At 45.3% G+C, this 71438-nt stretch overlaps 3 protein-coding genes across 3 annotated transcripts; all 3 read left to right on the top strand.

Moving 5' to 3' along the window:
* Positions 1–2183: 2183 nt before the first annotated feature.
* Positions 2184–9364, top strand: LOC115502148 (cytochrome P450 2B11-like). Its single transcript, XM_030297345.1, is given in 5 exon segments — positions 2184–2348; positions 3275–3416; positions 4613–4797; positions 8164–8305; positions 9351–9364. Coding segments are annotated over 5 exon segments (648 nt in total).
* Positions 9365–38947: 29583 nt separating this feature from the next.
* Positions 38948–49173, top strand: LOC115502147 (cytochrome P450 2G1). The gene is made up of 9 exons (XM_030297344.1): positions 38948–39127; positions 39729–39891; positions 41460–41609; positions 43319–43479; positions 43730–43906; positions 44856–44997; positions 46461–46648; positions 46763–46904; positions 48992–49173. The coding sequence occupies exons 1-9, from the start codon at positions 38948–38950 to the stop codon at positions 49171–49173; spliced, it is 1485 nt and encodes a 494-aa protein (XP_030153204.1).
* A 13385-nt stretch (positions 49174–62558) lies between these two features.
* LOC115503187 (cytochrome P450 2A13-like) lies at positions 62559–68926 on the top strand. Its single transcript, XM_030299243.1, has 9 exons — positions 62559–62747; positions 63026–63188; positions 63690–63839; positions 64078–64238; positions 65568–65744; positions 66227–66368; positions 66821–67008; positions 67652–67793; positions 68334–68926. The coding sequence occupies exons 1-9, from the start codon at positions 62568–62570 to the stop codon at positions 68513–68515; spliced, it is 1485 nt and encodes a 494-aa protein (XP_030155103.1). The 5' UTR covers positions 62559–62567; the 3' UTR covers positions 68516–68926.
* The last annotated feature ends 2512 nt before the right edge of the window (positions 68927–71438 follow it).

Here is a 71438-nt window from a genome sequence, read left to right as displayed (position 1 = left end):
CCCCAAGGGCTTTCTCAAGTCCTTCCAGGCGGTGAGATGGGATGGGGAAAGCGGGTGGAATGCAGGAGGTCGGTGAACAGGAGACAGCTCACAGGCAGGAAGGCACTTGAGGGTCAAACTGTGGGGGTACTTTGCAGGCCAGCTTGGGGACTGACTTCTCCCAGCTGGGATCGGGCCCATGAGAGAAGCTTCTGGAATTCTTATAAGAAGAAATGCAGGGAAGGTAAACTCAAGAGAGCAAATTCTGATAGACATGAGGCTTTGAGCTCTGGTTCTGCTGGGGTGGGAAGGGAGAGGTACTAGAGCTTATGTGTGAGGAGTCTCTGTAATTTTTAAAATTCAAACCTGGGAGAGTTCTTGTAAAAGCTGAAAGAGGAGGGCATTTGGGGCAAGGGCACATGACATTTGGGGCAAGGGCTTGGAGGAGGCCACAGTGTTCAAGTGTCCATGCTTCCCTGATAAGGATGCAGTGGGGAGGGAGTAGTGGTGGTTAGGTTAGGCTGGCACATGCGATCCACGCGTGAGGGTGGAGACTCTTTCCTCACTCTTCTCTGGAGTGAGAGAGTGAGATCTGCACCCTGCCCCCACAGCTGTGGGTGAAGTACTGGATGCCCTCACCATCTACCTGGGCCAGTCATCAACCTGTGTGGGTACAAGACAGTGAGGGAGGCCCTGGTGGGTCAGGCTGAGGCTTTCCCTGGCTGAGGGCACAATCGCCATCATTGATCCCATCCTCAGGGGAAGAGGTGAGTGGGGCATAGGGGTGGGTTTGGGGAAAAGAGGAGGAGACATCCCATGTGTCCTCCCAATCTCCCATCCATGACCCACCAATCAGGTATGATCTTCACTAATGGAAAGTCTTAGAAGGCCGTTCAACAAATCTCTCAGGTCACCATGAGGGACTTTGGGATGGGGAAGCGGAGCATTGAGAAACGAATCCAGGATGAGGCTCAGTGTCTGGTGGAGGAACTGAGGAAATCCCAGGGTGAGCCTTGGGGACTGCTCAGGAGTTGGAGGGGCAGGCAGAGGGTGGGACAGAGAGATCCAGAGACAGAGAGATGCAGAGACAAGTTCAGGGAAAGGGAGAAGGAGACAGAAAAAGAGAAAAATAATGAGGAAAACGGAAGGAGACAGAGAGGTGGAGAAAGCAGACAGAGAAAGCAAGACAGAGGAAAAACCCAGGATACCGACAAAGATCAATCCAGAGTAGAAACTATAAGGAAAAGACTTAGAAAGAAAAAGGTAAGGAGAGAAATAGAGTCAGGGGAAACAAAGACTGACAGTGAGGCCAAGGACAGGGCCACAAAGACAGACGGGACACAGAAAGAGAGAGAACAGAGTAGAAGGGGCTGATTCTCAAACAAAGACTCAAACACAAGACCAGACAAAGACACAGGTGCACCAAGAAGGTCACACCAAGACAGAGCCCAAGAAAACCATGAGACACAAAGTGCAAAATGCCCAGAAAGAGGTGTGATAAGAGACATAGTGAAAGCCAGGCTGGCCAAGAGAAACAGAAAGAAACCAACCAAGCTAAGAAGGCACCAGCCAGGTCAGAGCCTTCCAGAAGGACAATGCAGTCCTCCACCCACCGCCCACCCCCATCACCCTGTGACCTATCTGGATCCCACTTTCCTCTTTCACTCCACCATAGCCAACATCATCTGTACCATCATCTTTGGCCAGTACTTTAAGTACCAGGACCCCAGAATCTTAAGGCTGCTACATTGAATGAATGATCTCTCCATTTTTGCCAGCTTTTTCTACAACCAGGTGAGGCCAAAGTTTCCATGGTGGGCCAGGAATTGGGGTGGGTGGAACTTGGGAAGGGATCAGATGTTTTTTCTCTTAACACTGAGGCAAGAAGGCATCGAGATCGGTTTTCTGTGCACACACTTACCCTCTACACCCTTCTAAGTGAGGCAATGAGTCCAACTGGAGGTAGGAATCAGGCCTCAGGAGAGGGTGGCCTGTGAGAGAAATCCCAGCAGAGGTAACAACGCACTTGTTCACGTGCCACTGAGAGTATTTGTGTGAGTGCTCAACTGGGAGGCACATTCCCGAAGGCTACGGGATGAATTAAGCCTGTCAGATATTGCTGTGCTGTGCAGGTACAGCCTCAACCCTTGTAGCGCCAGCCTAGAGAGAACAGATTCTGGGAACTCCTTGCTTCTTCCCTGGAGATGTTTGAACTCCTTTCCGGCATCCTGAAACACTTTCCTGGTACCCACACTCGAGTGTACAACAAAATTCAAGAAATGGAAGATTTTGTCCCTGAGAACATCAAGAGGCTGGACCCCAGGGCCCCGCAGGACTTCATTAATTCCTTCCTGGTCCACATGGACAAGGCAAGGGCGAGCTGGATGGGGGGCAGGTGGGAAAGAGAGTGATGGGCATATTACTGACATTGAGCTAATATGTTTGGATATGATGTATGCATTGTTTAAATGCTGAACTACTTCCCTATGTGTTGGTAAGAAAGCCACTAGTCCATCCCCCTTCGCACCCCCTATTCCCTCCTCAGCTTCCCTAGGCTCTCCTGGAATTCCTGTTATGAGATAGCAACTGCCCCTGCAGGGGGTCTTCAAGACCCTTCTCCGCCTTCTCCCATTCTGATTGGTCGGAAGCCCCTGTCTGTTCTGATTGGTCGGAGGTTCATGTCTGTTCTGATTGGCCAGACCCCCCTGTCTGTTCTAATTGGTTGGAGGCCCGTGTCTGCTCCATTGCCCAGACACTCATGTCTATTCTGATTGGTCAAGGGTCCATGTTTTTTTCTGATTGGTCGGAGGTCCATGTCTGTTCTGATTGGTCAGGGGCCCATGTCTATTCTGATTGGTTTGGCAAGTGTCATACTGGTTGTTAAACATCTTCAATATCACTCCTGGATGGGCAGCTGCAAGGAAAGCAAAGACACCCAAAGACAGAAAAGATGAAAACCAAAAAATATCAATCCCTAACATATATTGAGTGCTTACATACCTAGTATCAAAATAACCCCAGATGATGAACTACACGATAGAGAGGTTAAGTTCCTTATCCAAAGACACCCAACCAGGGAATGGTAGGGCTTGAGTGTGAACCTAGGCAGTTTGTTTCCAGAGCCCACACTTTTTGCTACATTGCTGACCTTGGATAGAGAGAAAAGGAAATAAGAAAAAAAGAAAAACTGGCACAGAGTAACAGGGGAGTGGGTGAGAAGAAAAGAAGACCCAGAAGCTGGGTATCTTTGCAAGGGGAGATGTTAAGTAAAGTAATGTCCTTTGCTATTCCCCAGGAGTTCCTGAATCCTGAGAGTGAGTTCCACTGTAAGAATCTCGTCTACACAGCGGTCTTACTGTTGTTTGCTGGCACAGAGAGCTCCAGCACCACTCTCTAGTTTGAGATTCTACTCCTTCTTAAGAACCCCGATATTTTAGGTGAGCTGGGCTTAGGGTGGTTGAGGGCCAGAAAGGATGGAGGGTCTTGCAGCCATGCTGGAAGGTGGTCACGTGATGGGTAAAGACATACAACTTCTAGCCTGGTCAGTCCAAAAAATGAAAGATTCACCCCTGTGAAGATTGGTAACTTATGATAAAGCTTTGTTGCTAACAAGGCACTTTGAAGTTGACAGAATAATTTAGTTTACAAAATATTTTTCATTCAATTAAGCAAACCATGGTTTGAAAGGTACTTTCGTGCTTATGAAGTACATAAGGTGGTTGTAAAATGCTTTATGGTTAATGAAGCTTGCCCCAGTCACAAAGAGTACTATTGACAAAGTATTTGCAGTCTAAAACAGCACATGGCTCTTTTTTTTTAAACTTCTTAAAAAAAATTTTTTTTGTTTGTTATTTTTGAGAGAGACAGAGAGAGACAGAGGGCAAGCAGGGAAGGGGCAGAGAGAGAGGGAGGCACAGAATTGGAAGCAGGCTCCAGGCTCTGAGCTCTCAGGACAGAGCCCGAAGCGGGGCTTGAACCCACAGACTGAGAGATCGTGACCTGAGCTGTAGTCGGCTGCCCAATCGACTGAACCACCCAGGTGCCCCCTTAAAGCACATGGCTCTTGACACAAGCTTTGAGATTGACACTTTGAACTTGACAAAGAACTTGACTCTTTGGAGCAGCTTGCTGATTTACTAATTAAAAAGCCCCTCAATTGTTTCTCATGTTGGTGGTCTGCAGATCAGACTTGGAGAAATTCTCATCTAATCAAATTCCCCTATTTCACAGGTAATCAATTTCAAGGTCAGAGTGGGGAAGTGGCTTATCTAAAAATCACATAGCAAATCACTGGGACAAAAGGATATGACACCAGTTTCAGCCATAATCCATCTTTAGTTAAAAAAAAAAAAGTGGCCAAAGCTTGAATGAATTTCCACCCACCCATCATTACCCAAGTGATCCCCACTCATAACTAGAGTGGAAACATCAGACAAGACTTCCCTATAACAAGGCCATTGACTTTCTTTCTCCATGCTTTCATTGAGAAGGAACAATAACATAACACCTTAAGAAAAGTTCACAAGACCCTCCCCCCACAGTCTGTAGGTCATGTTTTGGGTGACTTGGTTGAACCCACTATTACGGTCATTCATTGATGTTACCCACCCTGCCACTCTCATCATTTTTAGAGAAAGTCCGGTGGAGATTGACAGAGTGATTGGCTCACACCGTCTTCTAGCCCTGGAAGATTTGGCAAAAATACCTTATACAGACACTGTCATCTGCAAAATTCAGAGATTCAGTGACATCATGCCCCTTGGCATCCTCCGCTCTGTCATCAAGGACACTCACTTCTGGAGATACCATCTGAGACAGGCAGGATCACAGAATCCTGACGCAGTCTTATGATTCATGTCTCTGGTTGTTGGACTATAACGAGAATTTTTATTTCCAGATTTCTGTGGGAAGAAGGGAGATTTTAGAAATGTAGAAATGTCGAAAGAACATCCAATGGAAAAAAGACAGCCTCTTTAACAAATGGTGCTGGGAGAACTGGACAGCAACATGCAGAAGGTTGAAACTAGACCACTTTCTCACACCATTTACAAAAATAAACTCAAAATGGATAAAGGACCTAAATGTGAGACAGGAAACCATCAAAACCTTAGAGGAGAAAGCAGGAAAAGACCTCTCTGACCTCAGCCGTAGCAATCTCTTACTCGACACATCCCCAAAGGCAAGGGAATTAAAAGCAAAAGTGAATTACTGGGAACTTATGAAGATAAAAAGCTTCTGCACAGCAAAAGAAACAACCAACAAAACTAAAAGGCAACCAACGGAATGGGAAAAGATATTTGCAAATGACATATCGGACAAAGGGCTAGTATCTAAAATCTATAAAGAGCTCACCAAACTCCACACCCGAAAAACAAATAACCCAGTGAAGAAATGGGCAGAAAACATGAATAGACACTTCTCTAAAGAAGACATCCAGATGGCCAACAGGCACATGAAAAGATGTTCAGCATCACTCCTTATCAGGGAAATACAAATCAAAACCACACTCAGGTATCACCTCACACCAGTCAGAGTGGCCAAAATGAACAAATCAGGAGACTATAGATGCTGGAGAGGATGTGGAGAAACGGGAACCCTCTTGCACTGTTGGTGGGAATGCAAATTGGTGCAGCCGCTCTGGAAAGCAGTGTGGAGGTTCCTCAGAAAATTAAAAATTGACCTACCCTATGACCCAGCAATAGCACTGCTAGGAATTTATCCAAGGGATACAGAAGTACTGATGCATAGGGGCACTTGTACCCCAATGTTCATAGCAGCACTCTCAACAATAGCCAAATTATGGAAAGAGCCTAAATGTCCATCAACTGATGAATGGATAAAGAAATTGTGGTATATATACACAATGGAATACTACGTGGCAATGAGAAAAAATGAAATATGGCCTTTTGTAGCAACGTGGATGGAACTGGAGAGTGTAATGCTAAGTGAAATAAGCCATACAGAGAAAGACAGATACCATATGGTTTCACTCTTATGTGGATCCTGAGAAACTTAACAGGAACCCACGGGGGAGGGGAAGGAAAAAAAAAAAAAAAGAAAAGAGGTTAGAGTGGGAGAGAGCCAAAGCATAAGAGACTGTTAAAAACTGAGAACAAACTGAGGGTTGATGGGGGGTGGGAGGGAGGGGAAGGTGGGGGATGGGTATTGAGGAGGGCACCTTTTGGGATGAGCACTGGGTGTTGTATGGAAACCAATTTGTCAATAAATTTCATATATATATAAAAAAATAAAGATTATGTTCCACAAGAATAAAAAAAAAAAGAAATGTAGAAATGTCCTCTCTCTTCTGTGCTTTTTTTTTTTTTTTTTTTTTTTTTTTTTTCTTTATTAGATGTCAGGAAGACTGAAAAAATACCTCTTGAAATATGTTGTACAATAGAGCTGTCTTTTTTTACAAGCTATTTTGTCATCTCTCCTACTTTCCTCCTTCATGAGAAGACATTCAAAATTTGATGTTTCTCTTTCCACGGTTTCTTTAAGTTTATATGAATACATACTGCATATATACACACACAAAGACCGGTTCATATTGTACCTATCACTTTGCGGCTTGTGTGTCCAGTGTGCCTGTCTCCTTTCCACCTGTCTTTATGTCTATCTCATTGCAACGTGTCACTTGTCTTGTGTGTGCATGTGTGTGTGTGTGTCTTTCTTTTTATAATATAACAACAGTATGCTGTTGATATACTGTCAGGTCAATAGGTATGGTTCTAATTAATTTTCTCTGTGGTCGCACATGTTCCCAAGCATAGATATACCTAGGGTTAGTATTCATATTATCTAATCACCTAATGGCACTAACCCATGAGAACACAGGCATACCTCATTTTATTGCATGTCGCTCTTTTGCGATTTGCAGGAACCGCGTTTTTATAGATTGAAAGTTGCGGCACCTCTGCATCGAGCAAGTCTCTCGGTGCCATTTTCCCACCAGCATTTGCTTACTTTGTGTCTGTGTGTCATAGTTTGGTAATTCTTGCAATATGTCAAACTTTGTCATTATTATCATATTTGTTATGGTGATCTGTAATGAGTGGCTTTCTGAGATGGAATCTACTCCTGGCGGGCATGCTGGGGAGACTGTTGATATGACAACAAAAGACTTAGAATATCACATAAACTTACATGACAAAGCGGTCGCAGGGTTTGAGAGGACTGATTCCAATTGTGAAAGAAGTTCTACTGTGGGTAAAACGCTATCAAACAGCATCGCATGCTATAGAGAAATCATTTGTGAAAGGAAGAGTCAATCTATGAAGCAAATTTCATTGTTGTCTTATTTTAGGAAGTTGCCACAACCAGGGGTGCCTGGATGGCTCAGTTGGTAGAGCATGTGACTCTTGATCTCAGCATTGTGAGTTCAAGCCCTGTGCTGGGCATGGAGCTTACTTCAGGAAAGAAGGAAGGAAGGAAGGAAGGAAGGAAGGAAGGAAGGAAGGAAGGAAGGGTGGGAGGGAGGGAGAAGAAAGAAAGAAAGAAAGAAAGAAAGAAAGAAAGAAAGAAAGAAAGAAAGAAAGAAATTGCCATAGCCACCCCAACCTTCAGCAACCACCACCCTGATCCATCAGCAGCCATCAACATTGGGCAAGACCCTTCATCAGCAAGATTAGGACTTGCTGAAATCCCCAAAAATGGTTGGCATTTCTTAGCAAAGTATTTTTAAATTAACTAATTTTAACTATTAAACTTTGTTTCAGACATAATGCTATTGCACACCTAATAGACTATAGCATAGTGTAAACATAACTTCTGTATACACTGGGAAACAAAAAAATTCATTTGACTCACTTTATCGGGCTACCCATTTCATTGCAGTGGCCTGGAATAACACCTGCAATATTTCCAAGGTATGTCTGTAGATCCTGCCTCTTGTATTTGAGTTGGGTCTTTGGAGGCTTCCGGTGATCCAGATGTGAATCTTTTAGTTGATGCGTTATAGAGAAGTCCAAAGAGATTTGGGGAAGAGGGTAGTCTGTGAGGATAGCTAGAGGGATCGGGACACAACTATTAACCAAATAGGGCAACGTTATTTCGATAGATCAACCACTAACTGTAGAGCCATGAGTGGATGAGGCTTATTATCAACTGCGGATGTACCATAAGTGAGTCAGCCACTCCTTGTTGATACCCACTTGGGTCCTCTTGACTTTGACACCCTCTTAGGGCACAACCCTGTATCCCATCTTGAACTCTGTCCTCCATCATCCATTCCACTTTGAGAAGCCAGAAGCCTTCCACCCTGGCCACCTCCTGGATGCGGAGGACAACTTCAAGAAGCAAGAAGCCTTTGTTCCATTCTCCCTAGGTAAGTTGGGCCCATCCCCACCTGCTCTCCACCTCTCCCTTGTGTGACTTTCTACCTTTGTCCAGCTCCAAACACCGGGTGAACATTTTTGAAAATGATGAGGATTCTGAAGGAAAGAGAAAGCAAGAAATATCCAAGGACAGAGACAGTGTGAGAGGGAAGGAAAAGGAGGGAGCACAATGGGGAAGATAGAGACTAAACTAATGATGGAGATTAGGTGAAAGACAAACACACACACATGCTCACACATGTACAGACAAAGAGCAGACACATGAATGATCCATTATTGAGGACCTGTTATGTGCCAAGAACTGAGAAAGGCATTTGAGCTTTTCTTTAAAAATAAAAATAACTTTATTGTTTTTTCTAATTTGTATCCAACAAGGAAGCAATAAAATTGAAAGTGAAAATCATCTGTAATTCACTACCAAAATCAGGCTTAAAAAAAGTCTAAGTGGTTTTATTAACCGATTTATGAGTTGGGAAGAGGAGCTCTAAAAAACCGGATGTGTTAATATTACAGAGGATGTCCTTCCAAATTTTTTATGAAATACATGCACACACACAAAGGTAGGTGATGGATGGATGGATGGATAGATAGATATATAGATGACAGACAGATAGATAGATAGATAGATAATCCAATTTTTTTATGAAATACATGCACACACACAATGGTAGGTGATGGATGGATGGATGGATGGATAGATAGATAGATAAATAGATAGATAAAAGAAAGGTAAGATGAAAAAGAGAACAGTAGGGAAGGGAAAAGAGGAAAATTAGTTGATTTACTTCTTATGAGCCAGTTAAAATCCAAGCCCCAGACTAGAATGAGGCCCAGGAAGGACTTAGGGCATAAAAATATAAGGGATATTAACTCTTGTGGTTGTACAAGTGCTTTGATTCACTTATCAAACAGCTCAACTTTTAGCCACTGACTTGGAATTGATCATATGCTAAAATTTTAAATCTCCTTACGTCTATTCTGCACTTATTTATACAGACCCATATTGACACTGATTCACTGATCTGTCTTTTCTAGCGCTACAATACTAGTTGAATTATTATACCCATATAATATATTCTAATATTTTACAAGGGCTAGTCCCCCTCCATTCCTCTTCTTTCTCAGATAGTTATATGGTTCCTGTAACACATTTTGTTCTTCCAAGCTTAATTTTTTAAAAAAATTTTAATGGTTATTTATTTTTGAGAGAGAGAGACACACAGTGCAAGTTGGGAAGGGGCAGAGAGAGAGGGAGACACAAAATCCAAAGCAGGCTCCAGGCTCTGAGCTGTCAGCACAGAGCCTGATGTGGGGCTCGAACCCACAAACTGCGAGATCATGACCTGAGCGGAAGTTGGACTCTTAACCAACTGAGCCATCCAGGCACCCCATTGTTCTTCCAAGTATACTTTTAAATGATTTTGTCAAGGTCTCAAAAAATCCCACTAGGGTTTTACCAGGATGAATTTAAATTTGCAGATTAATTTAGATAGCTTTGACAACTTTAAAATTTGAGATATCCCCAACAAAAAGGTAATGTGTCCATTGAAGCCACGGTCATACCACTTGCTGGCAAGTGGGACTTTCGTTTTCTTAATTAGGTTTTACATATTTCTTGCTAAGTTTTTTTCTAAGAAACACAGGAGGAGATTGGGGCTATAGTTCAAAGTGCCTCTTTGTCTCACCGAGCTCAGGATGACATAGACATAACTCAGGGTGGGGGGCTTACCCAGCAGACATTTATTTTCCCACAGTTGTGGAGGTTGAAAGTCTAAGATCAGGGTGTCACTATGGGTGGGTTCTCATGAAGCCTCTTCTCCTGGCTTGCAGACAGCTGCCTCCTTGCTATGTCCTCACAAGGCAGAGAGAGAGAGAGAGAGAGTTCTGGGCTCTGGTGTCTCTACCTCTCTTTACACGGACACTAATCCTATCATACAGGCCCCACCCCTGTGACCTCATTGAAGAAGAAAGCCTCTTCTCCAAATACCATCACGCTGGGAGGTAAGGCTTCAACATATGAATTTGGGGGTGCGGCGGGGGGGGGGACACAATTCAGGCCGTAGCACTCTTTTAACATAGTATTTAAAATTTTTAAATGTTTATTTATTTTTGAGAGAGAGAGAGAGAGACAGAGCATGAATGGGGGAGAGGCAGAGAGAGAGGAAGACAGAATCTGAAGTAGCTCCAGGCTCTGAGCCATCAGCACAAAGCCTGATGTGGGGCTCAAACCACCAACTGTGAGATCATGACCTGAGCTGAAATGGTATGTTTAATTGACTGAGCCACTCAGGTGCCCCTTAACATAGTATTTTAAATTGTTTTAATTAGTATATCAGAAGTTCAGTGGGCTTTTTGGGGGTAGGATATTTTTGTCAAAACTGGGCAATTTCCTTATATTACTTTTATCTATAATAATTTTTTTAATTTATTCTTTTGGTGTTAACATCTGAAAATAATGATATTTTGACTTAATTTTTTCTTATGTTAAATCATAACATAAGATTTTCCCTAATGTCGTGGGCTAGCACTTACAGAATCATGTTAAATAATAGTAGTGATAGTGAGAAATCTTGACTGTTCTGAACCTTAAGAAGGAATATTTTCTCAGGGAACCTGGGTGGTTCAGTCGGTTAAGCATCTGACTCTTGATCTCAGCTCAGGTTCTGATCTCACAGTTTGTATGTTCAAGCCCCAGGTCAGGTTCTGTGCTGGCAGCACAGAGCCTGCTTGGGACTCTCTCTGTCTGCCCCTCCCCTGCTCATGTGCACACTCTCTCTCATAAATAAATATATGAGCTTAAAAAAAAGAGAATATTTTCTTTTTCTCTGTTAAGCTTAATGCTGTCTATGACCCTTTCCATATATTTTATGGTTATTCTATTATATATTCTTTTCAATTTTATTATTTTATTTTTTTAATATGAAATTTATTGTCAAATTGGTTTCCATACAACACCCAGTGCTCATTCCAACAGGTGCCCTCTCCTATGACCCAGCAATAGCACTGCTAGGAATTTACCCAAGGGATACAGGAGTGCTGATGCATAGGGGCACTTGCACCCCAATGTTTACAGCAGCACTTCCAACAATAGCCAAATTATTTTTCTCAATTTTAAATCAAATTAAGGAAAGACCTTTGCCCCCCTCTATTTTACATCAGATTCTTCATTTTTAAACATTTTGATCAGGATTTGATTTGGGTATTCTTTTGTTTTTTAATATTTTGAGAGAGAGCGCAAGTGGGTAAGGGGCAGAGAGAGATGGAGAGAGAGAATCCAAAGTAGGCTCTGCACCATCAGCACGGAGCCCAATGCAGGGCTTGAACTTACAAACCATGAGATCATGACCTGAGTGGAAATCAAGAGTCGGATGCTTAATTGACTGAGCCACCCAGGTGCCCTTGGTTTGAGTATTTTTAAATATCTTTTCGGCTCCTGTCATGATGGTCAAATTGTTTTTCTCCTTTGATCTGTCTAAAAAATAGTACGTGTCTTAGTGTTGAATCATGCTGTCCCCTAGAGCTGGAATAAGAGAGGCCCAGGAGGGCAGGGGACTTGACCGAGGCCCCGCAGAAAGTTGTGGCCTATGTTAGGGCGTGTGAGGCTGTGATGAACAACCTGAACATCTTGGCTTAAGGCCAACAAGTTAATTTCATGCTCACACAACGTTTATCCCCTCATCAAGTGATGGGCACATGGATTGTTTTCTCCTTTTGGCTCATGTGAACGGTGCCACTGTGGACACTGAATACAGGGTGGCCCTGCATTTGTTTTACTCTTCATCGGGAATGGAAAGCAGATGTTTTTCATTCTCTGCCTTTGGGTGTCTGTGAAGACCCAGGCAGTACTGAAGATTGAATGAGGCCATACTGACAGAGGAGCTTGGCACCAAATGAGTGTTATTGAAGTGACTGCCATGTAAATAAATCCTCACCTTCGAGTTGAAGCTCCAGGAGGCAAAGTCACTGGCCTGAAGGCAGAGCTGGACACATAGGAGCCTGACGACTCCCAAGGGTGCCATGGAGAGAGATGGCCTGTAGGTAGCTAGTTCCTATGTTTGAGACAATAGATGTGGGGGTAGGGGGGTTCCAGTCAGGAAAAGTAACCCCCCTTTCCCATTCCATCCTCTCGGCCTCAACCCCAGGAAGTTGCTTGGTCCCAGTGCTCAGGACAAGGGAGGCTGGGGGTCTGAGGTGGGTGAGAGACTTATTACATCTCAGATTACGGTCCTTAGTCTGAGCTACAACTTCACAGCTGAGGGATAGGTCGCGGTTGAGGTCACACATGGAGCTAACCCATGTTCCTTCCCTTTCTTATTGGGGCGCCAGACAGCAAGACTCAGGCTCAACCAGAGCAGGTGGCCAGAAGGAAAGCTGGGGAAGCTATACTCTAACGTTAGGAGGAAAACAGGGCATTGATCTTTCCTCCAAGGGCTCTGGCCCTTGGCTGTGCTGTGTGGGATTGAGGTTTCTTGGGAGGGGCTGAGGGAACAGTACAGGGATTCTCCAGCAGGGGCAAGATCGGGGCTCCTGGCACCAGTCTTACGGGGAATCAGAGAATGGAGGGTGGAGCACAGAGAGAGCCAGGTGGGAAACTCTTGCCTTTTAAGACTTTGCTTTGGAAGTCTGGCAGTGTCACTTCCCCTGCATTCTACTGGCCAGTGCAGCTACGAATTCCACCCAGGTTCAAGAGGAAGGGAAGGAGAGGACATTGGATAGCCAACAAATCACACACATAACAAAGCAGGTTACCATCAACAAACATGCAGATATTTACACTTTGTTATCTAGTGTGCTCAGTACTTTATGATGTGGAAATGTCGGGGTTTGGAGCAAACAGTCAAGAAAGAATTCCTGGGGCACCTAGGTGGCTCAGTCTGTTAAGCGTCCGACTTCGGCTCAGGTCATGATCTCATGGTCCGTGAGTTCGAGCCCCGCATTGGGCTCTGTGCTGACCGCTCAGAGCCTGGAGCCTGTTTCAGATTCTGTGTCTCCCTCTCTCTCTGACCCTCCCCCGTTCATGCTCTGTCTCTCTCTGTCTCAAAAATAAATAAACAGTAAAAAAAATTAAAAAAAGGAAAGAATTCCTGAGACATCTTTGGTGCAAAAGGTGGTTTTATTAAAGCACGGGGACAGGGCCTATGGGCAAAAAGAGCTGCACTGGGGTTTGTGAGGGCAATTATGTGCCTTCAAGTTGGGAGAGGGTTAGGGACATCACAAGCCTCGAAGGTATTTGTAAAACAAGGTTTCCAGGACTCTGAGGGGGCTATCTATAGTTAGGAAAAGGTCATTTATGAATGTTTAGTAAAATCTCAGTCACGAGACCCTTCAGATGTGTATCAGTGGGCCATATGCTTGGAGAATGATTGTTAGAGAAGGTAGAGATAAAGGATGTTTTCAAAGGTATTTCTATTATGTTTAAAGTAGACACAGGACCCTGAGGCAGGGGTCTGGATAATGTTAAGCTAAGATTGCTGCTTACCCTTAGCAAAGGGTCAACATCCAGGCAGCTGAGATCCCAGATGAAGGTCACTGCCTGTCTCAAGGACTTGTCAATTGGCTGTAAATTGTAAGGATACTTAATTTTTTTTTCTTTTGCCTTTGTTTCCCACCTCACTTTACACTGTGTAAGAGACTGCCTCTTGTCAATAATTTATTATGAAGCATATAGCAATGTATTTATCTCTCCAAATTATTAAGTGTTTTGCAGTATAAGAGCACTTTGTAATTAATTACCAAACAATTTGACGTGGACAGATCATTTTGCGTTTAAAAATATTCTTTGCTTTCAGCAAAACTGTTTGAGATTTGCGGAGTATTCTGTAGTATACAGAATGCCTTGTTGTTTACAGGGCATTTTGTAGTGAAATAGTTTGACGTTTACAAAGCACTTTAACATTTACAAAGATTCCAAATGGCCCAAGTGATAAGAGTATTTGTAAACACTGTATGTGGTTTGCACAGCATTTTGTAACATAAAAAAATTTTTCTCTTTACAAAAGACCTCAACAGAATGGCAGGGTGCATCGTTATGAAGTGATTTTCCATTTTACAGAGTTCATATTTATTAATTCCTTTGTAACATTCACAAAAAAGCTGCCATTCACAAAGGGCTTTCCTTCTACCTATAGAACAGGTCAAAATAGAACAGCACTTGATGAAGGCTTAAATGTTTCCAAAGCACTTCTGGAGCAGACAGTGTGCTAAGGTGAAGGTTAAGCAACAAACCAGGGAGACGTCCTTGCCCTAGTAGAACTGCCATCAAGTGGGGGAGAAAATAAAAAAACAAAATCATGGCAGACAGTGATAAGCGCTATGAAGAGAGAGCAGAATTGACAAACTTAGGAAATAAATAGGAAGAGGCAGGGAACTTAGTTAGAGCAAAGGTTTTCAGTCACAGAGCACTGCAAAATACTTCCTCCAACAAACTGGGTGTCTACAAAGTGCTTTCCTGTTTACAAAGCACTTTTGAAGTCATCGTAACACTTGACTTTTAAAAACAATTTTAATGTTTATTTATTTTTGAGAGAGAGAGAGAGAGACAAAGCACGAGCAAGGGAGGGGCAGAGAGAGAGGAAGACACAGAATCCCAAGCAGGCTCCAGGCTCTGAGCTGTCAGCACAGAGCCCGATGTGGGGCTCAAGCTCAGGAACTGGAAGATCATGACCTGGGCCAAAGTTGAATGCTTAACCTCCTGAACCCCCCAGGCGCCCCTTGACGCTTTTTTATAAGTTTATTTATTTATTTTGAGAGAGAGACAGAGACAGAGAGAAAGCAGGGAAGGGGCAGAGAGAGAGAGAGATGTGGAGAGAGAGAATCTGAAGCAGGCTCTGTGCTGTCAGTGCAGCGCCTGATGAGGGGTTCAAACCCAGGAATAGTGAGATCACAGACTGAGCTGAAACCAAGAATCGGATACTCAACTGACTGAGCCACCAAGTGCCCCCACACTTGACTCTTAAAATAACTTTGGCAGATGAATAAATATCATAAACTAGTCTTGATTCTGGAAGATATTATCTAGACCAACCCAACACCTCAGACATTGGGATCTAAGAAGGGAGGTGGTTATCCAATATCTCAAAGGAGATCAATGGGGTGGGCAAAAATTGGAATCCAGGATTCCGGACTCATCACAACTTCCCCACTCTATCACAATGCATGTTTACAAAAACGAGCTGTAATTAAAAATTAAAGTCATGTCCATATAGGACTTTTTACCCATATGACACTTGATGGTCCCACTAAATAGTGGATGTCTGAGACCTGGCTTTTGGTCCTATTGGTTAGAGTATGGAATGGAAATGACTCCCCTGTTTAGTACCAATTTTCCCAGATTCACCAGTCCCTCCAAGGCTTTCTTGGAAAACTGCTCCTTGTCAGTGAGGTTCCCTGACACTTACTTCATCCAGAGGAAACACAGGAAGAGGTTTACAAGGTGATTGGCCAGCTCACCCATACGCACTTGGCCACCAAGAAAAAAATCTCTCAACTAAAGCTGCTCCTTGTGAGATCCAGAGACCCTGTAATCTCTCCCCTTGTTCAAGTGCTTTGCCCTCCCCAGAAGTCTTTGTTTCAACAATAACGCACCCCCAAGACAAGACTAGCTAGGGCCAGGAAAATTTGGAATGAGGGTCTTTATTCTAATGAGAGTCTCTTTTGTTCACCAAAGTGTTCTGAGGGTCTTCTGCCAGGCTGTCTTTGGGAAGGAGACTTGTGTAACTCTCCTAGGATCACTCAATCCCAGGATATACTCTACCCCTAGCTTAATCCTTTATGACTTCACTGCTGTGAGAAGTGAGACATCATCTCTCTTAGCCTCGATAAGGAAGAGACATTCAAGGAGGATCCCATATTTATCCCCTTCTCTCGAGGTAAGCAGACCACATCTACTCTCCACATTTAGGGTCTTGGGATGGGGACTGACTTTTCCTACTGGACCAGGGAACAGCAGTGGACCCTATTTATTCAGTCTCCCTATGGGAAACAAATAGACAAATTTTAAATATAAGAAAATGAGATGAGGATGCCTGGGGGTCTCAGTCAGTTAAGTGTCCGACTTCAGCTCAGGTCATGATCTTGCGGTCTATGAGTTTGAGCCCTGCATCAGGCTCTGTGCTGACAGCTTGGAGCCTGGAGCCTGCTTCAGATTCTGTGTCTCTGTCTCTCTCTTTTCCCCTTCCCTCCCCCTCAAAACTAAACATTAAAAAACTTTAGAATAATACTATTAAAACTATAGTCCTAAGTATAGTGTTTTGCTAAGTTCTGTGAGTTGTTCTAGTGAATTAGTGAACTACTGAGAGGGCTGTAGGAAGCCCTGAATTTGTAGCCAGCTAGGCAGAAGTGTGGATGGCTTGGGGATACCTGAAATTTGTAGGTAGAAGCTGAATTGGGGACAGTCCTGTGGGATGGAGCCCTTAAACCTGTGGAATCCGATGCGAATGCCAGGCAATCAGTGTCAGAATGGAATTGAATCACAGGCCACCTCACTGGTGTCAGCGAATGAATGACGAGACAGACACAGGAGCAAAGGAAGTATGTGAGGGAAAGAATCAGGGAAAGAAGAAGGAGAGGAGGAGGGGCCAAGGAAAAGAAGAGCAAGACCAGAAGGAGGGGGAATAGTGAGTAATAGAGTGACAAAGACACTCAGGAAGATGGTGAATGAATGAGTGAATAAATGAATGAATGAATGAAATGACCTTTTATGTGCCAGGCAATGTAGCAGGTATGTTCGTATGGTTTGGTAATGCATATTATGTAAATAATATATAATGTAAATAATGTATAATGCATATTTATTATGTATATATATGTATTATGCATGTGTATAATAGATTTTATATGTATATGCCAGAAAATCTGTTTGTTAAGACCTGAATCCAACTGAAAGTCTGGAGTCCTTCATTCTGGGGCCCAAGCTAATGGGGAAGCAGCTACCTCTCCTGCTCCTCTCCTGCTCCTCTCCTGCTCCTCTCCTGCAGATGACAGCAGCATAAGAAGCTATCAAACCTGGGCAGCAGAGTTAAAGCATCTGTTTGCATCCCATTGGTTAAAGCAAGTCACATGGTCAAGTCCAACATGGAGGGGTCTATATATTCTGCCCACAATGGGAGGTGTTGCAAAGGTACATGGCAAAGAATGTGGGTGTGTACATTCCTATAACAGAGGAGTGAAAATTTGGGAACAAATCAGTGTCTCTCAGGGAGTAAGGTTCTTCCCTTACCCAGTCACCATATAGCCAGAGGGCAGGCATGTGATCCAATTCATCAAGTGGTCATTCCTTGGAGTTTGAGCCTTGAGTCACTGGCAAGGAAGGAGAGACAGTAGCCATGGAATCTATGACTCATTTATGTCTTTCCAAAACATTTTTCTCTGTTTAAGAATCAGAGTCATGCCTATCCCCTGTACCAAACACTTCTACCACTTCTTATCTCTAGAGTGACTCTTCTTCAAGGGCTCACACTTTCTACCAGTTCTGCCCTGTACATTACTTAGAGTATCTATTCTTCCTAAGCCATCCACTTGTTAATATATTTTTTTAATTTTTTAATGTTCATTTATTTTTGAGATAGAGAAAGAGAGACAGTGAGCAGGAGAGAGGCAGAGAGAGGGAGACACAGAATCTGAAGGAGGCTCCAGGCTCTGAACTGTCAGCACAGAGCCTGACACAGGACTTGAACTCACGGACCATGAGATCATGACCTGAGCCGAAGTCAGACGCTCAATTGACTGAGCCACCCAGGCGCCCCAAGTTGTTAATATTTTTTTAATCCACACATTCAAACATTCATGTAAGCCTTCAGCAACATGAGTTCTGCCAGAGTCCATCCTTGTAGACCTCTTGCCCCCAGGTCTTTCTTGTTACAACAGTTTTAGGAGCCCTGAAGGATTCAGTACTTAGGAGAGAGTCCAGAAGATACTTGGAAAAGTGTTCTGGAAAGGAAGCCATCAGAGTCTCAGAATCTGCTTTTGAGAAAAGAGCTGGTTGATTCCTTCTACATTAGTTTCTGTGATTTACATCATGTGACCCTGTTCTCTTGTCCAGAGATTCCACATCTGCACCAAAAGAAGGCAGCTTTCTAGAGGCTGGATGGGTGGTCAATGAGATTGACAAAAATCTGGCCAAAGGGACATTTTGAAATTATTCCCCACCCCTGGTGCCTTCCAAAGGGATGTTTTGGGCAGTCATATCATTTTTACTACATTACCTCACTGTCTTGTACACAGTTGTTTGGCTTAAAGACAATCTTCAAAAAGACAATCTTCTCATCTGCTGAGAGGACAAGGAGTCAATCCATGGGTTAGATCAATCCAATTCACTTTCCCAACACCATGAACCCAAAGTCACTTTGCTTGAGTAAGTCACGATGCCAGGGAAAGCCAGAAACACATTCAAGCCAAATGTTGTGGGTTCACAAAAGCCTTCAAGTAGGCATGTTGAGGGAAGCAAAACAGGAAGCTATGAGTCCCCAGGGAGATACTGAGAGATACAGCCTTAATTCCCATAATGTGTTCCATGAAAGTACTTTCTGTATTTTTACTTGCATTTCCTTAACTCAATCTCAACAGGGAAATTATCCTGGGTGGGCTTGGCTTAATCACGAGCCCAGTCAGACCCTTCATCCACCAGCTCAAATAGAAGTAAGTGGGGAAGTCAGACTTTCAGGAGAAGGGGCATCAGACTCCCTCCCTGACTGGAGGAGTGTGAAAGCATTTATAGGTGTGTCTAAAACCCATCACGACATCCTTGAAAAGGTTTGGGAGAGAATAGGAATAAGAGGTTTGTGGGCCGCTGTTCGTGGTGCTGATGAGTGGTTGCCTTTCGGGCCTGTGGCTACTTTTCCCAGCCCTGAAACAATGGGACTCGCACAAACCTCTCCAAGCATCTGATGCAGCAGAGGAAGGGATGATATGGAAAGAAAAGGAAGGGCGCCTGGACAGAGGGAGAAACAAACGTACAAAATCTGCCGAGGTGGCAGCATCACAGACAGCTAGGAGGAAGCAGTGATTTGTATTGACATCATTTTCCAATAATTGCGCCTCTTAAGAAGTATGTATTTTGTTCTCACTGGGGGTGGAGCTCTTGTGCCATTGAAATAGTACAATTGATAGCTTTCGTTGTGCCCTCCCAGCTTCCGCTCCTCCTTCTTCAGATAGCAGCACCGGTACTTAGCTCTGGGTATCTCAACATCCCCACTAGATGAAATCTACTTGGGGGTTGATCAAGTTGCCCCATGCAAGTTTCCCTGGCCACATGACCCAAGTCAGGTCCACCAGGTACTTAGTCCTCTCTGGATTTTGAATTTTGAGTGGTTGAGTGCCGCAAACAATGAGGACCCAGACACCCTACTGTGACTTCCAGACCTAGCTGTCAATCAACACACCCCTGTCCCACTGGCCTCTCTCTTTCCTGAACCTCAGGAGTCCTTTCAGGCTGAGGACTGCTACACTTGCTCCCTTTACCTGCGATTCTCTTTCCTCTTTATTTCTCAACTGGCTTCACTTTCATCCTCCAGACCTCTGCATAAATGCTCTCTTTAGAAGATTGAATCAACTTATTTAAAGTAGCCCTCTAGGGGAGCCAGGGTAGCTCAGTCCGTTAAGCAGCTGACTTCAGTTCAGGTCATGATCTCACACTCCGTGAGTCTGAGCCCCATGTTGGGCTCTGTGCTGACAGCTCAGAGCCTGCAGCCTGCTTCATATTCCGTGTCTCCCTCTCTCTCTGCCCCTACTCTACTCACACTCTATCTCTGTCTCTCTGTCTAAAAATAAACATTAAAAACATTAAAAATAAATAAAGTAGCCCTCTAATTAAATTACTTTTAATTTTCTTACTCTGTTTTCTTTTCTTTTTTACAATTTTTGTTTATTTTTGAGAGAGAGAGAGAGAGCGCATACAGGCACAAGCAGTGGAGGGGCAGAGAGAGGGAGACACAGGATCTGAAGCAGGCTCTGCACTGTGAGCGCAGAGCCCAGTGGAGGGCTCGAACTCACAAACTGTGAGATCATGACCTGAGCCGAAATCAAGAGTCGGCAGCTTAACTGACTAAGCCACCCAGGTGCCCCACTCTGTTTTATTTTCTTGGTCCCACTCACTAGCCAACACCTTGTGTATGTATTAACTTGTTTCTTATAGTCTACTTCCTCTACACTACAATGTCACTCTCTGCAGTATCTGTAGTGCCTGGAACACTGCCTGACCCACACTAAGATCATATGGTCTTTTTCCCCTTTGACCTATTAATGTAATGGCTTACGTTAGTACATTTCCTAATACTGAAACATCTTCTGTTTTTTAGACTTAGGAGAACTGAGTCTCAGATATCTAGAAGGGACTTTTCCAAAGTCACATAATCAGTCTGTTATGTTTCTCTAGGTCCTTTCCTTTTTTGCTGGGATTGCAGCAAGAGGGTTCCAAATAGATCAAAGAGACATTTAAAAAAATTAAAAATAAGAAAAACGCACAGCTTAAACGGTCCAAGGCTAGGATGACAGCTCCATGTGTCTAGGGCACCATGAAATCAAGGACTTAGGTGACTTCTTCCTGCCTGGCCACTTTCAGCGAGTGCTTTAGTTCCTATGTTGTGCTTTTTTTATCTGCCTGGTTTCACATCCTTGCCTGGTTCCATGTTAGAATTAGCAAGAAGCAAGGATGTATGGGATTTTTGAGGTGGAAACCAAGGAGCAGCCATTTTTCTTTGAAGACTGCCGTAAGTCAGAGACATTGGGAGACAGATTTAGAATTGGTGAAGGGTTCTGATTTGCCCTCGATCTTATTTTTCTACATACAACTCTCCTTCCCAACTGCTGGTCCTGCTGATCAAAAGTGGCCCCAAACCCACCATCAGCCATCTCACTTTGAACTCACAGAAGTGGTAGCCCAAAAAGCCAATAAGCTTCTAGAGAAGTTCCTCCCCCTTCGTGGTCTTTCTCTAACAATGGATGTGCCTAACATCCAGATTTCTGACTCACTCATCTGTCTCAGGGCTGTTTAATGAGCTTTCTCTGGTTCTTGATTCCCTGTTCAGATCTTTATCTTTCTAGCTAGTCCCACCATTTTGTAAGGTCTAATTTCTATAATAAATTCCTTATTCTGTAGTATTATAGTCACTTGAGTGGACTCAGGAATGAATCTTGCAGCCTTAGCCAAGCCTTCGGATCAGTTTAGCGCCAGGCAGCAACCTCACGAGAGACCCAAAATAAAGTTTCCACCAGTATCATTTCTACCCAGTTTACCTAGTCTCTGTTGTTTCATATTTACTATGGCTTTACAGTTTGCATGGCTCAGGATATGAGAACAGAACGGCACAGAAGGGATATCTTTGGCAACTCATCTGGATGCACCTGAATCCACTTGGGACATCTCAGTCCAGACCAAAGAAACTTGGCAGCATCTGAAGAGTCTCAGAGGTCTTAAAAGCTCCTGAAATGGTACCAGGCCTCAGAATCTCTCTCCAGTTTCTTCCTCTGTATGAAGTGGATGTGGCACATAACAGCGTGAAAGATACAGAGCAGATAGCCAGAAGGTGGTAGGCATGTCCTGAATGCACTTCTTAGCACATCTACAACAATGGGTGCTCACCACATGGTTAACTTCTATACACTTAAATGACTGTCTTCATCCAGTACGTGGCTGTTGCTGGTTGGGTTCTTTGGGAAGCAGACTCTGACATGGAGTTTGGTCTGTAGGATAGTTATTAGGGAGTGTTGTCGGCATCAACCAACACCCATAGAAGGGAGACCAGGAAGCAGGAGTGGGTGGAGGAAGAAGTTAGCTCTGTGGCTGATTCCATACCAGCCTCAGCTAACTCCATGGGTGCTCTGGAGCAATATGGCTCATCAGAATTGTCCTGCATCTCCATCAATCGCTGAAGTGGGCTGCTCCAGAAAAGGCATGACCTTGGGTGAGGTGCACCCCCCCCAACCTCTAACTTGTATAGAAAGTTTGATTCAACGTGCAATATTTTCCAGCAAAAAGGCAACGTACAGGAAGGGGTGCCGTACACAACTGCTACAGAAACAAATACGATGCTGGAAAAGAAAGAAAAAAAGGTGGGATTTATTGGTGCTATTTTCCTGCACTCGAAACTAGACGGGCAGTTGTCATTAGCTCCAAAGTAGAAGAAAACAAAGCTGACACTGAAATAACAACATACAGGCTAATGTCAACATCAGTGAAATTTACTCACTGACTCACCCAACAGAAGGTCACTGCCAACAAGTGTTACTCTACACATCCATTAGTTAAATATACAATTTCATTTTTTCCAGTTTTTCTTTCTTTTCTTTTCTTTTTTGTTTTTTTTTGTTTTGTTTTTAAGTTTTAATGCAAAGCCAACATCTTTGCTATCCTGGTGAGCATGCCCTTTTGCTCAGAGGGTCTCCTTCTTTGTTGAGCAGAGGTGGACCCTGAGGCTGACAGCTGGGGGCTGGTGACACTCTCAGCCACTGGGCTTGCAATTCTGCCTTGAAGGAGGGTGGGGACGACAAAGCTAATCCACCACCATGGATCACAGGAATCCCCACATCTAAGGGGTAAATATTATTTTTAAAAATTTTTTAATGTTCATTTTATTTTTTATTTTTTTAAAAATTCTTTTTAATGTTTATTTTTGAGAGACAGAGCACGAGTGGGGGAGAGGCAGAGAGAGAGAGAGGGAGACACAGAATCTGATGCAGGCTCCAGGCTCCAAGCTGTCAGCAAAGACCCAGACATGGGGCTCAAACTCACAAACCATGGGATCATGACCTGGTGGAAGTAGATTGCTTAACCAACTGAGCCACCCAGGCTCCCCTAGGGGGTAAATATTATGGAACATGTTTCCTCTTCATTGGCTTAAATGTTTTTGATCCTTAATGAGCCTTTGGCTTTCCTTTTGCACAACTGAAGGGCTCACTGAAGCATCTTTCCCTAAAGAAAAAGGACTAAAACATGTCTTAATGCTAATTACAGTCAGAAAACTTTGGGCTTCCTCAAAATAGCAGTTTGGTCCTCTTTTCTAGCCTTTTGGATTTAAAAATTGTCAGGTCCTTGAAAATAGATGTTCAAACAAAAACTTTAACATGGATATTTGTAGCAACACTATTCACAACAGTCACGAGGTGGACACAACCCAATTGGCCATCAGCACCAAAATGTGTTCTATCCATACAATAAAATATTATTCAGCCATAAAAAGGAACAAAATTCTGATTCATGCTCCAACACTGAAACATTTTGAAAGCCTTGAAAACATGTTAAGTAGAAGAAGCCAATCAAGGGGAGCCTGGGTGGCTCAGTTGGTTAAGCGTCTGACTTTAGCTCGGGTTATGATCTCATGATTCATGACTTCAAGCCCCACGTTGGGCTCTGTGCTGACAGCTTGGAGCCTGGAGCCTGCTTCAGATTCTGTGTCTCCCTCTCTCTCTGTCCCTCTCCTGCTTGTGCTCTGTCTGTCTCTCTCTCAACATAAATAAACATTAAGAAGAAGAAGAAGAAGAAGCAGCAGCAGCCAGTCACAGAAGACCACATATCACAGTTGACTCTTGAACAGCGTAGGGGTTAGGTGGCACTGACCTCTTTTGTAGTTGAAAATCCATAATTAACTTTGACTCCCCCCAAACGTAACTACTAATATTTACTATTGACCAGAAGTCTTACCAATAATATAACCAGTTGATTAACACATATTTGGTGTGTTATATGCAATATATATTATATTCTTATAATAAAGGAAGCTAGAGAAAATAAAATGTTATTAAGAAAGTCATAAGGAAGGGGTGACTGGGTGACTCAGTCAGTTAAGCATCCAACTCTTGATTTCCTCTCAGATCATGATCTTGCAGTTCATAGGTTCAAGCCTCATGTTGGGCTCTGTGCTGACAGTGTGGAACCTGCTTAGGATTCTCTCTCTCTCTCTCTCTCTCTCTGCCTCTCCTTTGCTTTCTCTCTCTCTCTCTTGAAAATAAATAAATAAACTTAAAAGAAAAGAAAATCATAAGGAAGAAAAAATACATTTACAGGGATATCCTTGGAATCTCACCTGGGTTCACCTGAATCCACTTGGGACATCACAGTCCAGGCCAGAGAAACTTGGCAGCATCTGAAAAGTCCCCCAGATCTTAGAAGTTCCTGAAACAGTACCAGGTCTCAGAATCTCTCTCCAGTTTCCTCCCTCTGTGGTGTATGAAGTGGTTGTAGCAGATATCAATATGGCAGACACAGAACAGACAGCCAGCAGGTGGTAGGCATGTCCTCAATGTACTTCTTAGCACATCCAAAGCAATCCACACATGTTTATTGGGGGAAAAATCCACATATAAGCAGGCCCGCACTGTTCAAACCCACCGTTGAAGGGTCACCTGTATATGCTTTCATCTACACCAAATGTCCAGAGTAGATAATCCATAGAGACAGAGTGTAGACTAGTGGTTGCCAGGGGCTGGGGAGGAAGGAGGGGGAGTGGGTGGTGGCTGCCTAATAGATATGGGATTTCCACTTGGGGTGGTGAAAAAGTTCTGGAACTAGGTGGTGGTAACGGCTGCACAGTATTGTGACTGTAGTTAATGTCACTGAGTTGCACACTTCCAAGTAGTTGACGTGGCAAGCTTTATGTTATGTGTATTTTGCCAAAATAAAAAAATAAAATATTAAAAACTTATTAGGAGAAATAAATATGTTTTTTAAAAGGGGCGCCTGGGTGGCTCAGTTGGTTAAGTGTTCGACTTCAGCACAGGTCATGATCTCACAGCTCTTGAGTTCGAGCCCCACATCGGGCTCTGCGCTGACAGCTCAGAGCCTGGAGCCTGCTTTGGATTCTGTGTCTCCTTCTATATCTCTCTCTGCCCCTCCCCCCGCTCATGCTCTGTCTGTCTCTCTCTCTCTCAAAAATAAATAAACATTAAAAATTAAAAAAAAATACTTATTGGGTGCTGGAGCGCTTGGGTGGTTCAGTGGGTTGAGCGACCAACTTCGCTCAAGTCATGATCTCATGGTTCATGGGTTTGAGCCCCACATCGGGCTCTGCGCTGACAGCTCAGAACCTGGAGCCTATTTTGGATTCTATGTCTCCATCTCTCTCTCTCTCTCTCTCTCTCTGTCCCTCTCCTGCTCACTCTCTGTCTCTGTCTCTCTCTCAAAAATAAACATTAAAAAAAACCTGATTATAGTTTAAAAAAAAAAAAACTTATTGGTCCTGCAGTAGTCACATCACCTGGTGCTTCTTCCCCATTACCCTCCTGGCACCGAACGGCTTCCGCCCTGGTACCCAAAGCCCCTTTTCACTTGGGGGAAGCAGACCCCAGAGGAAAAAGTCGGGTATCGGCCTTCCTTCTAAAACCTCACAGGAGGTTGTTCCTCAGGGAAATCCCTGCAGCCCCAGCCCAACCGCCGCAGCCGCTGGGCCTTACGGTCGCAGCCCCTCCTCCCGCAGGGGGCGCACGAGCCCCACCGTGACCCGCTTGACAGGCGGGCCCCACCGAGGTCCTCTGGCCAGAGCTGCAGTCACACCCACCCCGCCGCCTCCCAGGCCAGATCTGTGGGTGGGTGGGGAAGGGGCCAGCTTCAGCCAAGGTTGGTGCTTGTTTTGTTTCCAAAGGAAACAGTTTCAACAGCAGGAGCCAGAACTTAGATTATGAAATCAGAAGTCAGGCCTTGTCGGGAATGGGTGAGAGGGATGGGGCAGTTGGGGGGTGGGGAGGGTGAGAGGAAGCAGGGAGGAAAAGCAAGAGGAGGAGGGGGAGAAGAAAAAGAGAGGGCCAGCCACCTTCACCCCTGCCCTGCTCTAGAGCCCCAACTCAGGCCTCAGCTGCACCTCTCACCTGGAATGTTGCTGTCTACTATTAAGTTATCCCTTAGTATTTCCTGTGGAGTAGCCTCTCAAGGGGCAGCAACACAGCAGGGATTGAGACAGCAGGTGTCCTGCCCTCACAGAGCACATGGTGGGAGAGACAAACCTGCCCCCCCCCCAAGAGCGACAGTCCAGAGGGGTCAGGGCTGGGCTGGGAGACATAGGCAGGGGGTCACCACCCAGATGGTAAACTCTCGGGGAGTTTGGACAACCAGCCTCTCTCTGTTCCTCCCTGCCCTCCTGCCTCCTGCTTCTCCCTGCCTGTCCTTCTTCATCTCTTTACTCCCCCAGATTTCTCACAGGTATCTGCTCAGCTGAGTGGGAGGTTCACTCCCAACCTCCCCAAGCAGGCCTCTCTCACTCAGGAAATGTGAGGCTGGGAGAGCTGGAGTGTGTGTCCCTGAGCATGTGTCAACAGGAGCCAGGCCCTGGGAGATGGCTGCCTGCCTGGACACAGCTGTCTCCCCGACTGGGGACATGGTGAGGGAGGCACTGGGCCGCCGGGGTCACTGCTGTGTCCCCAGCACCTCGCACTGTAATATTCTGGTGAAATCTAACGAAGGAAGTTTCCCTCCTAAAAGTATTTCCAGCTTGACATTCCTTTTTTTTTTTTTTTTTTTTGAGAGAGAGAGAGACAGACAGACAGACAGAACACAAGTGGGGAAAGGGCAGAGAGAGAGGGAGCACAGTATATGAAGCACGTTCTAGCTTCTGAGCCGTGAGCACAGAGCCCGACATGGGGCTCGAAGTCACAAACCGTGAGATCATGACCTGAACCGAAGTCGGACACTTAACCGCTGAGCCACCCGGGCGCCCCCGAGGTGGATATTCTTTACTCTGTTAATTCACCATAATTTGGGATCTGGTTCTTAACCTTTGTTTTCTTAGATTCCATATTTGTATGTGACTTTGAATCATCCAGTGCTGTGACTTGGAGCAAGTTTCTTAAGCTTTTTGTCTCACTTTCCCCATCCACAATCCCCTCCTCCAAGGCATGTGGAGATTAACTGAGTTAATACTTGTGAGAAAGGCAGATAGAGCCACTAGTGGTCCAGGGGGAGACTTATACATGAGTTTATTGTCTTTACCAATCAACAAAGGTTTAGTGAGCACGTACTACATGCTAATGTAGGCACAGGGGCTGTATAGCAAAGAACATGAAAATCAAAGTCCCTCCCCTCATGAAGGCTGTAAATTCTAGCAGGTGCAGCCAACTAAAAGCAAGCAGCATACCAAATAAATACAATGACTTCAGCCAGTGATAAACACCATGATGAAAATTAAGCAAGGAAACGTAAAAGATACTGAATGATGGGGGCTGCTGGAGATTGGGTGGTCAGGAAGGGCTTCTTTGAGGAGGTGATTTCTGAGACTCAGCCATGGGAAGCTGTGGGGAGAAGCATTCCTGGCAGAGGAAATGCCTTGGTGAGGGCAAAAGCCTTGAGGCAAGTGCCAGCCTGAAGAACTTTGGGAGCCATCAATGACTCTTCCTGTCCAAATGACAGCTATGAGGACAGGGATTCTCATTGATTTATTTATTGTTGTTGCAACTGTTTGCTTTGGTCCCTGTGGACCCCATCCTTCAGAACAGCACCCAACATGTAGTAAGGTTAATAATAACCATGTGTGGATGGAGTACTACATGGCAATGAGAAAGAATGAAATATGGCCCTTTGTAGCAACGTGGATGGAACTGGAGAGTGTGATGCTAAGTGAAATAAGCCATACAGAGAAAGACAGATACCATATGTTTTCACTCTTATGTGGATCCTGAGAAACTTAACAGAAACCCATGGAGGAGGGGAAGGAAAAAAAAAAAAGAGGTTAGAGTGGGAGAGAGCCAAAGCATAAGAGACTGTTAAAAACTGAGAACAAACTGAGGGTTGATGGGGGGTGGGAGGGAGGGGAGGGTGGGTGATTGGTATTGAGGAGGGCACCTTTTGGGATGAGCACTGGGTGTTGTATGGAAACCAATTTGACAATAAATTTCATATATTGGAAAAAAAAGAACAATAAAAAATAAAAATAGAAAAATAATAATAACCATGTGTGGAACAAATTAGAGCTGTACCTTCCAGGGATCCAGAATACTTGAGCTCAGTTTCTCCAGGTGGGCATTATGGAACCCCATGATTCACAATCATTTTGAGGGCATTCAGAGGCTCCGTCCAACAATTTTTGGACTCTGGATTAAGAACTCTCACTTCTGCAAATTTAGGGGGCACAATTTTAGGGTCCCCAGTTCTCTCTCTCTCTCTTGGGAGTGGAGGCCTTAAAATGGCAGATTGGAGCCAGACAGCCTGGGTGTTGCCTCCTCGCTAGTGACCTTGACTTAACCTTCTGCATGCCTCAGTCTCCCCCTCTGTGAAATGGAGGTCACAGTTGCCCTTACTGTGTGGGGTTGCTGTGGGACCAGCTGGGTGTGTACAGAGTGCTCAGACCATTCCCAGACACAGTCAGGGCTCTGTAAGTGTTACCTGTTGTCCTTGTCACTGAAGCAGGTAGTTGGGATTACAAGGGATCAGGTCTGTCAGGGCCCGACACATAAAACATACTAGAAAAATATAATGTCTGCTGGCTGTTCGCAAGGCTGGGCCAGGTCGCCAGCCCTCTGAGGAGATCATCTGTCTGGTCCCCACTGTCACTCTGTTTCTGCCTCAGGCAGGTCTCTGTCTCCTTCCCCGGACTCTTGTGGCTCTTCTTTGTGTCTCTGTGTCCCTCTCCCTCACCTTCTATCTCAGGCTCTATTTCTTCCTTCTCTAGATCTCTCCATGTACCCAGGTCTCTCTCTTTGTCTGCGTTATCTCTGAGTGAGTGTCCCCTAACTCTACCTCTTCCCTCCTTTGTCTGTGTCTTTCCCTCCTGGGCTCTGTCTGTCTTGTGACTTCCTCTGATTCCTTCTCCTTGCCACTCTGGGTCCCAGTTGACCCCTCCCTCCTGTCCTCTCCATCTCTCTCTCTCCTCATCTCTCTCTGACACTCTCTCTCTGTCCCCTGCCACTCTTTCTCTTGCTTTCTGTCACTCTGAGCTTGCTTTCTTTGCTCCCTTCTTACTTACATATGTTCTTTGCCCAGATCCCTCCCCTTCTGACTCCTGCCAAGTAAGACGGGGCTGATTATGTAATTGTTTGTTATGCATACGGGCAGTGGGGGATGAGGAGGAGACCAGGAAGGAACATTTTCTTTCTATTCGCCCTTCTTGGCTCTCTCTCTCTCTTTTTTTTTTTTTTTTCAGTCCACCAACCTGGCCTCATAGATGCTCTCCCAGCTCATTCTTCCTGCAGAGATCGGGTAAATGCCTCCCTCATCTGTAGACAGAATAAAACAGTTCAGACCAGAGGGCTGAGGGCAAAGCTTTTGAAGGACAAAAGCTTGCAGTCATGGGGAGCTTCCAGGAGGAGATAGATAAGCACTTGGGCTGTCCCTCAGCTCCTAGAAAAATTGTAAAACAATGCAAATGAAGTGTCAGTGGAAACTGGAGAATCATCCAATTCAGCTGAGCTTGGGTCTCTGAGGACAGAAGGAAGGACGCCTGGCTTCCAGCCCAGCCCACTGACTTTGAGCTTCAGCAAAGGAGACGATGCTTTATTTTCTCCCTTCTTTCTGGGGACTCTTGGTCACCATGGTGCTCCTGAAAATTCTATAGGTCACTTCCCCACCCATCAGAGAAAAATAGTAAGCAGCTACCCTCCCAACACCCCCATTTCAGCAGCAAGGACCTCCACACCCCACTCATAGTCTCCCTAGTTCTTACCCCCTCTCTGATACATACCAGCTGGTCCCACCCCAAATCTTCCCAGGAGCCCCAAGCCAGTCACTGGTGGGAGATAGTTCCTGCAGGGGCAAACTGAGGTGCTAATAATCCTAACTCTGCCCCTGAGAGCCCTGTAACCTGGGCAAGCCTCAGCCTGTCCATGTGTAAAATGGAAATGATGCACAAAGACGTGAAGATCCATATGAGTGTGGCAGTCGGGAATCTAGCACAGAGCTGGCGCATAGAAGATGCTCAGGAATGGGCAGCCCCCACCTCTTCTCCCTGCTGGTCTAGCACCCACTGGCGGTCTGTGCTGTGATCTGTCTATGACCTGCCACTGACTATAGTCTGCACTCAGCCCTGCTCAGTCTCTCTGCCCTCTCCAGTGTCCCCAGTTACAGTAAATTCCTCCCTGAGAACAGATTTCAAAGGGCTGAGGACCCCAGATTAGAGAGAATTGATTGTTGAGTGATAGTAATGCCACAGTGCTGACAGCTTTAAATACATCCAATCTGCACAAACATCCAGGTTTGGCAAGGAAGGTACTGTTATGGGTATCTCATTTTATGGGAATGGAAACTGAGGCTCAAAGAAATTAGGTGTCTTGTTCAAAGTCACACTCGCCAATAAAGAAGCAGAGGCAGAGCTCAAACCTGGTTCTCCCTGACCCTAGAATATTCCGTGACCTTGGACCTGTTCTCAAAATTGGAGGGTGCAGACATGAGTGAGGAGGGGCTGGGGGGGGATGAAGACACAGCACTCAACAGTGAGCTCAGAGGAGACTAGAAGTTACATAAACTCCACACCTGTGGCAACTCCCACGTGGGATCCAACCCCCAGGATTTTAATCCAAAGGTATTCAGGTTACTGAAGAGGCTGAATCCCAGGATCTCTGATTCCAGGGCCCATGGCCAAGGACGGTTCCTTCTTCCTGGTAACATGGACATCTGAGAGGCCTTTACCTCTTCCAGTCTGCCACATGTCTGTCCTGGTGATCTTTGCCATCTGAAAGCATGTGAATAAAAACAGCAAGTTGCCCAAAGTGTTCATCTCTGCCACGTCCAGGAACCTGTCTGGGACCCCACTCACTATTCCAGACCTTCATAATAATGAGTGCATCAGCTGAATATCAACGGTGTTGTTTGCAGATTGTTTTTCTTTTGTTTCCCTATCAGCTCTGAGTTGATCCCCAAGGCAGACACTGTTCATTGTTCCTCTATGTCCATTTACTCCTTCTAGCCCAAGACCATCCAAAGTAAGAGTGCATTCCCCAGCCTCTCTTGCACTAGGCATGACATTGAGACTGTGCCCAAATGAGATCTGGGGTTGAAGGGGTGATGTGTGACCACCTCCACTCCCGTGCCCCATTGCCCTGCTGGTTGGAATGCAGTCCCAGCGCATGAGATGGTGAGCTGGGAAAATCAAGGCAATGCCTTGGGAAATTGTGGAGTGAAAGACGGATGAAATCTGGGTTCTTAGCACTGGAGCTCCCATATCAGCCTCTGACTGCTGACACTCAAACGGGCGTGTCAGAGATATGTTATCTTGCATAAGCCACTGTTATGTTTGGGTCTCTGATACTAACAGATACAACATTTATTCTGCTTATGACTACAACTGAACACCCCTCGGCCCCAAATCTGTAGGAACCATACACCTCCAGCCTCAGAGAGATGTAGTACTCTAAGATCCATCCATTCATCCCTAAATACCCCCCCGCACCATTTTCAAAAAGAATTTACCCCCCCACAGTGGTTCATTCAACCTTCCCTTCATTCTGCCCATCAACAGGCATTCTTCCCTCCATTCACATCCAACCAGGCAAACCTTTCCAGTACCATCCATTCTTCTATCCTTTGTCCTCTTATACACTCATCCTACACTCATCCATTCTTCTCTCCTACTGGGCATCCATTTAGCCATCTATCCACTCTTTTGTCGTTACGTCCTCTTATCCATCTATCAGTGCATTTGTTCATCCTCCCCTTCACCAGTCCACACAACCTTCCACACATTTGCCACCCTCCTACTCACTAATCCATCAATCCACCCACATCCAGTGATTCTCCTCAATTTGTCCACCCATGCTGTTGTCCATCCTCCCAACCATTCATCCTCCTTTCCCTCATTCAGTCATACACGCTTCCACCCAGTCCTTGCTTGTATCCATTTCTACCAGCTTTGATCCTTCCCCCTCTCCATGTCGCCCTCATCAGGAAATTCCACACTGACTGATACGCTTTCCCTCTTTTCCAGTGTGACCCTCTCCTTGAGTCCTGAGCTCTTTTTTGACTTTTTTTTAGGAGTGAAAAAGTTGGGGTCTGATCTCCTTGTCCAATTTTAGAAGAAAAGAGGAAAGGATTGGAAGGAACAATGAGATGGGCCCTTCTGGGGAGAAGGCACAGCAGGAAGAATCAGAAATGGGCTTCCAGAAGGTTCCAGATGATCCAGGCTGGGCTCTTCATCATCAATCATACACCAGTCTCATCCCACCACATAAGCTCACTCCCCATCACCGCCTGAACCACCACCCTATGTTCTCTACTCGAAGTCCTCTTATCCTGGGTTTCAGCCTCCCAGGCTGTGAGAGACAGAAGGAGGGATGAAGAAGAAGGGGCCTCACAAGGATGTGACACAGGGACTGGTGTTGTCCCCACCCCACTCTCCCTACAGCATGGCTTGCCATGAATCTGGGCACATGAAGGAAGGAGGGAGATCCTTAAAAGAAGGACCCAGACAGATCCTATCATGTCTCCAGCCCTGGTCTATGAGTAGGAGGAAGCAAAAACAGACATTAAGGTGCTAGCAGGTGTGACTGGTCAACAGGGAACATGGGAAGATCTTTTGCTACTTCTTGAGGTTTCTGCAGGATTTGAGGTTGGGGAAAAAGAGCAGATCCAAAAGGAGGCTGGCCTTCTGTTAGAGGTGTCCTAGGAGAGACTATGGTATGGGGTGCAGAAAAGATGAGGAAAGGGATATGGTATTGTACTGGGTTGAATAGTATGTAACGCCCCCATTCATGTCCAACCAGAACCTCAAAATGGAACATTATTTGGAAACAGGGTCTTTGCAGGTATAATTACTTAAGATGAGCTATACTAGACCAGGGTGGGCCCTAATCCAATGGCTAATGTCATAAGAAGAGAAAATAGAGACACAGACACGGAGAGAACACAATGTGAAGTCACACATAGACACACAAGGAGAATGCCATGTGATGATGGAGGTGGAGATTGGAAGAATGCATCTAGAAGCCAAGGAACACCACGGATTGCCAGCAATCACCAGAAGCCAGGCAGACTTAAGGAATAATAATCCCCTAAAGGCTTCAGAGAGAGCATGGCTGACACCTCGATTTTGGATTTCTAGCCTCCAGAACTGTGAGAGAATACATTTCTGTTGTTTAAGCCACCTAGTTTGTAGTGCTTGGTTACAGCAACCCTAAGAAACTAATATGGGAATTATGGGGTCAGCCCTGAGAAGCTTAAACCACGTGGCCGGGGTCTTATCAAGTCTGGAGTGAATTGGTCTCCTTGGGAAGGTCTGGGCTTGGTGTTCCTGGATACAAGCTGGGGCCCCTGGCTGACTCTTTATAGGAAAGGTCATTAAAGTTCCTCTTGCCAGGGAAATCTTAATCCAGGGTCCATAACTAGGATTAGAGAGTTTCTGTGAAATCCTTAAAATAATGTGCAAGACCCCCTTAGCAGAAATATCCCTGCAATCCAGTTTGGATATAGGGTCATATTCAGTAAAACATGGTCCTGCTTCAAAATTAATTCAAAGTCTGTTAAAACGTGTATTTGTCTTTCTATCAGGACAGTAAGAAGAGCTCATGATGGAATGGAAATGAGAAATGTCATCGTGGCAGAGACTGGTTAAGCGTTCGCCAACGCTGTTTCTTTCTCCTGGGCACACAAGATTACATTTCCCAGTATCCCTTGCAGCTAGGTTAGGAGCAGGAACATCAGCATGAGCCTTGTATAAGTGAGAAATAAACCTTTTTGTGTTAAGATAATGAGATTTTGGGTTTGTTAGAGCAACTAGCTGAATAACTTGTGGAATCAAGCACATAGCCCTTGGGATGTTATTAAAATCTCCTTTCTGAGGCACCTGGGTGACTAGGTCGGTTGAGTGTCCGACTTCCGCTCAGGTCATGATCTCATAGTTCATGGTTTCAAGCCCCGAGTGGGACACTGCACTGTCATCCTGTCAGCACGGAGTCCACTTTGGGATCCTCTGTCTCCCTCGCTCTGCCCTTCCCCTGCTTGCACTCGCCCAAAAGTAAATAAATATTTTTTTTTAAATCTCCTTTCTTCTCTTCCTCAATTGATCAGCTCTTTGCAATTCTCTGAAGACACTGCCTCACCTCATGCCATTCCCTCACCACCATCTCTTCCCTCATCACTCTGTCCTTCATCGGCCACTCCCCTCATTTGGCCTCCATGCATACCTTATACGTTCCCCTGAACGTATCCCCCAGAATACTGTATATAGAATTCTTGATTGACAGTTTTTTCTGTCAACACTTAAAAGATGTCACTCCATTTTTTTCTTGCTCACATGATTTCTTTTTTTTTTTTTAAGTTTATGTATTTATTTTGAGAGAGAGACAGGAGGGGCAGAGGGAGAGGGAGAAAGAAAATACCAAGCAGGCTCTACGCTGTCAGCGAGGAGCCCAATGTGGGACTTCAAATTCATGAACCATGAGATCATGACCTGAGCCAAAACCTAGAGTCAGACGCTTAACTGACTGAGCCACCCAGGCACCCCTCTTGCTTGCATGATTTCTGAGAAAAGTTTGTTGTACTTATCCTTGTTCCTCAGAGGTAAGGTGTATTTTTTCCTCTGGCTTCCTGCAAAGTTTTTTCTTTGTCTTTGGTTTCCTGAAGTTTGAATATAATACACTTACATGTGGGCTTTTTGGTATTTACTCAGTTGGTGTTCTTTGAACTTCTTGAATCTGTGGTTTGGTGTCTGTCGCTACTTTGGGGGAAAAAACACTTGGCCATTCTTTTTTGTAATATTTTCACTGTCCCGTTATGTCTCTCTTCTTCGTCTTCTTCTGGCATTACAGATATGCACATGTTACACCATTTGGTCGAGGAAGGGTTGGAAGATGGGGGAAGAAAGAAAGAAGAGAGAAAAGACAAAATGAGGGAAGCAGCGAGATGAGAGAGAATCAAGGAAGAAAGAAGGAAGGTAGGGAGGAGAGTCTTCAAAAGAGGGAAGAGAGGGGAGAAGGAGGATAGAGAGAGAAAGAGATGAGAAGAAGGGGGGAATGGAGGGAGGGGAAAAGTGAAGGGAGACAGGAAGGAAGAGAAGAAGAAAATGAGGAAAATAAAGGAAGGATAATTCTCAAAATGATAAGAACATAATTCTCAAAGTAGATATACACGTGACAAAGATTATTTAATCCATTAATGAGGGAACCAGATGTAAACAAAGCTGGTTCAAAAGACAAATGAAACACTAGGATTTTTTATAGGAAAAAAAGAAGTTCTGAGTTAAACACAAAATTACTACTGTCTGATTTTATGGCATTATTATTTTTTTAAATTTTGGTGGAGGGTCACCATCTCTACCAAACAGAAAAGATAGTCATCATGACTTAGCTGTTTGGCAGAATTGTAAAAACCTTGGACCCTGGTTAATTGTGTAAACAAAGTAACATTCCAATTTTGGAATGAGATTATCTTTAAATGGACCTGTTAGAAAGTATGCCTAGCTTGACATGAAAAAGTCCTATAATCATTTTTTTCTTTATTAGATTGTTTTTGAATAATTTCTGAATAATTTTTCTTAGCAGAAGAAAAGAAATTCAGAAGCCCCATTTACTATCCTTCCCATTCTCCAATAGAAAAATGATCCCTACACCACAGTCACCATCTAGAATGTGGTTCCTAAGACTTTACAAGTTTATTTTGGTTGTGAAGGAGAGCAACAGGTATGCACCAGCTGTACCTTCCTGCTGCTGCTGAAAACATTCAGGAGGAGGTGAGAAGTCATTCTGCCCCTCTCCCCACAGTTCCTCCCTTCTCTAAAGCTCATCTCCACTTCCAACTGGAAGAACCCACAGATCACTGAAAGCTGAAAATCATAGAATTCCAGAATCTCAAAAATTAGAACAGATTCTGAGAACCACAGAATCTTAGAAAATTGCCAGCTTGGGGCGCCTGGGTGGCTCGGTTGGTTAAGCATCTGACTTCAGCTCAGGTCATGATCTCGTGGTTCATGGCTTTGAGCCCCGCATCGGGTTCTGTGCTGACAGCTCAGAGCATGGAGCCTGTTTCCAATTCTGTGTCTCCCTCTTTCTCTGCCGTTCTCCTGCTCATTCTCTCTCTCTCTCTCTCTCTCTCTCTCTCTCTCTCTCTCTCTCAAAAATACATAAACATTAAAAAATAAAAATTAAAAAAATGCCAACTTGGAGAAGTTGTTTATCTCAGTCTTGGAACCATCCCATAAAACACCTCCCATAATGGGTCTTCTTAGATGATGCATGATGATCTCCCAGACACTTATCTTGCCTCCTTAAAAAAAAAAAAAAATCAGTTCTAGGCATTCTCCCTTCTACCACAGCCAAAAGCGATTTCTCCAGATTTCCATGTCCTTTCTCCACTCAGCTTTTCCTGGTCCTGGCTCCTTGACCAGTGGTGCTGTAATTTTCATTTTAACTAATTTGTTAAGTACTTGCTGTGTGCCATAACTCACTGAATAGTCCTAAACCCCAAAAGATCAATACAATCATTTGTACCATTTTCCAGATGAGAAAACTGAGGCACAGATACTGTCCAAAGTGTATTCAGACAATCTTAGGATCATGCTATTTTACAACCATCTAATGATGCTAAAAACCTCACATCGGTTGAGCTCTTTATTCTGTGGCAAACTTCAAAAATCCTATGAAGGAGGTACTCATGTTATCATATCCCAAATACAGAGGAGGAAGGCTCCAGGAGGGAGAGGCTCACTTTCCTAAGGGTTTCATGTCAGTCTCCAGACCCCTAGAGTGTTGCCTCCCGTATGCCATTATCCACGTGCCCTGCCTTGTAAGCTACTCATTTGGGTTAGAAGGTATCCTGCTTGTTAGGCACACAACTCAGTGCCTGGCACAAAGATGACAATAAATAAATAATGACATCCCTGGTAGCATCATAGCATGTCTTGGTCCCAGAAGGAGGGGCAGATGGCTAGGCATAAAAGGATCCAGGCTCCATTTCATACACACACCCTGTGAAGCTCAAATCATTGTTTCTCCATTTCACTTTGCTCTGGGTGTTTCTCTGTCTCCGTATCTCTTTGTTTCTTTGGCTTGTCTCCCTGACCATCTCCGCCTCTGAGTCAATGGTTTTTTGGTAATGATTGAGAGAGGAGGAGAGAGAGGGAGGGGGCGCTAGCTCTCTAGGTTCCTCTTGTTTCTTCTTTCTTGGCCATGTTTCTCTTTCTCAGTCTCTAGGTCTGTCTCCTGAAGCTTCCTTGTTTTTTTCCTGATTGTCTCTCCTTCTCTCTGTTTCTTTGAATTTCCTTTGGTCTCTGTGTCTTCCTTGATACCTATAGTTGACTCATTCTCTGTCTCTCTCCGCTCTATTTTGATCTCACTCTGGTTCTGTTTCTCTGCACCTTTCTTTTCTCCTTTGTTTCTCTCCAGTCTTGGTCTCTATCTTGGCACAATCTGCCTGTCCATGCATTTCTCTGCAGTTAATTTTCCTCTTTAACTTGCTTGCACCGTTTAGTTCAAGTGTCTCTCCTCCTGGCTTCTTGCCTAGAGTGGGATAGTGAAGGGGGCTGTTCTAAGGACACTTTCTCTTTTCCTGTCTGAACAGAAAGACCAGACTCAACCACCACCATCATAGACAATTAATTAAAGGACTATTCCCGAATGGGTGTAAGTGTATGTGTGTGTCGGAAAGGAGGTCAGAATGGAAGGGAGACACCAAAACTGTGAGGATCATAGGAGACAGCCTAAAGCTAACTCTTACCCCACAAAAGACATCCTGGTGGCCCATAGAAGATCCAAAAGGTGGTGCACTGGGAGTCACTCAGTTTTCACAGAATCCCCACCACTTCTCTTGGACACAGCATGCCTCAGCCCAGCCAGCCAGGTCTTATTCCAAAACCTGCAGGTTCGCTAAGGGATTTATTTTCCAAGTCTGAGAATCTGGACACATGAGAAGGGCATTTGATTTTGTTTAATAACATGTATAGGTAGGATATAATACCCAGGAATTTTGTTTCAGAACAGTAAAGAAGATTGGCAGGTATTTGGTACAAAAAGTGCTGAAAACCGTTTATTTAGATAAACAGACAGCAATCAGTAGGCCATGTTTCTAGAGGTGGGGCTCAGAGGTGGCCTCTATATCTTAGACTTTGAAAATAAATGTGCACACACAGACACACACCAGCAAAGTCCTGCTAAATCAACCCAAGTAATCTTTGATTATTACCATTTAGCAATGGTAGCACTTTGAGTAGAAACAAGAGAACTTGTTGAATAAAACCCTTTCAACTGAGTTATTTCTTTTGATATTCCAAATCTTCATCTTACTGTATTTTTTTTAATTGATGAATTAGGGTCTGGCAAAGAGAAAGGAGTCATCTTTGTTCTCTACCAAGACTTTCTAAGACAGTGTGGTTACCCTATTTTTGACAGATAGGGAAACTGAGGCCAAGAAGGTTAGGCACCCTACCCAGTGAAGAAAAGGTGGAGCTGAAATTTGAACCCAGATTATCTGATTCCTAAACACAACAGCCTAAAAATGATGTTCAACTGCCTCCCATATCCTACCAGGACATGTTGAACTAGGTTGAGCTGGGGGACTGGAAATATAAAGAAAGAGGGATGGCCCCATTGGATTTCCCTGGGTGAATTCAATCCACCTTTATTCAGGTGGGTGATTATAGGTTATATAACCACACTCCAGATAAAGCAATATCCTCTCTAATGGCATCCCTACCCGGAAAACTTGAATCTCAGGGTGTTCAGATTTCTGCACAGCTGATTTTCCAGAACATATTTAAGAAGGATCTGGTGCCCTGGACACAACCCTTCAACCTGGCACCATGGAGCTGGGAGGGGCCTTCACCATCTTTCTGGCACTCTCCTTGTCTTGCCTACTTATCCTCATTGCCTGGAAAAGGAGACACAAGGGGGGGAAGCTGCCCCCTGGTCCCACACCAATACCTTTCCTGGGGAACCTGTTGCAAGTCCGTACTGATGCCACTTTTCAGTCTTTCATGAAGGTAAGTCTGACTACTCCTCTCACAGAGCCAAAAGCAATGAATTCCATAGAAACATGTATAACCTTCTAATGTCCAAAACACAGACTCTTGGAAACATAGACTTCATAAACCTTAGAATACTGAAATTGCAGAATCTTAAACTCTTGGAAACACAGACTCCTGGCACACTGGAACTTAAGACTCTCACAATCTCAGGACTTTGGAATCACATCACCTTACACCCTTAAACACAAGAACTCGTGCTCTCTGATGATCTTAGAACGTTGACACTCAGTATCATGAAATCTTAAGGTTCTAGAAATTAAGCATTGCAGATAGAGAAGCATAGATCTTGGAGCTTAGCTCACCCAGGTCCATCATTTTACAGATGAGGAAACTAAGGCTTATGGAGGTGTTGGGGGGGGGGGTGTGTCTTACCCAGGATCACAGGATCCAAGGCATCTGTGCCTTTTTCTCAATAGTCCTTCCAAGCCCAAGACTCACTTTTATCTGTTATTCCCACATTTATGTTCCCTTGAAATTTCCACCCCTAAAGTCCTTGATTGGTCTATACTTGGTGTTCCAGATAGCTCCTTCCTCTTATGTCTTCCTTCACTCCTAGCTCAGGGAGAAGTATGGCCCAGTCTTCACTGTGTACATGGGTCCACGGCCTGTAGTTGTTTTGTGTGGACATGAGGCAGTGAAGGAGGCCCTGGTAGACCGAGCTGATGAGTTCAGTGGCCGTGGAGAACTGGCTTCAATAGAGCGAAACTTCCAAGGTTATGGTAAGTAACAACAACAACAAAATGATTATACACTCCCTATGTCCCCAGTTCTTTGATAAGTGTTCTACATGAATTATTACATTGACTCCTTTGAGAGAATATTAATGTCTTACTAATTTTGCAAATGAGGAAACTGAGGGTGAGAAAGGTTAGGTAATATCATATAGTAAGTGGTAGAACCATTTTGTTTTGAACCCAAGCCCTCTGATTCTTGAGTATCAGCCCCATTACTTTTGTTTTTAATGTGTATCCACTGAAGCCCTTATAGCCAAACTTCTTATTTCTCTATACATATACACACACTCAACCCATAGGTCTCTGCCGCCTCCATTTAAGTAGATATCTTTTTAGTGTTATCTATACACCCATCTCTAACTGCCCACACCTTTCAATTCCAAGCTCTGTCATGCTCTTCTTTCCATACTTCCTTCTATCCATCCATCCACATACATCTCCTTCCATTTATCCACTTTTCCATTGACCCATACATCCACCAAAAAATCCATTTATTAATTAGCCTTTCTTATTCTTTCTTTCTTTATTTTTTTAGAGAAGAGAGTTCATGAGCAAGAGAGAGGGGCAGAGGGGGAGAGAGAGTCTTAAGCAGCCTCCATACTCAGTGTGGAGCCCAACGGGGGGCTTGATCCCAAAACCCTGGGATCATAACCTGAGCTGAAATCAAGAGTCAGATGCTCAACCAACTAGGCCACCCAAGCATCTATCTTTCTATCCAATTTATCTATCAAATCCAATTTATCTATCTATCCAATTTATCTATCAAATATCTTTCTATCCAATTTATCTAGACATCTATGAATTAACTTTCCATTTACCCCTCTATCCATCATTCATCCATTCATTCATTAATCTTTCCATCATTCACTCATCTATTAATCTTTCCATCCTTATATCTTTCCAACCAATTATACTCTTATCTCAAACTATCTATTATTAACTCTTTATTCACCCATTGAGTCTTTCTCCGTTCATCAGTCATTCCAGTCAAAAGCTCTTCCTTCCATTCATTAATCCACTGAAATAATTCATTAAGTTTCCAGACATTAATGCATCAATCCATGCACATCTAGTAATTTCTAAATGTTTCTTACTAGAAGGGAATTCCTTTTGTGTAGGTATATTGATGTACAGGTGTAAGCTTCTGTGTATATGCATGCTTATGTCTAGAGAATCCAAATGGTATGAGAAAATAGAAGTAGTCCCCCATTCCAGGATATTGTGTATGGCATTCTATCTGTACCTCCCTCCACATTCCTATGCATCCATCCAGTTATTTATCCTGTTCTGGGTTTTTATCCTGTAAGAAACTCTCCTTAATCTCCCCCAATCATTGCCAGCCTAATTTCCTTTCCCTCCATCTCCATCCTAGACTGTTTTTGAAGTCCTGTAGGGAGGGAACCACAGTCTCTCCATCAAGCTTAGGAAGTTGGGAGGGGCTTCCTTGAGAGCAGAGTCTAGAGCTTTCATAATTTATCCCAATCCTTGTGTATCACAGAGTTGGACACAGGAAGGGGAGGGGAGGCAGGAGGCTGACATTGAGATTCCGGCAGGTGTAGCTCTGGCTAATGGAGAACGATGGAGGATTCTCCGACGCTTCTCCCTGACCATTCTTCGGGACTTCGGGATGGGAAAACGGAGCATTGAGGAGCGGATCCAGGAGGAGGCTGGCTTCTTACTAGAAGAATTACGGAAGACCAAGGGTATGGAGGACACAAGGAGCAGGGCTACAAGATGACTGAATGGTTATAGAGAGCTCAGTCGTGAGAAGATGGGCCTTGGTGAGAGAAAGCTCTAGAATGGGAAAGGATGAAAAAGACTAAGGGTTCACTAAGATTTCCAGCCAGGTTCCATGTTAAAAGTTAACGTGAGGGGCGCCTGGGTGGCGCAGTCGGTTAAGCGTCCGACTTCAGCCAGGTCACGATCTCGCGGTCCGTGAGTTCGAGCCCCGCGTCGGGCTCTGGGCTGATGGCTCAGAGCCTGGAGCCTGTTTCCGATTCTGTGTCTCCCTCTCTCTCTGCCCCTCCCCCGTTCATGCTCTGTCTCTCTCTGTCCCAAAAATAAATAAATGTTGAAAAAAAAAAAGTTAACGTGAAAGACCCTTCAAGATCACTTGTGCAGAAGCTTTAATCAGTGGATCTCAAGAATTTTATGAGCTCCTGAAATCATATGCAGACTTTTACAATGTGTAAATTAGCACCTTTTTCTGGTGACAGGATCAAATTTAATTACATATATCTGTATACATATAACACATACATACAATTGTTATAAAAACATAACATAAATTTTTACCATTCTAACCATTCCTAAGTGTACTTTTCAGTGTTGAGTATATTTACATTGTTGTGAAACAGATCTTTAGAATTTTTTTCATCTTGCAGATCTGAAACTCTTAAGCCCATTTGATTATATTTTTTAAGGAGTCTGATCGCTGCCCCAAAATAAGGTCTGGAACCAATGGGATTTGGAGAAGAAAAGACATGGAAGCTAAGAACTACAGAGATGAATAGATAAGAGATAGATAAATTTCTCAAAATCAGAGATTTTTCTTCTGGGTCTCATGGATGCTAAACAGTCTACATAAAGGCTTTGAACATTCATGTACCCCCAGAAATTATTTGCAAAATTGTGTATTTGTGACTATGAAGCGTTGTGTTGGAGAAATTGTCCCCCAATCCAGCATCCTGTTTTATTTTTTAATTTTTTTAAATTATTTTTTAATGTTTATTTATTTTTGAGAGAAAGAGAGAGAGTATGAACAGGGGAGGGGCAGAGAGAGAGGGAGACACAGAATCAGAAGTAGGCTCCAGGCTTTGAGCTGTCAGCACAGAGCCCGATGTGGAACTCAAACCCACGAGCAGTGAGATCATGACCTGAGTTGAAGTCCGATGTTTGACTGAGCCACCCAGGCACCCCCAGAATCCTATTTTAAATGGTGCAGCTGAGGCCAAGGGAAAATTTTTCTTAATAGCTCAAATGGAGTCATTGATAGAGATACACAGAATTCAGCCATCCTTTTTTCCCCTAATGTGTCCCATACCACAACTTCTTTCCCAAATCTGTGACTCTACAGCACAAACACAATTAATTAAATACGAATGCCAAAAGGTGATGATTAAACTCCACTAGCATTTTCTGAGTACTTACTACATGCAGGGACTGTGCTAAGCATTTCACATGGATAATTATATTGAAGCCTCAGGTTTAGTGGTTACTAAACCAATTTGCAGACTGGGAAATCTAGACTCAAAATACAAAAAAACAAAACAAAACAAAACAAAACAAAACAAATGAAGTAACTAACACGTGCTATGAACCAGTGGAGTCAGGACTCATATCTGTGACTGAATGATTCCCCATCCCATGCTCCTAATCATTGCCTCTAACATAGACAATTTCTATCACCCAGGTTCCCCCATCGAACCCACCTTCTTCCTGAGCCGCACTGTCTCAAATGTCATCAGTTCTGTCGTCTTTGGAAGCCGCTTTGACTATGAAGACAAGCAGTTCCTGAAGCTGCTGCAGATGATCAATGAGAGTTTCATTGAGATGAGCACACCCTGGGCCCAGGTGCCCACCAGCCACCTCCCTGCCCACCCCCAATCTCAGTTAACTAAGCATCTGCCTATACCTCGCTTAATCCTCCCCACAGCCCAGGGAGGCAAGTATCAATATGCCCTGAGTCTCCAAGAAGCAAATGGACTCACCCAATCCTCAGACCCAGTGCTGGATGTTCAGCCTGACTATCTGGCTCCAGACTCAGCCTATGCTGACCCCAGGTGCCCATTGTTGACAAACCCTCTTTGCCTATTCCCCACAGCTATATGACATGTATTCTGGAGTCATGCAATATTTGCCAGGAAGACACAATCGCATCTACTACTTGATAGAGGAGCTCAAGGACTTCATTGCCTCGAGGGTCAAGATCAACGAAGTATCTCTTGACCCACAAAACCCTCGGGACTTCATTGACTGCTTCCTCATCAAGATGCACCAGGTACTTCTTCCCTTTTCCCCAATCATTTCCTCTCATTATCATTAGCCTATAAACTGCAACTTTAACCTATAAACGTGTTATAGACAAAAGAGAAAGTATTGTTTCACATGGTTGACTTTTATTTATGGATGAGATATAGAAACTGTAAAAGCATACATAAACTCTTACACCTTTAAAATAAACTTTGAATCTAAAAATTTTAGGAGCAATGAAACTTAAAACCTGACCCCTTTTAAATCATTTATGATTACAACTACCAGAGACTTACAAATACAGAAAACCAGTCTTTACAGTCTTAGAATTTGAGAAGCTTAGACGTTTAAGTCTTTAAGCATGAGTTTAAACTTAAAAGTCTTCAGTATGGGGGCGCCTGGGTGGCGCAGTCGGTTGGGCGTCCGACTTCAGCCAGGTCACGATCTCGCGGTCCGTGAGTTTGAGCCCCGCGTCAGGCTCTGGGCTGATGGCTCAGAGCCTGGAGCCTGTTTCCGATTCTGTGTCTCCCTCTCTCTCTGCCCCTCCCCCGTCCATGCTCTGTCTCTCTCTGTCCCAAAAATAAATAAACGTTGAAAAAAATTTATAAAAAAGTCTTCAATATGTAGAAATTTAACTTCTGTATCACAGGGTCTTGGAATTTTAGAAACATATATATTTTTTATTATACAAACCTCAGCACTTGGAAGTTTACAATTATATAGCTTAATGTCCTAGAACTTTCAAATCTCTACTTTTTTCTCCTCCTGTTCTCCTCACTGTCCACTCCAACCGCACTGGCCTCCTCCTTGTTATTTCTCTAACACACCAGGCGCCCTCTTGCCCCAGGAACTTTGCTTTGGCTATTTCCTCTCCCAGATACCCACTTAGTTTACCCATCAGTAGTGTTTTCACAAAGGGAGAAAAGAAGAAGATAAAGACAGAAGGTAATTCGATTTCCTATCCCTCTCGTTTTCAGGATAAAAATAATCCCCACACGGAGTTCAATCTCAAGAACTTGGTCCTCACCACTCTCAACCTCTTCTTTGCGGGCACAGAGACTGTGAGCTCTACACTACGTTATGGATTGCTGCTAATGATGAAGCATCCTGAGGTGGAAGGTGAGGGTCCACTTGAACTGCTTACCTGGTGACTCCCACTCCCAACAGAGAAGAAGATGTACACTCAATACTTTATAACCCCATAGCTTTACACTCTTCACACTTCAGAATCTCAGGATATGGAATCTCACAATCTCTGGCTTGGAAGGCCATTTAATTGAATCTTCTACTTGGTGCCTATGTTAGTTTCCTATGGCTGTCATAATAAATTAACAAAAACTATTATCTTACAGTGCTGGAGTTCAGAAGTTCACACAGGTTTTCACTGGGCCAAACCAAGGTAGAATCAGATTCCTTGCTTTTTTCAGCTCTGAGAGCTGTATTTCTTGCATTCCTGGGCTCATGACCCTTCCTCCATCTTCAAAGTCAGTAGCATAGCATCTTCAGATCTCTCTGCCTCAGTTGTCCTATCTTCTTCTCTGACTCTGACCCTTCTGCTTCCCTCTTATACGGACACTTGTGATTATATTTAGGGCCAACCTGAATAATCCAGGATAATCACCACATCTCAAGATCCTTAACTTAATGATGTCTTCAAAGTCTTTTTTGTCCTATGTGGTAACATGCATGGGTTCCAGGGATTAGGAGGTAGATATATTTGATGGACATTATTTAGCTGACTATAGTGCCAGAATCAGACAGACTCCATCTCCAACAAATTGCAGTCTGGTCTGGTTGGGTAACTCTAGCGATGAGGAACTTATTCCTTGCTTAAGGAAAACCCCTAATTTTGGCCTCTCTCCCTTCTAATGCAGTTCAAAACAAGCCAAAAAATTTTTTTCCTCATTATAGATGATGGGAGAGATTAACTTGATTCCACTCAAACTTTTCTAGTGTCTCCTCCATTGTCCTAGTCATGTTTTACTAATCTAAATAATCACATATTTAATGGACACCTGCTATGTGCTAGGTGCTGTTCTAGTTACTTGCATACTGGATTTTACGTAAATTTTACAACTCTGTGAACTTGGACCATCACACCCATTTGGAAGATGAAGAAACAGGCTCAGAAGGTAAAGCCATTTGCCTCAAGGTCACTCATCCAGGAGGTGCAGGGAGGGGTAACTGCACCAATAGTGTTCTTAATTCCTGTTACATAATTGCTGTCACTTGCTTCCATCTTATCCTTGTTATGTATTGTACTTTTTTCCCAGTCTGTCAAAAGTCTGTGTATGAAAGCCTATCTGGGATGGGGACACTGACCTGCTCATTCGTGCTTTCAAGATAAATACCAAACATCCCAGTGGGCACTCAAGGCTCCAGGCTGTGTGCCTCCCAATGGTCTGACGAGTATTTATTAACCCCACCAATTGTCAGGTGTTAAGAATAAAGGGGCAATGCAAACACGCATGGTTGGCTCCCTCAGGGTCCACAGGTATTAAAGATACAAACCCATAGCCTAGCCTTGGCTTTTAGAAACACGCCCTGTGTCCTTGTCTGCTTTGTCTTCTGGCCCCTTCTAGCCAAGATCCATGAAGAGATTGACCAGGTGATTGGACCACACCGAATCCCAAGTGTGGATGACCGAGCCAAGATGCCCTACACAGACGCTGTGATCCATGAGATACAGAGACTGACAGATATCGTACCCATGGGTGTCCCCCATAATGTCATCCGGGACACTCATTTCCGAGGCTACCTTCTGCCCAAGGTGGAGTTGGGTTCATTGTTACCTTTTCTTCCTCTACCCCACCCGTCTCTCCCCCTGGTACCCTGTTCCCATCCTCCAACACTGATTTCTCATAACTTTCCATTTTCATCCCAGGGCACCGATGTGTTCCCTCTACTTGGCTCTGTCCTCAAAGATCCCAAATACTTCCGCAACCCAGATGCCTTCTATCCCCAACACTTCCTGGATGAGCAGGGCCGCTTCAAGAAGAATGAAGCCTTTGTACCTTTTTCCTCTGGTAGGTTTCTATGGCCTGAGTTCACCCCAGGAACATGCTAGATGTGCCCCCCCAACCATTGGTCTGTATTTGACATTCAAGTCTGAATGGAAGTTGAATGCTATTTCCCAGAATCCCAGAATCTTGGAATCATAGGATATTAGAAGCATTGACCCTGATAATTAGAAAAGGAGTAGCACTAAACAGAGGTCAGCAAACTCTTTTTGTTAAGGATGGAATAGAAAATGTTTTAGTTTTTACCAGCCATATTGTATCTGTCTGAACTATACAGTCTGAACTACTCAACTGCCCCAGTACAGTACAAAAATGCATGAGAAAGTCTGTGATGCCAAAAACCTTTATTTATGAAATTTGAATAGGCATAGAAATTTAAATTTCATTGAATTCACATGTCACAGAATGTTACCTTTCTTTTGATTGTTTTCAACCATTTAAAATGTGAAAATCATTCTTAATTTTCTTAAAGTAAATTTTTTAAATTTTTTAATGTTTATTTATTTTTGAGAGACAGAGAGTGACAGAGCATGAGCATGGGTGGGGCAGAGAGAGAGGCACACACAGAATCCAAAGCAGGCTCCAGACTCTGAGCTGTCAGCACAGAGCCTGATGCAGGGCTCGAACTCACGAGCTGCAAGATCATGACCTGAGCCAAAGTCAGACGCTTAACCGACTGAGCCACCCAGGTGCCCCTGCATTCTTAGTTTTCTTAAAGAACAAATATTCAGTTAAGTGAATTTGAATATATAATTGGATTTATTAAGTGATTTGTAGAAATGGAAGGTCTTTATAGGAAGGAGGGTGGCCAAGAAGTTATTAGCAAAGGAAAAGAAAGGATTGTTTCAGGCAAGGTCACCTTCCCCTAGGGGAAAAGCAGGGGGCCTTATTAGATGAATTACCTCATTTTCCTTTGGGGGACGGAGAGGGTACATGTGACAGCTCACCTCATTGGAGTTGATCAAACAATTCCTAACTGGTTAAGACTCCATTGCAGGAGGGGAGGTTGAAACTGCCATTAGGTTAGATATTGAGCCTGGTTTGATGACTTGGCCTAACATAAGTGATTCCATTTTGGGCCTGTGGTTTTCTTTTTAATAGATTACAGGCAGTACAAAAATAGGCAGCAGGTGGTTTTGCCTAATGAACAGTAGCTTGTGACCCATGACATACTAGCTTAGAATAGTATTTTAAGTATAAACCACATTGAACCTGGAGTCAGTGCTGTGGTTAGGAAAGAGGACCCCACCCCATCATTTACAAATGGTAGAATCATAGGGCACCTGGGTGGTTCAGTTGGTTGAGCTTCTGACTCTGGATTTTGGCTCAGGTCATGATCCCAGGGTCTTGGGATATAGCCCAGCCACTGGCTCTGCGCTGAAGGTAGAGCCTGCTTAAGAGCCCCACCCCCACCCCGCTCTCCCCTCTACCTTTCCCCAGCTTATGGTTGTGTTCTCTCCCTAAAAAAAAAAATAATAATCTCATAGTTCTCATAATCTCATAGTTCGTGAGTTCAAGCCCCACACTGGGCTCTGTGCTGACAGCTCAGAGCCTGGAGCCTGCTTGGGATTCTGTGCCTCCCTCTCTCTCTCCCCCTCCCCCGCTCACTTGCACGTGCTCTCTTTCTCTCTAAAAAATTAAAAAGAAAAATATTTAAAATGGAGATTCATTTCTCCAAACTATTCGAAGAGTGACCAACAAATAGTAAGCACTCTTTAAGTGTGAGCTTTCTTTTCAAAATTTTTTTTCCTCACTAGTATCTGGCACCTAGTAGGCATTTGATAAAGCTTTGAGAAATTGAAATGCACAGAATCTTCAAATTCAAGGATTTTTTAGAACCATTCCATCTTGGGATCTGGTGGAATCAAACCATCAGAGAAGTAGCTGCCACGTGTTGAGCCCCCTTATAAATGGCAAATCCAAGCTGAGCACTCTCTGTAAGAGTCTTTATAATAACCCCACAAAGTAGGTATTATCATGACCCCAGGGATGCTGAGCAGGGTCAGAAGGGTGATGGGGCCAGAAAGCTCCCCACACCCTTATCATCCCAGTGCAGATATGAGCAGACTTCTCGCCCTCCCCTGTGCCCACAGGAAAGCGCATCTGCCTGGGCGAGGCCATGGCCCGCATGGAACTCTTTCTGTACTTCACCTCCATCCTTCAGAACTTCTCTTTACACCCGCTGGTGCCGCCGGATGACATAGATATCACACCCAGGGTCTCAGGCTTTGGCAACATCCCTCCGACCTATGAGCTCTGCCTCAAAGCCCACTGAGCGCCCCCTATTGGGCGCGAAAGGAACCGTGGGAGAACACAGCTCTTTCCACCGGTACAGGTGCACCACCTCATCTCTAAATTCTCCCAACAGCTCTAAGAGAAGGTACTATTCCTACTGTCATGGCTCTGCAGGTCAGTGAGGGTCACCTGCAAATATTGAGCTGTGTATCGGCTGCATCCAGTAGAAAAGCAATGCGCTGTCCCAGATTTCAGCAACAACCTGGAGTATTTGCGTTCTCACGTTCCCCTCCACCCGCATTTCCCATCTCCACCAAATTCTTGCTGTAGATTCTATGTCTTCATGTGTAGGTGTGCACTGATAGTGACCCAAATGTAGTTCACCAATCTTCTCCCTGATTATCACCTCCCACATAAAATAAAATAAAATAAAATAAAATAAAATAAAATAAAATAAATGCAGCCAGAGTACAAGACTGTTGTGTGTACCAGGCTTCTTGTGTGTTGTGTGTGCTATTACTGTAGGACTTCGAAAACAACTTAAAATGACATTTTAGACATCCCTGTTATTCTTTTAATGTTTATTTCTTTATTTTTGAGAGGCAGGCGGGGTAGAAGGAGGGAGAGGAGCAAAGAGAGAGGGAGAGAGAGGATCCCAAGCAAGATCCACACTGTCATTGCAGAGCCGGACCCGGGGCTTGATCCAACAGTGAGATCATGACCTGAGCTGAAATCAAGAGTTGGAGGCTTAACTGATTGAGCCACCCAGGGGCCCTCAAGACATCCCTGTTACTAATTATCCTTCCTAGCAGTCAACCACCAGGGATTTCCCACTTGATGGTCCACCCCCTTAATACTCCATGTTCAACTGTCTTGCTGGTTCCTTGACCCCCACCTCCATCAATCTTCTCTCCCTCTAAACCTGCCTTCCTGGTCTAGAAGGAACTTCTTTCACAAGTCCCAGTTCCAAATTCTCCTCATTCCATTTTGATGAATAGTTCAGCCACCCTGACTTCTATTATTCTATTTCCAAACTCCATCAACATGCTTGCTGGATGAAAGCTTTCCCTCATATTTCATTTTACTCAACCAATGTTTATTGAATACGCAACATGTGCCAGTACCTTCTTCAGGTACTTGGGATCTATCCGTGAACAAAACACACCCAAACTCCTGTCCTGGTGGAGTTTCATTCTAGTGGGAGAGGTAGACAATGAAGAATAAACATAACCAATGAGTGATACAGCATGTTAGAACAGCACAGATTCCAAGTTTGGGATTATAATCAGGCCAGGGTAGGTCTCACAAGGTGTTGGAGGAGCAAGTTATGCAGGTATCTGGGAATAAGTGTTTCTGGCAAGGAGATTAAAAACAGCAGAGTGGTAAGGTGGGAGGCTGTGCATGTGTGTTCTAGAATCCTCAAAGAGACTGTAGTTGGAGTGGAGGAGGGAGGGAGGGAGTAGGGGTAAATGGGAAGAGGGCAGGGCATGAAAAGGCCAGATTGTGTGGAGCCTCATGGACCTCAATAAGGACCTGGGCTTTTAGTCTGAGTGAGATAATGGTTCCTGGTGAGCATAGGGTGGCATACACTGACTTTTTTTTTTGGTAATTTTTAAAAACGTTTATTTATTTTTGAGAGGAAGAGAGAGAGTGCGAGCAAAGGAGGGGCAGAGAGAGAGGGAGACACAGAATCCAAAGCGGGCTTCAGGCTCCAAGCTGTCAGCACAGAGCCCGACGCAGGGCTCAAACCCAAACCGCAAGATCATGACCTGAGCTGAAGTCAAATGCTCAACCAACTGAGCCACCCAGGCGCCCCCATACACTGACTTATTTTAAAAGCAAACTCTAGGGGCGCCTGGGTGGCTCAGTCGGTTAAGCGTCTGACTTCGGCTCAGGTCATGATCTCACGGTCCGTGAGTTCGAGCCCCGCGTCGGGCTCTGTGCTGACAGCTCAGAGCCTGGAGCCTGTTTCAGATTCTGTGTCTCCCTCTCTCTGCCCCTCCCCCGTTCATGCTCTGTCTCTCTGTCTCAAAAATAAATAAACGTTAAAAAAAATTAAAAAAAAATAAAAGCAAACTCTAGCTGATGCATGAAGAATAGATTGAGGGAGGGATAGCAGAAATACCAGTTGTGCAAGCGGGGAAAAGTAGGTGGATTTGGAATCTGCTATGAAGATAGAACTGGCAGGGTTTGCTGATTAATTGGATGCAGGGTGGGAAACATAGAGGGTCAGGGATGAGACCTCATTCTTTGGAATCTCTCTCTTAACCTCATGTGTCCCAGGCACATGAGTCCCCATAATAGTTGGCTTTGTAATTTTAGGGAACATGAACAGATTTTGGCTACTTAAGTATATAGGGCTGCTGGCTGCTGTAAGTTTATCAATAAGTGCATATTATTTTCTGAATTCTGGAGACACAGGCTCAGACTGTGAGTAGGAAAAAAAAAAGAGTTAACAACCAGGGGCTGCTGCCTCCATTGTCCCCCCAGTGACACCTGCAACCCTGGGCACTGGACCACTGCCATGGGACTCTTGACCCATTGGCACCACTGTGGACAACTTCCTGATGGTATTTGTGATTTTGTGTTACTTCCTCACGATTCAGAGTTCCAGGCAGGACTATCCAGTAAGTCACATGTTAAAGCTTTAGCGCTCAGGGTTTGGTGAGGAAGAATAAATGGCTCTTCCATCTGCTGTGATGGATGGCAAAACCTTGCTCCTCACCAAGAATTTCAGAATAGGGAATTTTCCAAAAACTGGAAGGGATTTTGAGATGGGGTGAGCCAGAAACAACAAACGTCATTCTTATGTACACAATATGTCCATTGGGTGTTCTGGGAAGCAGAGGATGGGTAAGCATTTCACAGAGGGGTAATGCCTGTGAATGATTAGAGAGAGAAGAAACAGAATGGGTCAGGAAGGTCTTCAAATCCAGGTGTTGATGCGACACCTGCGAATGAAAAAAGAATGTATGAAAAAAATTGGGCAGGAAGAGACCCAGATCTCCACACAAAACTGACAGAGTCTCATTCCATCAAAAAAAGTACATTGAGGGGCACTTGAGTGGCTCAGTTAAGCACTACAGTGTAGAGCCTGCTTGGGATTCTCTATCTCCTCTCTCTGTCTCTGTCTCTCTCAAAAATAAATAAGTAAACTAAAAAAAAAAACAAAAACAGACACATTCCTATCCTCAGTCCTGCACACGGTTGGGATCTGCTGACACTAAGGTGACCAGGATAGAGTCAGTCACAGACCATATGGTTCATAGTCCAGCACATTAATTACTGGTATCAAGGAAGACCAGTAATATATGGGTTTCATCTAACAAAGACCAGAACCAGAGTTACATAATAGAAAGATGATAGACACAGCAGGAAAAGCTAGGCATTAGGGGAATATGGACTTCATTTTCCTTTTCTTGAATGGGCTGCTGATGAGCTGGCCACTATCAGAGGCTAGTTCTGCCCTTGAGCAGTTAGATGGGTCATCAATAAAAGCAAATGAATTCTTTATGGATTGTCCAGAAGCTCTTGAGACTTTAACTCTGTAGTGTGTGAAAAGCCCTCTCTATCCATATCCATCATTGTCCTTAACACCTTCATGTTTGGTTTTTATCATTTCTTTACCAGAATTTCCCACACTGCTCCCTCATGAGACACGTATATTGTCATTCTTTTCAAAATTTGCCAATTTAATGATCAAGTAAAGGCAACATGCTATGAGTTTAGGTTTTTGTTTCTTTGATTAGTAATGAGACAGGACTTTTGTGTGTTCATCCTTGCATTTCTACTTTTCTGAGTTATCAGTTTCTATCTCTGACCCATGTACCTACTCTATATTCAGAATTTGGGTTTTGGGTAAAGAGATTTTCATGATGCATTTTCCCTTGAATTCAGATTTCTTAAATAATTTATTACTTATGAAGTCAAATTCTTTCTATTTTTTGTGATTTGTCTAATTATCTCTAGTTTTAGAAACATCTTCTCATTGGAGCACCTGGGTGACTCAGTCAGTTAAGTGCCTGACTCTTGATTTCAGCTCAGATCATGATCTCGCGACATCAGGCTCTGTGCACTGATCGTGGAACCTGCTTGGGATTCTCTCTATCCCTCTCCTTCTCTGCCCTTCCTCTGCTCTCTCTCTCTCTCTCTCTCAAAAAATAAACTAATAAAAATTTTTCAAAAAAAGAAACGTCTTCTCTGTACATACCTTTCGACCCAACAATTATACTTCAGAAAAGCATGCAGAGATGGAAACACAGGGATGTTTATTTCAACTGTGTTTAGAAAGACAAAAATAAGATAAATAATCCACATGTGCATTGTCTAGCAGAGCAGCATGCATTGGTTATCAATCCCAAGAGAGCAGAACCACCATGCACTGGCTACCAATCCCAGGAGAGGACACCAACTACGTGGAGGGTAGGAAAAATCATCACCATGACAACCACCAGAAATAGAAATCCAAACATTTTGCCCACCGCATCTTGGTATCAGAGTTGCCAAGGAAAATACAGCATAGTCAAGTACTGGATGGAACAATGATGAATTGACATTGAGAAGAGATGGCAAGATCAGCTTTAATAGTGCCTATTCGTCCCCCATAGTCTTTTCTAGCAGTGATACAGGGCAATTCAGCTCTAGTGCACCTCTCTTCTGCCACATGGAAGGACCTTGTCCCCATCCCATGGGAACAGACATAGCACTGGCATTGGTCAGGTGCTATATGATACACATGCTTAAGCAGAACAAAGGGGTACTCACTGAGCTTAAACATGGAAAGATAGGGTGGCTCAGTCAGTTAAACGTCTGACTTCGGCTCAGGTCATGATCTTGTAGTTCGTAAGTTTGAGCCCCACGTCAGGCTCTGTGCTGACAGCTCAGAGCCTGGAGCCTGCTTCGGATTCTGTGTCTCCCTCTCTCTGCCCCTCCCCTGCTTGCACTCTGTCTCTCTCTGTCTCTCAAAAATAAATAAACATTAAAAAAAATTTTTTTTCATTTTAAACTTCCAGTGTTTCTCTCTAGCCCCTGACATCTTTCTGCCCATCTCCTTGGGATTAGCAGAAAAAGCCACAATGCAGAGAGGGATAAAATGTTGACCTTTTGGGGCACCTGGGTAACTCAGTCAATTAAGTGTCTCACTCTTGATTTCAGCTCAGGTCATGATCTCACGATTCATGAGATTGAGCCCTGAGTCGGGCTCTGTGCTGACAGCATGGAGCCTGCTTGGGATTCTCTCTCTCCCTCACTCTCTGCCCCTCCCCCACTTGCACATGCTCTCTCTCTCTCTCTCTCTCTCTCTCTCTTTCAAAGTAAATAAATAAACTTTAAAAAATGTTGACCTTGCTAATTCTGAAATTACAGGAAGTGCAAACTACTTTGTGTGCATTTCCCCAAGATTTTAAAATCCCCTCTCTCTGACTTACCTTAACAGCAAGGCTGACTCAGAGTTGAAATCTGGTCAGAAATCGTGGAAATTCTCAAATGCAGGCCAACTCCGAAAGGTGTCCCAAAAGACCAAACTCCTTAAAAGAGCCCAAAGCCATGCTCTCAAAACCGAGTGTGAACTTCATGTAAGGATTAAAGTGTATGTGTCTCTAGCTATTGAAGCTGTATGTGAACTGATTTCACTCAAACCAGCCTGTTGTTGTTCCTCTTACTATTTCCAACGCCTGCCTGGTAGGCTACCATATGGTCTAGTGATTAAAAGATGGAGCCCTTTGAACAGGCAGACTTGATTCCTTAGCTCTGCAACTTCTGAGTTGGTGATCTCAGCTTCTTCACTTGAAAGCTGTAAAGAATAACATAACCAGGGGCACCCGGGTGGCTCAGTCAGTTAAGCATCTGACTTCAGCTCAGGTCATGATCTCACGGCTTGTGAGTTCAAGCCCTACGTCGGGCTCTATGCTGACAACTCAGAGCCTGGAGCCTGCTTTGGATTCTGTCTCCCTCTCTCTCTGCCCCTCCCCTGCTCATGCTCTGTGTGTGTGTGTGTGTCTCAAAAATAAATAAACATTAAAAAATTAAAAAAAGAATAACATACCCTATCTCACAGAGCTGTTGCTAAAATCTCACTTAGCATAGTTCTCGCATGGCATTTGATAATCATTAGCTATAGTAATAAATACGGCCATTATTATTATCTGCTGGCTTGTTATAACACCATTTATTTCCTTCCTGCTTCCATGACCCTTTCTCCAAATGGGTTTCTGAGCAGAATGTCTTTGACCTAAATTCCTGGACACATTTAGAATGTAACCACACAGGGTCAGAGGCTGGACCGTTTGCTTGACTGCTATATCCTCAACCACTGAAACAGTGCCTGGCACATAGTTGGTGTCCTATTAATATTTGCTTCATACATAAAGTGCTTGTCCAAATTTTCTGTCCATTTCCCAATCTTATTCAAAACAGGCTCTCCTCTCAAGAGCACAGCTTTCCCTAACACTCTCTCCAATGAAGGTGACACATTTGACCACCTCTGATGAGTCTCACGGTCAGAAGGTAGGTCAATACCTCTTGCTTCTCAAAACCACAGACATCTTTGAACATGGACATAATAGGTGCTTCTAAATCTCCTCAGATAAATTCCAACATTATGAACATGCCAGGCTCAATCTCCATCAATTGCCTTTTCTCTTGAGTATGGTCATATATTCCTGTATCTTCCTATGCCCATATATTTTGGATTTCATCCTGGATATGACAAGTAATATACTATAAAGACTCTGGATTCTCTAATGTTCTGCGGAAGAATATTAATCTCTTTCGTTTTGTTTCAGGGAGCAGTTAACTTGACTGAACTCAAATGCACAGCTCTGAAATCTCTTTCAAGTTCTTTTAACCTCACCTGCCACCTCGGGGAGTTTCCAAGCACCTAAGCACTTCAACAAACAGTCAGACATGTGGGCAGAGTTTTTACAGATTTGGGGCTCCCCAACTCCAGCTCTCACCTTTTGGAGATCCTATCACCGCTGCCACCAGGCTTTGTAGTCACTCTGCATTCTGTCCTCTAATCCTTCAACTCAGAAAACTTAACAAAGCTTCTGCCTGGGTTCCAGCCATCCTCAAGGCACTGTCCCCACCTGCCTCAGGCCAAAAGCTTTAATCACTGGAAATTCCTTTCTTTTGACCCCATTCAGTATCTGCCTGCTTTGATCCACTCTCCAGTGATGTCAGGGAATCATTTGTTGTTGTTGTTGTTGTTGTTGTTGTTGTTGCTGCTGCTGTTTTTAACATTTTATTTGGAGTTGGTGGCTGTTATTTTCAGGATGCTTGATCCAGTAGGAGCTACTCAACCATGACCAGAGTCAGAAACTCCCCACAGCACCTCTAGAGTATAGCCCTCCACCCTCTTAGGAAAACCCTTCCCTTTTTTTGAATCTGTCTCCTTTGGCCCTGTCTTCTCTCAAACTTTCTCCCTCTCTCTCCTCCAAGAGCAGCCCTGCTCCTGCAAGAAGGCATGAGAGTGGCCTTTGGCAAGAGCTGAGTCAGCAACCAGACAGAAAGCACCTTGACTTTCTCCTTCTCCTTGGCCTTCCCTTGATGCCATTTCAGCCACACTCCCGCAGCCCACGCTGATCCTGGCCGCCATCTGAAACCTGAACACAAACACTTCAGTCTGTGATCAAACACCTTGTTCTACTCATTCTCCCCTTCACTGTGTGACACTGGTTACCCAGTCTTTGGTTAATGTCCCAAAGAAGCAAACACAGCTGAAGGTCAAGCCTCCCTCCTATTGAAAGACCGGTTTTACTTTTATTAGCTTAACATTTGGATTCTTTGGTTTTAGGCTTACAGGGAAGTTTTTCAAGAACCACAGGATTATCAGCAACAGTTTTCTGATGTCTCATAAAGAAAAAATGTGGGGCTTGGCAGCCCAGAGTGGGGTTAAGAGCATGAAATCTAGAGTCAACATAAGGCCAGGCCCAGGCTCTACCCTGATCATCCGTGGAGCCCCAAACAACTCATTTCCACTTCTTTGGGCCTTACTTAACTCATCTGCAAACTGGGCATGATAAACCCAACCTGACAGGCTTGCAGTGGGACTTGAATAAGATGCCCATAGAGAGCTTCACAGGGTCAGATCATAGGCTCACAGAATGCTATCATTGTCAGCAGTACTAGCATTTAGATTTAAACCAAGAAGGGGCACCTGGTGGCTCAATCTGTTAAGTGTCTGACTTTGGCTCAGGACATGATCTGTCAGTTCATGAATTTGAATTCCATGTTGGGCTCTGTGCTGACAGCTTGGCCCTAGAGCCTGCTTCAGATTCTGTGTCTCCCTCTCTGTTTGCCCCCCTCCCCCCCCCGACACACACCTCATGCTCTGTCTCTCTCTCTGTCTCTCAAAAACAAACATTAAAAAGATAAATTTAAACCAAGAAGGCTTACCTAAAATTCTCATTTGGAAATGCTTTGAAACTAGTGAGAGGTGGTTCATTTCTCACCTCTGTGAATATAGTAAATTGTAGTAAATGCTATGAACTGTTTTCATTAAAAGGGTTAATTTTTTAGATAAGTATTTTCTTGATTTATTTACTTACATGTATGCATACACATATATACATATACATATATACACATACATATAAATGTATATACGCATGTATGTATATGTATAAATGTATATATACATATAAACTTTACACCCAGTGTGGGGCTTGAAATCACAACCCCAAGATCAAGAGCCATACGCTCTACTGACTGAAAGAGCCAAGGTGCCCCCTTTACTTCAATTAAACAAAAAATCTCATTTGGGAGAGGGTCATAGATTTCAGGCACACTTGTGACCATGAGCCAGCTTTTTCTGGAGTTTGGGTCAGGCTGGGGGTAGAGGACAGAAAGTTGATTGATGAGGATGGCAGAGGGAGCAGGGGGTGTAGCGGTCACAGATGTCTGCTCTGTCCCCCCATCTCACATGGCCAAGCCTGGCTTGTGAGGCTCTCTCTGCCCTGCCCTCCTCTCCTCCCCCACCTGTGAGCTCATCCTGCAAGACCCAGTTCAAACGACACCGCCTCTAGGAAGCACTCCCAATCCTCAACCCCAAGTAGTAAATTATCACAAATAATTATTAATGAATACTAATGGCATCATTGAAGATTTTGGTTTATCCGGATCTGCTCTCTCACCAGTCTAAGAAATCCCTAGAAGCAGGGATTGTGCCCGGTTCCCCAACATGTCTCCTGCCTCAAACCGGCTCCTGATCTGTGTCCCCAAACCAACACATGGCACTCCCACCTACCCCCACACTGGGCTCTACCCCACCTTACCCCACACAACCACCGCATAACCAAGGAAGAATTCGTTTGTCCTTCCATATCTTTCTCCAGCCCATGCCTCCTCCCCATGCTCATGGCCCTGTCCTCTGTCACCTGGAGCCTATAGAAGCTCCTTCTATGTCTCTCCATCTGTAGTCTCAGCTTCTCCAACAATCTGAACAATCCCTCTGAAACACAAATTTAACCATTTCTTCCCCTGCCTACACCCCTTCTGGGGCTCCCCATCATCTTAGGACACGGTCCAGCTCCCCACCAAGTCACATAAGGTCCAGCAGGTCTGACCGCTGCTGATGGCTACAGCCTCATCAGTGCGCAGGGCCCCAGATCCTTCCACCCTAACAGCACCCGACCATGCTCCACTGCCTTGGCACTTGGATTCCTCTGCCCAGAATTCTCCCTCCCTACTCTCCCTATCCTGCCCTGAAAAATCCCTACTTTGCCCTCAGGTGACTCAGCCTGAGTTGACAAGGTTGAAACAGGTACCACTTCTGGGCCCCTACAGACACCTGTGCCACCCAATCCTGCCCTGACCCCTCTGTCTGTCTCTCCCAACCTTGCCCTGACTCCTCTGTCTCCCCCATCCCCACCATGACTCCTCTGTCTGTGACTTCTCACCCCAGCCCTGTGTGTTCTGAGCTTCACTGACTTGTAGCTGCTCTGTCTCCCTTGTGGCATGACAGCTTCATGAGGGTGGGGCACAGTCTGTCTTGGTCACCTTAGTGTCCTCAGCATCCCTCAGCACAGGCGTCATGGAGTGGTGGGTTGACTGAGCACTGGTTGGATGACTGTCTGGAAATATTTTAATATGTTTTTAAAATGTTTATTCATTTTTGAGAGAGAGAGAGAGAACGAGTGGGGGAGGAGCAGAGAGAGGGGGAGACACAGAATGGGAAGCAGGCTCCAGGCTCTGAGCTGTCAGCACAGAGTCCGACATGAGGCTGGAACCCACGAACGGCGAGAACATGAACTGAGACCAAGTCGGACACTTAACCGACTGAGCCACGCAAGCACCCCTGGATGACTGTCTTAAAAGTGTTGAATGGCTCAGGAGCCTGGGGGAGACTATGGGAGAGAATTTTCTGAGTGGATATTTGAGTTCATGCAATAGGAGTTGGCCCACCTCAGAATGCTCTCAGGACACATGCGTCCGATGCAGGCTTTTTCTGCTGAGTGTAACCCTTGGAAACTGAGCGAGGCAATACCCTGAAAAATAAGGGAATCAGCTGATGTTTGGAGAAGGGAGACAGAGCCGGGTCAGCATTGTTTGAATGCAAACACAGGCACAAGCAGATCTCAGACATATGTACACAACGTGACCCACGTGCCTACACACTGTGCCCGAATACACACACGTGTCCATCCACATGCCCATACCCAGTCACCAGTAGTACGTGCACACACACACACACACACACACACACACACACATTAACACACAGACATGAGGTGCACACACAGACATATGTGTAGACATCCCTTAACAGGCATACCCCAAAGCATGTGTTACCCATAGACAGACAAGGGCTGGTGTGCATTCAGGCACACTGGTCTGCACACACACCCAAGGTGAATGTATTATCAGCCCCAGGGGGGAAGGCTCAGCTGTGCCAAGGAAGGAAAGGCAGGCAGGTTCCCACAAGGCTTTCTCTCCCGTCCTCTTTTCCCAAAGAAGTATTCAGAACTTTAGACCAGAAAAGATCAAATCCAGAAGGGGATTTAGAGAACCCCTTACTCATGTCCTTCATCCTGTGGAGTAATAGGAACAGCTCCCATTCGTTGGCACTTACTGCCATGTACTTCACACGCATGAACCCATGACTCCTCTGAAAATAGGCTAAGAGGTGGGTCCTGTCATTGGCCCCATGAGACTCAGAGAGGTGAGGTGACCTGTTCAAGGTCCCACAACAAAGAAGGGACAAGGGATTCCAATCCAGAGCTTAATCATACTCTTAATTGTTAATATAGGCTTGGTTGGCTTTAGGGAAACTGATACCTGCCAAGCCTGTACTAATACCCCTCCGTTCATTAAAACCAAAAACATTCCCTGCCAAGGCACACACACACATACAATAAAACAAACCAACAATAAAAGCACAACTCAACAAACAACATTCCTCTTTCTGCTTTGATCTCTGCCCCTTGTTCCCTCCCCCATAGGACTCTGGCTCAGGGGCCTAGAGCAACATACCAGTACTGAGAGTGCCAACCTCATGCACCTGCACTCCTCTAAGGTCAGGGCTGGCATCTGAGCAGGGGGTCCAGCTATCAGATGCTGCCTTGTGCCCATCGGGGCCCCTCTCAGGCCCACTGAAGACCAGTCCAGCACCCACATGGTGCTCATGTCAGAGTCTGCTGGGACCAACCCCACAGTTGCATGATGCCACCCTGAAGCCACCCCGATGGCCACCTGGGCCTGCTCTCAGACCCTCCTGGCACCAGACATGGCTCTGTTAACGATCTCCTGATATCAAGTTCAGGGCCAACCTGTTTTCAGTCCTAGACACTAGGATTGAAAACAGAGCCTGCCACTGTATCTCTGCGTCCAACACTGATGCTAGTCTCCACACCACCCATTGCTAAACTTGGTCTCCACTTGGCCTTCAGGGTGGGCTAGGCCAGTCAATGGAGGAAGGAATGGACAGGGTTCAAATCCCAGATCCCTACCTGCCACCTGTGTGACTTCCAGCAGGTAGGGAGGCTTGTTCTTCTGAACAGCAAAATGAGGATGCTATGACAGAGCCCCACTGCCAGAAGGATTCCATGAGATCACAGTTTGCACATTGCCTCTTCATAGTTAGTGGTCACCAAAGGGGAGCACCCTCTTGTTAAGGAAGAAGGTCACCGAGGAGAGGACAGCAGGACCACCATCTGTCCTCACACCCACTTTCAGCATCCAGGGCCCGGCTCTCTCCTGACTCAGGAGTTTTCCCAAAGCTCTCCTGCTGTCATTCCCTTTGCCTGCTGCCGACCACCCTGCCCAATCCCCAATCATCCCTAGGGTACCTCACACACTCTCCCATCCCCCACCTTCTCTTCTGAAGTGCTCCCCTTCTACTGGCAGGGAATCCCAGCCCCAGAAAGGGGGAGTAAGCGTACAGTTCAGAGACACAGGAGCCCTTGCCCACCCTCTGTTGTCTGTCCTCAGTCTTCTCACTTACGAAATGGGAAACATCAGTATTGCTACTAGTACCAACAACCATGGAAATGATGAACCTAGCGAGCTCCCCTAGGGACTGGGTAGGACCAGTGTGGCTCTCTGTAAATTACACCCCTTGAGACAGTTGGGACTTTTTTGACAACATATTGGTGGATGTCATTACTTATTTCCAAGTCCTGCCCAGTCCCTCTGCCACTGAGACCATGAGTTACTCTTCTTTCCTAAGGAAAGTTCTACTTGAATGTGGCTCTGGACTTCTACCCCTTTCCCAACCACAGACAGGCCATGACACTGATTCTGACCTTGCTCTGAGGTCTCAGTGAGGATTCTGGGCACCAGAGGTGACACTGTGTCCAAAGCAAAAGCAGGTCAAAGCCTGGGGCAGGTGCTTGCTCTTGATCCCTCTGGATTCCTGTATACTTCTCCCAGGAACCTCCATCACAGCCAGGGGTCACTCCAAGACCCCCAAATTCACTACCTGGAATTTCCCTTCCTGAGAAAGACTTTTCATCATACATCCCTCCTCAGCAAGAAACCCCAAATCTTCAGCCACACATTCTGTCTCACTGCAACACCCTTAAACCCAGATCTTGGATTCTTTTCTCCCAAGATGCCCTAACCCATAACTTTTGGGTCACTTCTCACTCTGCCTCAAATCCAAAGCTTCAGAATCTGAAACCAAATATTCCAAAATCCGGAGGTTCCTAATTTTTCTACTGCTTTACCCAAGTCTACAGCTCTGGGGTGGCCCCTCCTGAGGGGCAACAACATTCTGCCTTAGGGGCCCCTCCCTATTGATCTCCCTGGGGTCACTTCTTCCTGCCTTGCTGGCTTGTCCCAAGCTCAGAGGTAAGCCCGGGGCAGGAGGGGGTGGGGGAAGGCACTATAGCTGGTAAGTGAAATGGCACAATTAACAAACAGAACCAAAGTCCACCCTTCTCTCCTAGGTGGTATAAAGGCAAACCACCCCAGCCATCTGTCACTCCCACTGCCACCATGCTGGCCTCAGAGCTCCTTCTGGTGTTTTTGCTCACCTGCCTGACAATGATGGTCTTGATGTCTGCCTGGAGGCAGAGGAAGCTCTGGGGGAAGCTCCCTCCAGGACCCACCCCATTGCCCCTCATTGGGAACTACCTGCAGCTGAACACAAAGCAGCTGTCGGATTCCTTCATGAAGGTGCCATGAGACAGGGGATGGTGGAAGGGGGTGGGGCTGGGGGCCTGCCTAATTGAGCTGGGGCATTGTGGCAGGGGGCAGGCAAGGTTGGATGGGAGTCTTAGGAAAGTGGAATTGTGCAGCTGGGGCAGCAGGGTCCTAGGCAGGGAAGAGCAGATCCTGGGATACCCGCCCCTTGAGTGCCAGAACCTGGGGGAAATGCATGCAATGGGTGAGGTCTGGGCACAGGGCCGGTTCCCAGTGGGGCCGCTCCCTGTAAGCATTCTCACTTTGGTTAGATCAGCGAGCGCTATGGCCCCGTGTTCACGGTCCACCTGGGGCCGCGGCGCATTGTGGTGCTGTGTGGACACGAGGCCGTGAAGGAGGCGCTGGTGGACCAGGCTGAGGAATTCAGTGGGCGAGGCGGGCAGGCCACCTTCGACTTACTCTTCAAAGGCTATGGTGAGGGGCTCGGGATGGGGGCATGTGGTCAGGAACACTCGATGGCCTCAGTTTCCCCACTGTTCTTCTCTTGACTCACCTTCCCACCCAAGACTGAGGCCAAGTTCTCCCCCTGCTCCCCTCCATCCCTGTCCCTACTTATTGTCCCTTCTCCCTGGTCTTCTCTAACTTGACCCTGAGTGCCTGCGTCTCTATTTCCCCTGCTTCTTGGCCCCATGTCCCTGTTCTCTCTCAGATATGCCTCTTCTTTCTGTGTGTCTTTGAGGAGCTCTTGGGATTTCTGACTCAGAACTGTGGTCAGTCCATCTCCACGTCCTTGTCTCTCTCCTGATTCTTTTCTTCCAACTCGGTTTCTATCTCTTTCAATATTTCTCTGACTCTTGAGTTGTATCTCCCTGTCTCCTCTGAACCCTTCCTTCCCCCACTCCTGCTCTCTGCTCACCTCCCTCCACCTCTGCCCCCACCCTCCCAGCCTCCCCCAACTGTATCCTCCCTCTCCAGGGGTGACGTTCAGCAATGGCGAGCGAGCCAAGCAGCTCCGGCGCTTCTCCATCACCACACTGCGGGACTTTGGTGTGGGCAAGCGTGGCATCGAGGAGCGGATCCAGGAGGAGGCGGGCTTCCTCATCGAGGCTTTCCGGGGCACGCAAGGTGAGCCAGATGGGCGTGGGCAAGAAGGACGAGAGTACCCACGAGGATGCAAGAGCTTTCTGGTCCTGGAAGGGGACTGGCCTGGGGGAAGGCATCTAGGCTCCCGGCTCTGAGTTCTTGTGCTGAGAGCTTGGCTCATCATTCCGGTGCCCTCCTCCACTTCTCAGGCTGGTGTCAGACTGCCCAGTGGATGCTCCCCCAGATCCCTGTCTCTCCTCAACCCCATCCCATTCCCCAGGCACCTTCATTGATCCCACCTTCTTCCTGAGCCGGACAGTGTCCAATGTCATCAGCTCCATTGTCTTTGGGGACCGCTTTGACTATGAGGACAAAGAGTTCCTATCACTGCTGCGTATGATGCTGGGAAGCTTCCAGTTCACAGCTACATCTATGGGTCAGGTAACCCATCCCAGTCTGTCTCTACAACACCCCTACTACAACCCTCCAATTTCTTTCCCACATGGAGACAGGTGCCCCAAATACCATCTTCTTCTGGTAGGGTACCTTCAAAATCAGCCCCCATCTTTGGGCAACTAAACAGCTGCACCAGAACTCAGGACAGGTACCCAATACCCAGTTTCCAGAGACACCTGTATATCGACAGTAGCTCCTCAACAAAAGAGGAAGGAGAAGGAGAAGGAGGAGGAGGAGGAGGAGGAGGAGAAGAAGAAGAAGAAAGAAGAGGAGGGCCAGGAAGAGGGGAAGGAGGAGAAGTAGGTGGGAGAGGAGGAGGAATAGAAAAAGAAAGAGGAGAAGAAAGAGGAGAAAGAAGAGGAGGAAGGGGATGGGGGAGCAGAAGAAGAAGGAGGGGAGAAGGAGAAGGAAAAAGCCAGAGCCTATAGATAAGAAACACACCCTCAAACCAGCTGTCTCTTCCTCAGGCAGGTACTCCCATCCCTACTTACCTTAATATCTAACAGTTGCTCCCTATTAAAATATTCCATCTTTCCATGAATATCCTAACATCTGTACAAGAAGTCACCTCAGCCCACCTCTTGAATACCTGAAGGCCAGGTGCTATAAATCTAGCCCAACAAAATCATTTGATATTTACACAAGCATCCTACACTGGCCCACTAGAATAGCTAGTAAGTGCCACCTTCCAAACCCAATTAAATATCTGAACATCAGGACAGGTTCCAACAATGATTCCCTAAATGTGTAAACACCTGGATAGACTGTTCCCCAAACCATGAAATAAGTGTCCCCCAACCCAGCTCACTCAAACACATACAGATGTGCCCCTATCAGCCCATGTGAATAACTGAAACACATGAACAGGTGTGTCCCCCACTTTAACACCTGCACACCAGCCCAAATTAACTGGAATACCTAGAAAAAAGCCCCCAATTCAAATCCCTTAAATATATGGACAATTACCTCAAAATTGTGAGGCCACATGAATGCCTAAACACCTAGACATGTGTCTCCCAACAAAACCCAACCTATCTGAACACCTACATGTGTTTGCTAATCCAGCCTCACTTGAACACCTGAAACCTGGATATGGGTCCCAATCCATCTCAACGATATGCTGGGAAAGGAGCCCTCACACTTAAGTCATGTAAAAACTTAGATATCTCCTCCCATCAGCTCCATGTAAATCTTAAACACCTGACAGGTGCCTTTAACCCAGTGCTTACCTTGCCCCAAGAAAGGTCCCACTCCCATCAAGACCTGCCTGCTGACAGCTGTCTTTCCCATCCCTTCTTCTCTCCCCAACCCCAGCTCTGTGAAATGTTCCCATCAGTCATGAAACACCTGCCAGGGCCACAGCAACAGGCATTTAAGGATCTGAAAGGTCTGGAGAACTTCATAGCCAAGAAGGTGGAGCAGAACCAACGCACGCTAGATCCCAACTCCCCGCGGGACTTCATCGACTCCTTCCTCATCCGCATGCAGGAGGTACACCCCAACAGCCAGTGCAGAGAGCTGCAGAGCCAGGCAGAGGGAAACCAGGCTGGCATGGGGAGAGCAGAGGCTCGTTCAAACCATTCCCCTCATAACATCCTCACAATCCCAAGTATAATAACCATGGTTGCTCCCTCTACTGAGCCCCTGCCCATGGGCAGGACCTGTGTGTGCCAACCATAATAGCAAGCAATTCCGTACCATGCACTCACTGACTCTATTCCTCTCCTTCTCAATATCCCCACCATAAAAAAAGTGTTCTTGAAGAGTAAAGGACAGATAGGCAGGTGGGTAAGGAGTGTGGGAAGGGCATTTTGGGCAGAGCCAGCAGCCTGAACAAAGAGCTAGTAGAACCAAGTCCCTCCTCCCACCTCTGGTCTGGATCTAAGAGAGAGGGGTCCAAAGAGAAGGACCCCAGAAGGGCCCTGAGAGCCCTGAGGGGAGTGGGCTTGGCCTGAAGCCCTCTCTCCCTATAGGAGCAGAACAACCCCAACACAGAGTTCTACTTGAAGAACCTGGTGCTGACCACACTGAACCTCTTCTTTGCGGGCACTGAGACAGTCAGCACGACCCTGCGGTATGGCTTCCTGCTGCTCATGAAGCACCCAGATGTGGAGGGTAAGGCTGCAGGGTGGGGGGCAACAAAGTGGCAGCCACAGGCCCTCAAACTTCCTCTGAGCCCACTGCAACATCCCCACCTTCCCCAGATCCCTGAAACCTCAGATATACCCTGTTATCCGGAGACTAGGTGATAGTCTGCTGATGAGCACCAGCCGAGTTTCACTAGGTGTTTAAGTATTGAAACTATCTGAACGGATTGGTAAATAGCTTCCATGCCGGGTCAAATGTATATCCACTGCCTGCTCTCCAAACCATTCCCCAAACTCCTCCCTTATGCCTACTCATGATTCTGGCACGACCGGGTGAACAGGATGCTGCACCAACAATGCATATGGCCAACGTCTGTTTTGAATGGTCTAAGTCCATGGCACACATGGGTGTACATATTTGGACTATCATCACTGCCCCGAGACCCCAGATACCTAAATACCTTCCCCCTCCTCCCACAGCCAAAATCCATGAGGAGATTGACCAGGTGATTGGCAAGAACCGGCAGCCCAAGTTTGAGGACAGGGCCAAGATGCCCTACACAGAGGCGGTGATCCATGAGATCCAAAGATTTGGAGACATAATCCCCCTGAGCCTGGCCCGCAGAGTCACCAAGGACACCAAGTTTCGGGAGTTCTTCCTCCCCAAGGTATCTTCCTGTCCCACCTTGGGGGACCTCCAACCTGCTCCCTGTGACCCAGCAATCCATTCCCTTAGAAGCTTCCCAGCCCCTGTCCCATTGCTTCAATCAAACACTGTTCCAACCACTATGTCCCTTCAATCCCCTCAGAGATTCCTGAATCCCGTGTCTCCCCCAGAGCTCTTTCCACAAGGAATATGAACCCCATACCCCCAAACTTCCTCTCTCAAGAGACATGAACTTCATGTCTAGACCTCCTCCCTCAAGGACACGGATCTCATGTCCCCCAAACATCCTGCCTAGAGAAACACAAACCTGATGTCTCTCAAACCCAGTCCCAGAGAGCATGAACCCCCACGTCCTCTCCACCTCCTGCCTTGAAAGACATGAACTGTGGGTCCCCCACACCTTCTGTCCTAAGAGACACAGAACCTGTGCTCCTCAAACTTCCCTTCTCAGGAGACATGAACCCCCATGTCTGCCAAGATTCCTGGCTCAGAGACCTGAGTCTCATGTCCCCAGGGGACCCACACTCCCCCGCCTTCCATTTCTTATCACTCAGGGCACCCCCATTGCCCCTCCAACCCCCATGTGCTTTCAGCACACCCTGCCCCCACTCCACCTTATCAAATGCCCCTCTCCTCCTCACCAGGGCACTGAAGTGTTCCCTATGCTGGGCTCTGTGCTGAGAGACCCCAAGTTCTTTTCTCACCCCCGAGACTTCCACCCCCAGCACTTCCTGGATGAGAAGGGCCAGTTTAAGAAGAGTGATGCTTTTGTGCCCTTCTCCATCGGTAAGAGACCCTGGTCTGCTTGCTGCTAAGCCACTGCTCCCACCAACCGGGCCTCCTTCATCCCACATCCCATCTCTAAGCTGTAGCCTGGGGTCTGTCTCCATCTGGAAAGTCCCTCTAAGATCTACTCTAGAGCCAACCAGCTGCAAACCCCATGACTACAAGTACCTGTGTCCAGGCAACTGGAAAGGGATGATTGTATCCATTTCACAGATGGGGAAAATCAAAGTCCTTAGTGAGTCAGGTATTTGTCCAAAGTCATTTGGATTCTTGAGATTCCTTGGGAGGAGATGAGAGCCCAGCAGCCATATCTGAGTGTGTGCTTGGAAGGAAGGGGCACCTAAATTTCCCATTGCTACAGCTTGGGATAGCTCACCCCTATCCCATGTACAAGAGAAACTGACGCTCAGAGAGGGTTAGAGATGTCTCTGAAAATTTCTCAGTCCCTGCTCTCTGGGAGAATGCAGTTGGGAGTGGGTAGTGGAGAAGGGAGCAGTGAGAGCAGGCCTCACCTCCAGCCCTCCCATTCTGTCTCTTCAGGAAAGCGGTACTGTTTCGGAGAAGGTCTGGCTAGAATGGAACTCTTTCTCTTCCTCACCACCATCTTGCAGAACTTCTGCCTCAAGTCCCCTCAGCTGCCCCAAGATATTGACGTGTCCCCCAAACTTGTGGGCTTAGCCACTATCCCACGAAATTACACCATGAGCTTCCAGCCCCGTTGAGCAAGGGCGGTGCGGGGTGGGGGAGGGGAAGGATGGGGGTGGAGCAAAGCAGTGGGCGGGGCAGGAGCGGGGCTATCAGGAGGGAGGTGACTTAGGGAAATCTGAGGGGGCAAGGTGGATAGAAGACGAAAGGAATGGGCCCTGTCTGTTCCCCTTGGTAGAAATAACTCCTTCAGAAGTGGGATGAAGGAAGGGAACATATTTATTGAGTAAATATTCTGCGTCAGCTCCATGCTAAAAGCCTTGGCACGTCCACCTCGCCTAATGCCCACAGTCTATGCAACAGAGAACAGTGTTCATGCCCATTTTACAAGTGACAAATCTTAATTTATTCCCAAGGAATCTATAACAAAGACAAAAACCTTCCCAGTAAATGAATTTTTCACTGTCACTAAACATACTAAAATCTTTTGTTATTGTTGTTCTTTTCTTTTTAAAAAATTTTTTTAATGTTTATTTATATTTGAGAGAGACAGAGCACAAACAGCAGAGGGGCATAGAGAGAGAGACAGAATCTGAAGCAGGCTCCAGGCTCCAACCTGTCAGCAAAGAGCCAGACTTGGGGCTCAAACTCACAAACCACAAGATCATGACCTGAGTGGAGGTCGGATACTTAACCAACTGAGCCACCCAGGCGCCCCTGTTGTTGTTTTCTAGCAACGAATCCTAGCAATGAATCCTAGGAAACCAAAATTAAAAACACTATACCACTTACAGTCACTCAAAAAAAATGAAATACTTACGTACAAATCTAACAACACATGCGCAGAACTTATATGCTGGAAGCTACAAACTACTGAAGAAAGAAATCAAATCACTTTTAAATAGAGAGACAATCTAAATCTCCATAGACAAATGAGTGGATAAAGAAAATATTGTAAATACATACAATGGAATATTACTCAGCCATAAAAGGGAAGGAGTCATCAGTAGCAGTCTTCAGAATGATTCCCAATGGCCCCCACTTTCTGGTATTTATGACCTTGTGTGGTTGTTCCTACCTGTATTGTATCCAGGTTGATCTATAGAATAGTCAGAAGATCTGGGTTGTCACTTTTGAGATTAGAATAGTACAGGGGGATCATTAGTTTAAAAAAAAATCAGTAGTCACTCAAAGGACGGGGTATGGTATTTTACAACTCCTGCATGATGTTGAGAGGAATGGTGCTTTCTGCTAAATTTGCAACCAGCTTTCCCTGTGTCTATCACTCCAGCCTGATTAATGACCAGGCTGGATTTCTTATTGAGGTCAAGCTGATTTCATCTTCCCTGTTAGGTTTTCACTTTTTCAAATGAGATTGGGGTATGGGGATGGGTTTGGTATATCGGCATTGAAGCTGAATTTTGGTTTGGTCTCAGGTTGGGTTGTTACATGATGTGTTGGATTTGGTGATTGGATTTATAGAATTTAGATGGAGAATAAGTATCGGAGAATGGCCAAATTTGGCAGTATTTGGGATAAAAGATGGAGCTGGAAGTTGGGAGAAAATCATGCATTCATTTTGACCAATAGAATTGGGATGGGATTGTTTACAGAAATTTATTTGTTTTAAATGTTTATTTTTGTGAGAGAGAAAGAGACAGACAGACAGAGACAGAGCGTGAGTGGGGGAGGGGCTGAGAGAGAGGAAGACAAAATCTAAAGCAGTCTCCAGGCTCTGAGCTGTCAGCATAGAGCCCTACGCGGGACTTGAACTCACGAACTGTGAGATCATGACCTTAGCCAAATTTAGACACTTAACCAACTGAAGCACCCAGGCACCCCCAGAATTTTTTTTTTTTACTTTATTTATTTATTTTGAGAGAGAAAGAGAGAATCAAGGAGGTGCAGAGAGAGAGAGGGAGAGAAAATACAAGCAGGCTCTGCACTGTAGTGCAGAGCCCAGGGCAGGGGTCTAACTGACGAACCGTGAGAGCATGACCTGAGCTGAAATCAAGAGTTGGCAGCTTAACTGAATGAGCCACCCAGGTCCCCCTGATTACAGAAATTTGTAAAGGGAGTTGAGTTGAGGTTTAGGTATATCGTCAGAACTGGCTCTGGCTAATCTGACCTGTCAGTTGAGATGAAAGTTGGTAATGAGAATGATGTTAAAATAAAGGTTGGGATGAGAATGATTTGAGCTTAAAAATGGAAAAGGGAATTGGAACAAAGTACAATTTAAGATAGTTGCTGTATTGGGGGAAGGTGAAGTTTGGACTTTATCCCAAGTCATTGACTCTGCAGCTTCCGTGTCGTCTGATGTCACTAGCAAGATCAATGACCCTGGGGGACACCAACATGGGAGAACCATCTCCCTCTTTCATGTTTCAATAATGAGGAAAGTGTTTTCTGGGATGGAAGAGAGAGGGAACAGGCTTACCATTTTCCCTGTTGAACTTGGAAAACAAGAGGAAGTCATTCGGGTCAATGAATTCCTTATCATGGTCCACAAGGGCCTCCTTCACAGCTTGGTACCCCCTAAGGACCACCAGTGACCTGGATCCTGGATACAAGGTGTTTATGGGGCCATACTCCTTACTCAGCTACAGGCAGCAAGACCGAGCTTACATTGGCTCTTTTATTCTTCCTTCCTAAGTTGAGGGGCCCTGCAACTCTCTGAGCGACATCAGAGACATCAGCATGTTTTGGAAGCAGTTTTCCCAGGAGTGGGAGGGGTCTGGGCCCTGGGGGAAGTTAGTCCTTGCACCGTAAGCTGAGGGTCAGGAATAGACAGATAAGAGCCAGGGGCAGAAGTAAGATGGCTGTACTTAAAATGTCTATGGTGAAGGCATGTTGCAGACAGTCACTGAAAGGAAAAGTGGGAGAGGTTGTGACTGGGCAGGGGATCGCTGCATCTCTCATCTCCATCTGGAACATGCCTTCCCCAGGCCCCAGATACAGGGGAAGATAAGGAGAGGAAAAGAAATAGAGAGGAATAAAGAC

This window comes from Lynx canadensis, chromosome E2, assembly GCF_007474595.2.
Source record: "Lynx canadensis isolate LIC74 chromosome E2, mLynCan4.pri.v2, whole genome shotgun sequence".
Lineage (NCBI taxonomy): Eukaryota > Metazoa > Chordata > Mammalia > Carnivora > Felidae > Lynx > Lynx canadensis.
The sequence above is the reverse complement of the archived record's forward strand: the minus strand, read 5'-3'. Positions and strand labels throughout refer to the sequence as shown.

Coding starts and splice junctions, on each gene's coding strand:
- LOC115502147 (XM_030297344.1), top strand. CDS start 38,948: ATGGAGCTGGGAGGGGCCTTCACCATCTTTCTGGCACTCTCCTTGTCT. Junction 41,610..43,318: donor AGAATTACGGAAGACCAAGG/GTATGGAGGACA, acceptor TCTATCACCCAG/GTTCCCCCATCGAACCCACC. Junction 44,998..46,460: donor GAAGCATCCTGAGGTGGAAG/GTGAGGGTCCAC, acceptor GGCCCCTTCTAG/CCAAGATCCATGAAGAGATT.
- LOC115503187 (XM_030299243.1), top strand. CDS start 62,568: ATGCTGGCCTCAGAGCTCCTTCTGGTGTTTTTGCTCACCTGCCTGACA. Junction 63,840..64,077: donor GGCTTTCCGGGGCACGCAAG/GTGAGCCAGATG, acceptor CCCATTCCCCAG/GCACCTTCATTGATCCCACC. Junction 66,369..66,820: donor GAAGCACCCAGATGTGGAGG/GTAAGGCTGCAG, acceptor CTCCTCCCACAG/CCAAAATCCATGAGGAGATT.